We start from the raw sequence: 67,188 nt of genomic DNA on the forward strand, positions 1-67,188 counted from the left end.
TACCTTTGATGCCACTTTATTCTAACTGGCGAGTGACTGCTTTTAGAGAGGCTCACTTTTTAAAATTTCCTTCAGATGTTCAGTGCCCCATGCCTTCCTTTGTAACCTCTGTACCTTACTTGTTTGGACCAAATGTGGCATTGGTGCCTCTTAGGGCAGTAGTGATGCTGATAGGGCGAAGGCTGGGAGGGCTGGCTGACATGCTTCTGGTGCTTCTCCAGTCAGCCTGGTGCGCTGCCTTTTGACTTGATCTCTAACGAAGGCCATTTCTAGCTAATGTTGAATTTTACCAACTAGCTTTTCAGCCTTTAAAGATAATAGTATGAGATTCCTTAGACATGGAGTTCTGACTGGAATATTCTTTACTGTATTCTATATTCTGTTTGTCTTCTGGGTTTTGCTTTGTTTTTTCTTTTGTTTGTTTGTTTTTGTTTTTTCTTAGGGTTTTTATCAAATACTCAAAAGTAGGATTGGCTTGTCATTTTTTTGTGTTGTGTCTTTGGTCCCAAGTAAGGATTTTCAAAGTGCGAACATGAACTAAAGGAAAGCTAGTTCCTTCAAATACCTGCAGATATTCTCCATTGGTCATCAGAGTCTCTGAGACCACTGACTGCTACTACAGCCACTACCAATCAGCTCAGGGTCTTTTGCTTCTGTCTTTCACTCCAGGTTCTGTGTAAGCTGTGCCCGTCTGGCTGAAATGAGGCAAAAAGAAATTCCAAGGGTCCTGGAACAGCTTGAAGACCTGGACAACCGGGTTCTATACAGCTCAGCCACCAAGAACGGCATCCAGTATCGAGTGGGTGATGGCGTGTACCTCCTCCCCGAGGCCTTCACGTTCAAGTGAGTGCCCCCTTTGCCCAGGTCATGGACATGAGCTCTGGGCCAGTACAGGGTTGGCTTTGCAGTGTCCTCCACTCTGGATCCCAGGACTAGTTGCTGCCTAAACGGTCACTGTCGTATCTATGGTGTCAGCGATAGCCAGCCCTCCAGTGTATAGGGAGTCTAGCTCATTGCAGAGTGAAGCTGTAAGCCTCAAGGACGTCCGAGCATGCGCTGGCTAAGGGGGCGCTGGTGCCAGAAGTGGGGCCCTGCCCAGCCGTGAGGCTCCAGGGCAGAGACCATCTCCTCTTAGTCCCTGTCTGTGGGAGGAGTGCCTGGCCTGCTGGGCTCTTAGGATGAAGTTGGTTGCACGCACTTAGCCCAGCACCTGGCCTAGAGTAGAGCTTGAACGAATGTGAGTTGTAATCCTATTTACCAGGAGGTATTGAGACCTCTTTGCTCATCAGAGGGTTGGGGCTGTTCGGGGACAAATCCAAGGAATTTCCAACTGGATCCAGTCTTTGTCCTAGGAACTAGTGCATGATTGCCTTTACAGCCAACCTTTCTGAACTTCATCTGCCGATTTGCAGTTGCATTTTCCTCCAGTGCCCGCCCTCAGTTAAATTACTGTGAATTGCAGAACAGAGGGCAGGGTCCCCTCAGCCTTACATAGTTGGTGCTTGTAGCCCCCTGAGCTCCCCTGTCCTTTGTGGAGCGGGGGATGCCCAAGGTGCTGTCTGCCCCAGTGCTCACTGTGCAGCAGGGCGTCCACACAGGTGCTCAGAAGCACCTTTGGAACCTGTCAGACTAAGGCAGCCTGGTAGGAAAGTCTGGCAGCTACTTTCCTGAATGGCAGCCTCAAAAGTGTGTAGCCTAATTAATGACCAGCTTTGCCTTCATAGGCCAAATTTCGGCTTGCCCAGTCTATGAGTCTCTGCCCCATTCTTTAAGCAGCATCACCTCTAGTAGCACCTCAGTTGGGAGAGCATAGGTCATGCCTTGGTAACAAGCCCACAAATGGGGAGGTTTCCTTCTTGCCTCTAGTATGTGTCCATCATGGTTCGGCAGGACATTTGACTGGTTGGGTCACTCAGGGAACCAAGCTTGTGGAACCACTGCCTTCTCAAAGTTGCCAGTCTGAGCCAAGGGAAAGTGTGTTGGAGGTTTTCCTGGCAGTTTAGTGTTCACATGACACACTAGAAATGTTTGTGTGTCACGTCTCACACTTCTTGAACGGAATGAGTCACAGGCCAGGAAGTGCAGTCCTTTCATGTGGCCAGGAGCTGGGCATATTCAGGCAGTGTCAGCAGCTACTGTAGCCAGCAGTGCACACATGGAAGGTGATTATTTTTATCTTATTTTTTAAAGATTTTACTTACTTGAGAAAGTGAGCATGCACACGAGTTGGGGCGGCGTAGGGAGGGGCAGACAGAGGGAGAAGCAGGCTCCCCACTGAGCAGGGAGCCTGATACAGGGCTTGAACCCAGGACTCTGAGATGATGACCCGAGCTGAAGGCAGACATTTAGCTAACTGAGCCACCCAGGCATCTCAAGAATGCTCATTTTAAACTAGGAATGAGATTTAATATTTCTCTGTAAATCTCTGGGCGCTTAGCTACATTGGATTTAAGTAGTTTGGATTTAAGTAGTAGTTGTTATTGGCTGGTCAGGCTGAGGTAATTGCTTTTTATGGTTTTGTGTTCAGTTATGCCTGATTCTTGCTTCTCTGCAGCATCAAGCTGTCCAGTCCCGTGAAACGCCCACGGAAGGAGCCTGTGGATGAAGATCTATATCCAGAACACTACCGGAAATACTCTGATTACATCAAAGGCAGTAACCTGGATGCCCCTGAGCCATATCGAATTGGCCGAATAAAAGAAATCTTCTGTACCAAGAAGAGCAATGGGAGGCCTAATGAAACCGACATCAAGATCAGGATCAACAAATTCTACAGGTCTGTGAAGGCTTCTGCTCTTTCAGAAGGCATGACTCTTCTAGAAGTCTGAAATGAGGTGAAAACTGGTTTTTTAAGACTTCGGTAGAGGTGGCTGTTTTTCTAAGTGTTTCCAGTTATCTGGTGGATGCTGACAGTAACTTAATTATATTTCATAGTCGTTCTGTAGACCTTTGTTTTAAAGCAGTAGCTTTCTCTCCCCCAAAGAAATCCTTAAGCAGAAGTCAAGCATGTGACAAAGTCAGGGGTAGAATGTCGTGGGCTCTGCCATCTATTTAGGATTGTCTGAGTTCTGCCCCCAGTTCCTCCCAGGTGCCCCTCCCTGTTTCTGGGGTTCCTCTCTGTCCTTTTCCCAAGTTCTTGGCTTCACTCAGTCTGCTTCTGGGATCCTAGTAACTCCTAGTTGGTTAGGAGCTAACTTGAAACTAATCAAGGACAGTTGTAAGGTTGCTTCACTTACCTAGTGTATGTTAAAGATTTTTTTTAAAGTCTTTGTAATCACTTTTTTTAAAGATTTTATTTATTTATTCATGAGAGACCCAGAGAAAGAGAAGCAGAGACACAGGGAGAAGTAGGCTCCTACATGGAGCTGGATGTGGGACTCGATCCCGGGATGCCAGGATCACACCTGGGCTGAAGGCAAACACTCAACTGCTGAGCCACCCGGGCGTCCCTGTAATAATCATTTGTATCGGAAAAGAAATGAGAAGTCTGGCTAGTAGAGGCAAGAGAAGGAAACTCCAGATGTTTAGTAGGCAGCTGTTTGTGATGCAGGGCTGGCTTGTTCGGGCTAGTCATGGGCATGAAGGAGCCGGCACATCATTTGCTGAGTTCATGGCAAGGAATCACATTTAGCTGGTGGTGCCAGCTAAAGGGGATAAAAATCAAGCTGACCTAACTGGGGTTTGCAGTCTTCACCCATTGTTTTCTGAACACCCCAGAAATGTGGTGCCATTTAATTCTTTGTCAGTTAACAGCAAAAGAAAACTGCTAACAAAAGACTCTTACATTTTCAGGCCAGAAAACACACACAAGTCTACCCCAGCAAGTTACCATGCGGACATCAACCTGCTTTACTGGAGTGACGAGGAGGTGGTGGTGGACTTCAAGGCCGTGCAGGGCCGCTGTACTGTGGAGTATGGGGAGGACCTGCCTGGGTGCCTCCAGGACTTCTCAGCAGGGGGCCCAGACCGCTTCTACTTCCTTGAGGTGGTACTCTGGACTTACTGGAGGGAGGGGCTTCAGGTCAAAGTCCTAGGCCCCAGGAAAGTAGCTGAATTACCCAGAGTCTGAATCCATGGTATTCAAGTTCTTCTGGAACTTAACACATTTTTTTAAAGCCAAAAGTAACATCTGAGTGTCCTTGTGCACCTCTAGTTTATTTGGAGACTGTTAGGTGGCCTCTGCTAGCCCTATCAGCATCTTAACGTGAGTTAGGGAAAGGCACTGCTTTCCCTGGCAGACTTGGCCCTGCCCCTCTGTCCCTGCACCTATAGCCAGGTGATATCTGTACAGCTGAGCAGTGGCTCTGGTAATTAAGAAAGGATCTGGGCGTCTTGTCAATGAAGCTAGTCACTTTTGAACGTGGTTCTTCGGTGTCGGGTCATCTAAAGTTGATACATACCTGTGTTTCCCCCAGGTTGCACTATGGGTGGTTTTTTTGTTTTTTTGTTTTTTTTTTTTAATTTTTATTTATTTATGATAGTCACACAGAGAGAGAGAGAGGCAGAGACACAGGCAGAGGGGGAAGCAGGCTCCATGCACCCGGAGCCCGACGTGGGATTCGATCCCGGGTCTCCAGGATCGCGCCCTGGGCCAAAGGCAGGCGCTAAACCACTGCGCCACCCAGGGATCCTGGGTGGTTTAATATATCACTTTTGCCTATGTTTAGAATGCGTAGTCCAAGTACTTACAATAGCAGGAAGTCCAATGTTGGCCATGTACAATGTTTGTATCATAGAACTCTCTCCCTTCCCTGCCCTGTTTCCAGTGTAACAAAATCAAAGTATTCTTATTGATGGCTAATCTCTTATGGCCATGATTTAGGGGGAAATTAAATGGATCTTTATCAGATTAACCTAAATTGTCTTTGTTAGAAAAGGGACCAGTGTGTTTCTCTGCCAGACTGTTGTGATTTGTTTTTTTTTTTTTTTTTTTTTTTTCCTTCTTAGGCCTATAATGCCAAGAACAAAAGCTTCGAAGATCCTCCAAACCACGCCCGTAGCCCTGGAAATAAAGGGAAAGGCAAGGGTAAAGGTACGTTGTTTTTCCCACATTCTCTTCAAGTCTCTTACATAATTCAGGGACTGATGAGTCATCGTGTATGAAAACACAGCTTCTGATGTCACCTCGTTCTTTGCTGTGAATTCAAAATGAGGGTTTAAGGAGAGCAGGTCAGGGGGCTCTGACTGACTTGTGGCCTGTCTTCCAGGGAAGGGCAAGGCAAAGTCTCAAACATGCGAGCCAAGTGAACCAGAGACAGAAATTAAACTTCCGAAGCTTCGGACCTTGGATGTGTTTTCTGGCTGTGGGGGGTTGTCGGAAGGGTTCCACCAAGCAGGTAAACACTGTGAGGTTTTTCCCGCGTAACTACCCAGAAGTTCTTTCTGGCTCTGGTCACAGTTCTGCCTCAAGTGTGATTCTAGGGACTTCTTAGCACACATCTGTCCTCGTATGTCCCAGGCATCTCAGAAACACTGTGGGCCATCGAGATGTGGGACCCTGCGGCCCAGGCGTTTCGGCTAAACAACCCTGGATCCACGGTGTTCACGGAGGACTGCAACGTGCTGCTGAAGCTTGTCATGGCTGGGGAGGCAACCAACTCCCGTGGTCAGAAGCTGCCTCAGAAGGGAGATGTGGAGATGCTGTGCGGTGGGCCGCCCTGCCAAGGGTTTAGTGGCATGAACCGCTTCAACTCTCGTACCTACTCCAAGTTCAAGAACTCCCTGGTGGTTTCCTTTCTCAGGTAAACGGAGTTGAGGCTCCTGTTTTCAGGGCTGCCTGAGGGCAATGAGACCACCAACCCTGGGGCTGCAACACCAAGTGTGCCAGCGGCCAGCAGTAGTGGGGTTAGCCAGAGTGGCTGCTGGAGGCCCGGTGCGGTGGCCAAGCGCCCAGCCTTTGCTTCCAGGGAGTTCGTGGCTGGCTTCTCGGCCAAGAGACTTGGGGATTTGACGGGTATGGCATTCCAACAAGCAGACATCAAACATTCGGGTGTAGCTTCTGGTAGATAGGCCTTCCCATTCATTTGGTGCGAGCAGATGACCCTCGTAGTCTCTCCTACCTCCCACAGCTACTGTGACTACTACCGGCCCCGCTACTTCCTCTTGGAGAACGTCCGGAATTTTGTTTCCTTCAAGCGCTCCATGGTCCTGAAGCTCACTCTCCGCTGCCTCGTCCGCATGGGCTATCAGTGTACCTTTGGCGTGTTGCAGGTGGGCTTTCCTTGGGGAAGGGGGCAAAGGGGGGCAGAGGGGTGTGGACAGGAAAGGGGCTCAGTGGCCCCTGGACTGCAGCAGGTTGTCTCTAACTGAAGAGAGAGTTGAATGGGATAGGCCTGTGGTGCTGGGGAGGGAAGGGGAGGTGGCGGCTGGGGCCCGTACTCACTTCTTAGCACACATCTGTCCTCACATCTGTCCTAGAAGCTCGCAGCTTCTAGGTCTGGGGAGCACAGAACTGGTGTGCCAGTAAGTCCATCTGTGTCTTAGGGTCTCAAGAGTCACATCTGCTTGTGCATGAGGGGGGACCATGTGTTTCTCTCCCCTTTCTTTTGAGATGGAAGGGTGGTGGCCAGCTGTGGAGCTCTAGGTAGCAGTTAGATCCCCATGGGTGGTGGTGAAGCCAGAATTGCAAGAAGATGCAGACTAAACCATTACGGTTTAACAGAAGTATCTCTTGGGTCAATGTACACACGTAGAAACCTTAGGAGAAGGTGGGAGATTATACTCCAGGTAGCTACTGGTAGCTTTGCGTGAATAGATATTGGGTGATCAGAGGGAACTAGGCTTTATCTGAAAAGCAGCTAGTCTATATATCCGTTCAGCAGCTAATGATATAACTAAAGCTGAAGCTACACTCAAAAATGAGAAGGGAGGGGATCCCTGGGTGGCGCAGCGGTTTAGCGCCTGCCTTTGGCCCAGGGCACGATCCTGGAGACCTGGGATCGAATCCCACATCGGGCTCCCAGTGCATGGAGCCTGCTTCTCCCTCTGCCTGTGTCTCTGCCTCTCTCTCTCTCTCTCTCTCTCTCTCTGTGACTATCATAAATAAATAAAAATTAAAAAAAAAAAAAAATGAGAAGGGAGTCTGGCTGGAAGGCAGTGTCTGCATGAGCAAAGTGCTGGCTCCCTTGCCCCCTGGCTCCCCCGTGTCTAGCCCGGTGCCCCACACCGGGAACACTGGGTCTTGGGCTCACCAGTCAAACCTTGTTGGCAGCTCTTATGCCCACTTGCTGCTAGGTCAGTAGCAGGGCTCCGTGGCTCTCTGCCTGCTTTTCTCCCAAGTGCTGAGATCATGAGCTCTCTCGTAGAGCTCTCAAAAGAGCTGGCTGGAAATGCCAGCAGGGTTTACTCCCATCTTCTCCAGAGACTAGTGGCCATCGCACAGGATCTTTTGTCCTTCATTTTGTCCCACTTACTCTTATTGGGGGTAAACCTGCTGAGTTTATTAGGGGCTGGTTGGAAGTGCCCGCTTGACTGTGCGTGTCTGGCCCTCTCCTCAGGCTGGTCAGTATGGCGTGGCCCAGACTCGGAGGCGGGCCATCATCCTGGCTGCGGCACCTGGGGAGAAGCTTCCCCTGTTCCCAGAGCCGCTGCATGTGTTCGCGCCCCGGGCCTGCCAGCTGAGTGTCGTGGTGGATGACAAGAAGTTTGTCAGTAACATAACCAGGTGGGAGCCCCGCTTGCCCCACTGTGTATGGTGCTTGTGTTACCTGGGAGGTTTGCTTACCGACAGGTCTCTCAAGAGGCCTGAGTGAGGAGAATGTGTTAGAGCAGTCAGTGTGGTGTTTGGCCTGGCGCACAAGCACTATACCAAACCTTTGGTCTTGCCCTGACTCTGGGTGAGCGCTGCACGCAGGGCAGCAATTGGACCTGGCTGTAGTAGTGAGCGGAGCCCATACCCTAGCTCATCCTCATCGTAGACAGGGTCTAAGAAAAATGCTGCCCTTGTGACCTTGGGCGGCCCTTTGACTTCTGAGCTAGGTCATCCTACCCGGAGGGGTCAGTGGCAGCAGTCAGGATATGGTAGCTGTGATGGGAGGGGCAGCAGGGCCCTGGATCCCCAGAGTCCTCAGCTATCTGCCGTGCTGTTGCAGGTTAAGCTCGGGCCCGTTCCGAACCATCACCGTGCGGGACACAATGTCTGACCTCCCTGAGGTCCGGAATGGAGCTTCGGCACTCGAGATCCTGTACAACGGGGAGCCTCAGTCCTGGTTCCAGAGGCAGCTCCGGGGCTCCCAGTACCAGCCCATCCTCAGGGATCACATCTGTAAGGTAATGGCACCTTGGCAGAGCAGCGCTGGCCTGCTTGGGCCAGTGGCCCCATGAGAATGGGATGTGTGGTTGGAGCCCAGCCAGGGCTTGGGGTCGGAAGCAGGGTCTGAGCCTGGTCCCTTCCTGCTCACCCTCAGTCGGTGTCCTCTCAGCTGGCTCTTCCCCCCACCCCCACCTCGCCTCCTGTTCTTCTTTTTGCCACTACCATCTGTGCCCTCTGCAGCACACAGTCACTTAGAGCGTCAGAGCTCCTGCTCTTCCTAAATAGGTGTCAGGCCACTACCCCCCTGACTGACCTCATCTCTTCTGCCCATGTTCTCTGTGTTCTCCCAGATGCACCAAACCCAGTTCTTCCTGTAGCTGGTTCTCTGATCCTGCAGGGCTCAGCTCATATGTCACCACCTCCGAGAAACCCTCTCAGCTTGCCCTAAGCTGTCCCTTCACCCGTTCTCCTCCAGGCTATTCCAGGTCCCTGCTCTGTTACCTTCATGGCACACGCAGTCCCCAGGTTGTGGACTTGGGCTACTGTTTATCTCCCAAGATGTGGTACAAACCCCTTTGAGGTTCCTCATCACTGATGTCTCCAGTGCCTAGAATGGAAGTGCCCAGACTACCTCAGGGGCTTAAATGCTCCCTGGATGAAGTGACAGCTGAGTCCTGCTGTGCCTTTTCAGGACATGAGTGCATTGGTGGCCGCCCGCATGCGGCACATCCCTCTGGCCCCAGGCTCAGACTGGCGTGACCTGCCGAACATTGAGGTGCGGCTCTCTGATGGCACCATGGCCAGGAAGCTGCGGTACACATACCATGACAAGAAAAATGGCTGCAGCAGCACTGGGGCCCTCCGTGGGGTCTGCTCCTGTGTGGAAGGTGGGGACCCTACTCATGCCCTGGGTGGGGTTTCCCTTGGGTTTTACTTTCAACACCCTTGCCCCTTGCCCCCTTAGATTCTGATCACCTGCAGCAGTCCAGGGGGCTCCTGGCAGGAGATACCAGGGACTGCCACTCCCTGACCTGAAGCCCCAAGTGAGGCACAGACAAGCCAAATGCACACATCTCTGCTATAAATAGATGCTGAGAGCATCAAATGATAAAGCTTTGTGGATGGGGACTGCTGGCTGCTCTGTCCCTCCCATTCTAGAACCACAGTCTCATTGCAACTCTCTCTTCTAGCGGGCAAAGCTTGTGACTCCGCGGCTAGACAGTTCAACACCCTCATCCCCTGGTGCTTGCCCCACACCGGGAACAGGCACAACCACTGGGCCGGCCTCTATGGACGTCTGGAGTGGGATGGCTTCTTCAGCACGACCGTCACCAACCCTGAGCCCATGGGCAAGCAGGTGGGTCTGAGGGCTGGGTCATGCCTGGGAGGGGGCAGCAGCACGGGGTCAGCCAGTGGGAATGGCCCATTGGAAGCTAGTGCTCCTCACTTCCCTCCTCCTGCCCCGAATGGCTGGTGGGCCCAGTCTTGTTCCCCTTCCCCACCTTAACCTTTCACCCCCAGGGCCGTGTTCTCCACCCTGAGCAGCACCGCGTCGTGAGCGTGCGGGAGTGTGCCCGTTCCCAGGGCTTCCCGGATACCTACCGGCTGTTTGGCAACATCCTAGATAAGCACCGACAGGTCAGTGGGGAGTAGAGCGGGGCCTGCTTTTCCTCCGTCCTTGATGAGGGACTCAGTGGTGTCCCACAGAGGCCATAAGGGGAGAGAGGCCCCTCTGCCTGACCCAGGGGAAGGGTGTGTCGGCAGGACTCACATGGTCCCTTCTAAGGGGACACTGAGCGCCCAGATTTCAGTGGCTGGTTGGCCTCAGTACTCCCAGGAAAGGGGACCCTGTCCCTAGGGCCCAGGGACTCATGGTCAGGCATTTTTAAGCACATCAGCTGCCATTTACAGCTTCGAGGCAGGTTTAGCCCAAGGTGGGAAGTTCTAGGGCCCTGAACTCCAGTGAGGGAGCAGAGTAAATGTGCAGTGGTAGGAATGAACCAAGAGTCTCTCACTGATCTTAGGGGGGGTTGAGTTCGGTGTTTCTTAAGCATATTTCTGCCCAAGTAATGCCTGCACGAGGCTCACAAAGCCAGCAGCGCCTAGGGATTAGAGCAGAAACCCCCCTGCCTTGCCACTGCCCGAGTCCTGTTCTCTAGAAACAACCTCTCTTAGCTAGAAGTGAAGCATGGTGACTTCTATATCTGGATCTGAGTTTTTTTTTGTTTTAAAGAAGCAATTTTCTGGGGATCCCTGGGTGGCTCAGCGGTTTAGCGCCTGCCTTTAGCCCAGGGCACGATCCTGGATTCCTGGGATCAAGTCCCGCATTGGGCTCCCGGCATGGAGCCTGCTTCTCCCTCCTCCTGTGTCTCTGCCTCTCTGTCTGTCATTCATAAATAAATAAATAAATAAATAAATAAATAAATAAACAAACTTTTTTTTTTTTAAGTTTATTTAAAGAAGCAATTTTCTTTTTTTAAGATTTTATTTATTTGTGAGAGAGAGAGAGGCAGAGAGAGAAAGGCAGAGGCACAGGCAGAGGGAGAAGCAGGCTCCATGCAGGGAGCCTGACGTGGGACTTGATCCGGGGTCTCCAGGATCACACCCTGGGCTGAAGGCAGCGCTAAACCGCTGAGCCACCCTGGCTGCCCTGGATCTGAGTTTACCTAAAGCCCTTTAAAGGCCCCTTGACATCAGGTTTGGGGTGTGAAGGTGGGCAGATGGGAGGGTCCCAGAGCCATCATGGCAGAAGGGCTCTGGTGGCCCATAGGAGCAGAAGACCTGGAGCTGGTGCTGACCCCGGCCACACCAAGCCAGGCATCTCCCCCTTGCCTCCTGCAGGTGGGAAATGCTGTGCCACCGCCCCTGGCCAAAGCCATCGGCTTGGAGATCAAGCGCTGTATGTTGGCCAAAGCTCGAGAGAGTGCCTCAGGTACAGTGGGGGCAACGGGCGTGCAGCTGGGGGGGGCCCTCTCGTCAGGCCTGGCTCAGACCCTAGCCCAGGCGGCCTGAGAATCCCTAGGGAACCCCTGTGAGCAGTTGCAGTCTCATTGGATATGCATTCCGAGCTCCTGCTGGTGCTTATTTGGTGGGCCATTAGCGTCAACACCTGGCTGTTAACGTAGCCCCCAATTTGAACCTGTTCCGCTTGCCCGCTGCTTAGGGTAATCTATGTGTGCTCTGTAATGACTCTGCCTTTTATTTTTCTTTAGTTAAAACCAAGGAGGAAGAAACTGCTTAAGGACTAGTTTTGCCCTCCCGTCGCCCTTGTTTCTGGCACCAGGGATCCCCAACATGCACTGATGTTGTATTTCTAACATGTCAAAATCTGTCAGTTCAAATGTGTCGTTCACAGTGTTTGTGGCCTTGGCTGACATGGAGCTGTTCTGTGAGGTTTGCTTATCAACTAATGACTTAGTGATCAAACTGTGCAGTACTTTGTGCATTCTGGATTTTAAAAGTTTTTTATTATGCGTTATATCAAATCTACCACTGTATGAGTGGAAATTAAGACTTTATGTAGTTTTTATATGTTGTAATATTTCTTCAAATAAATCTCTCCTATAAATCACCCTGGCTGGTGACTTGTGATTTGAGGGGCTTCTGGTTGACTCTCAGCTGAGTCTGGATGAGCACGGGTTCCTCAGAGCTGAAGGGGACTCCACAGAGCTTTGAGGTTTGGAGCATTTCGGGTGTGCCATGTACATGCTGGGGGATGGGGGTTAACTTGTGACCATTCTGGCCAATGAGATGCAAGTGGAACTTGATAGTGTGGCTTCCAGGAAAATCTTCTAAAGCAAGTCTTAGTTGGCCTTCCGCATTGTAGCCCTTCTTTGCTCTAGACTGGAGTGGGATGCCTGGTGGTGCAGCACTCAAGTCTCTTGTGACCATGAGAGTAGAAGCCCTGTGTAGTGGATGGTGGAGGAATAAGAGTGGCGTCACTCAAGAGCCCTGGCTGATGGCCACTGATACACCCTCCATGTAAGAATCTGTTAGGTAGGCTCTCTGGGAAGTCAGCCTAATTGAATCCTGAATTCTAAGACCAACAAACCATTTCTTTGGTTTGTCTTTGGGAAAGGACTTGGCTATAAAATGCCAACAAAGCAGAAGCAGACAAAGAAGTGTTAGTCACCAGCACACACGACACAGAGGACCACTGGTAAGATGGTAAGTAATACCTGTCCCACCGCCTCTACCCGTAAATGGTGTGCTCGGTGGCCCTCTAGCTGTAGCTCTCCCCTCGGTGAGTCACAGGCATCTTAGTCATAGGAGTGAAGGGACTACACATAGTCCAAACATAAAAACTTAAAACCACCTCCATCCCAAGAGGTTAGAGGTGTCCCTCCTGTTAGACTGTTCGAAAGAGGGCTGTGTTGAACATCGTAGTACATGCTTTTCGGTCTCTTTCTGGGAAATATTGGGGGTTCCTGGATCATTGAGTGTAAACATTTTTGTTTTGTTTTGTTTTCCTTCTTCCTTTGAAAGATTTTATTTATTCTTGAGAGACAGACGCAGGCAGAGGAAAGAGAAGCAAGCTCCATGCTGGGAGCCCTATGCAGAACTTGGTCCCACGACCCTGGGATCACGCCCTGAGCTGAAGGCAGAAGCTCAAACCACTGAGGCACCCAGGTGCCCCTCCCTCTAAAGCTTTTAATGCTGCTCCCACCAGCAGTGCCAACTTCCCTTTTGCCTATCCTGGGTTTTGCTTCTTTAATCCTTGTTGAGTTGTCCCATCTTTGCCATATAGGAATCTTATTTTTAGGGGTTAGATTTCTATTTGTCTGCTTTTCCATTATTCAGAGCCTTCCATTATCCCTGTCCCCCAGAGCACAGACTAGTGCTTTCTTTATTTCTGTGACCTCTCCTTTTTAACATTGCTTTTGTAAGGATGAAAATAAACCCCTCGGCTTGCTACCCCAGGTAGCAAATGTATGTGGTAAACACAGCAGCTTGACATAGTACCTGGTAAAGTTCCCCTATCGGGTTTTATTTTCCTGTTATACATTGTTTGCCCCCCTACTTTTTTAAAAGCTAAACATTTTATTTAGAAAGTATATTGTGAGGGGGTGCTTGGGTGAGTCAGTCCGTTAAACATCCGACTCTTGATTTTTGACTCCCATCACAATCAGGGTCATGGGATTGAGCCCTGCGTCAGGTTGTGCTGGGGGTGGGGGGGCGGTGGGGGAGACTGTTTCAGGATTCTCTCTCCCTCTGCCCCTTCCCCCCTTCCTCTTTTTTTTTTTTTTTTTAAGTATATTGTGAGTAGAATGACAATTATGTTAAACCTTTTCCCCATTCCTAGACCCCTTGACCCAGACAACAGAATCCTTACCTCCTTCTGAGGTCCTCCTCTGCCCGAGTCCAGCGTGTCTGTCTTTTCCCTGCTCTAAACGGTGCCACTGATTAAAACTACACCTCAAAGGCTGTTCTCCTTGCAGATGTCTTGCTGAGCCCTTGGTTTGGTTCTGTTTTGTTTCTGTCAGGGTCTATTAGAAACCAGTCCTGAACGTACCACTTGTATGTTGATAAATGAACCCACATCCTCAAGCTGTAGAACGTTTCCATGGCTGCAGAAACCACTTATGCCCCCTCCCCCCATCACTGCTCCCCTTCCCCTGCTGCCAGGCAACCCCTGGTCCAACTGGGTCTCCATAGAGGACTTAGAGCTATTCAGTTCAATGTAGGCTCATGCATCTGGTTTTTCACTCAGCATAATGTTTTTGGGACTCCTCTGTGTTGATGTCTATCACCAGCTTGTCCCTACTTACTAAGTAGAAGGAATGCCTTTATTTTAAACTGTTTATCGGGGCGCCTGGCTAGCTCAGTCAGTGCAGTGTGCAAATCTCCATCACAGCGTCGTGAGTTTGGGCCCATGTTGGGTGTGGAGATTACTTAAAAATGGCTTATGGAACAGTTTACACGGGCAGCCTGGGTGGCTCAGTGGTTTAGTGCTGCCTTCAGCCCAGGGCATGATCCTGGAGACCTGGGATCGAGTCCCACATCAGGCTCCCTGCATGGAGCCTGCCTCTCCCTCTGCCTGTCTCAGCCTTTCTCTCTCTCGGTCTCTCATGAATAAACAAAATCTTTACAAATAAAAAAAAATAGTTTACTTTTGGGGGCGCCTGGGTGGATCAGTTGGTTAAGTGTCTGCCTTCAGCTCAGGTCATGATCCCAGGTCCTAGGATTGAGCCCCGCAGCGGGCTCCTTGCTCAGTGGAGAGCCTGCTTCTCTCTCTGCCCCTTCCCCAACTCGTACTCCTGCCCTCTTTTAAAAAAAAAAGTTTACTTAAAAACTTTGTTTTTGGGACGCCTGAGTGGCTCAGTGGTTGAGTCTCCCTTTGGCTCAGGTTGTGACCCCGGAGTTCCAGGATCGAGTCTCACATCAAGCTCCCTGCATGAAGCCTGCTTCTCCCTCTGCCTTCATCTCTGCCCCACGATCTGTGTCTCTCATGAATAAATAAATAAAATCTTTTTAAAAATTTATTTTTTTATCCTTTTGTATTTAGAAACTACTGTGCCTCAGTGGGCAGGCAGTTGGTCAAATGATGGTGTGTACATTTGTTCCTGTGTCTGAATCCACATCTACGGACATTTCTAGTGGTTGAGTGACAGTGTCAAACTTTAGATGTGGCATATCTTCTAAAATCCTAGTGGCTATTTTTATAGTGGTTATATTAAATTTATAGACTTATGGGGAAAACTAATCTTAATGACAAGCTTGCCTTTCTAAGAATAGGGTCAACCCTGGTTAACAGATATTTTTATGTCCCTCAACATTTCAAAGTCTTCATTTAGATACTACAGATTCTTTTTTTAAAAAAAAAGATTTTGGGATCCCTGGGTGGCGCAGCGGTTTGGCGCCTGCCTTTGGCTCGGGGCACGATCCTGGAGGCCTGGGATCGAATCCCACGTCGGGCTCCCTGCATGGAGCCTGCTTCTCCCTCTGCCTGTGTATCTGCCTCTCTGTCTCTCTCTGTGTAACTATCACGAATAAATAAATAAAATCTTTAAAAAAAAAAAATAAAAAAATAAAAAAAAAGATTTTATTTATTTTAGAGAGTGTGCATGTGTGTGCTGCTGGAGGGGCAGAAGGACAGGAAGAGGGAAAGAATCCCAAGCCGACTGCACTGAGTACAGAGCCTGAGGGGCTCGATCCCAAGACCCTGAGATCATGACCTGAGCTAAAATCAAGGGCTGGACATTTAAGCAACTGAGCCACCCAGGTGTCCTGACACTGCAATTTTTTTCACTAAGATTTTATTTATTTGGGCAGCCTGGGTGGCTCAGCAGTTTAGCGCCGCCTTCAGCCCAGGGCATGACCCTGGAGACCTGGGATCGAGTCCCACATCGGGCTCCCTTCATGGAGCCTGCTTCTCCCTCTGCCTGTGTCTCTGCCTCTCTTTCTCTCTGTGTCTCTCATGAATAAATAAATAAAATCTTTTTTAAAAAATGTATTCATGAGAGAGAGAGTTAGAGACATGGGCAGAGGGAGAAGCAGGCTCCCCTGTGGGGAGGCTGATGCAGGATTTGACCCAGGACCTTGGGATCATGTCCTGAGCTGAAGGCAGATGCTCAACTGCTGAGCCACCCAGGGGCGCCTCGATACTGCAGATTTCTTAGCTTGATTCCTAGGTATTTAACCTTTCCATCACCGACATAAAAGGGATTTCTATTTTGTTCTTTGGGGGGAGATGGAGAGGGGAAGGATGTTACTTTCTAAGCAGTGGTCCTTTGCCTCTAAAGACTGACTTGTATTGATTATTGACTTTGTGTACTATGTGTGGTGGGTTGTTGTTTTTTTTAACCTAGCCAACCTGCTGGCGCGCCTGAGTGTTTTCAGTGGATAAGTGTCTGCCTTTGGCTCAGGTCGTGATCCTGGGGTCCTGGGGTTGTGTCCTGCATCAGGCTCCCCGAGGGGAGAGGAGGAGGGTGGTAAGGGCCTGCTTCTCCCTCTGCCTATGTCTCTAATTCTCTCTCTGTCTCTCATGAATAAATAAATAAAATCACCCCCCCCCAAAAAAAATCAAGAAAACCTAGCCAATATGCTGAATTTGCTTATTTTTGTGATACTTGTGTCACTTGCTTAACCGACTGAACCATCCACCCTGGCACCCCTCATTTAGCATGTTTTAGATGTTCATCCATGTTGTGGCAGACGTCAGAACTTCATTATTTTTTGGGTTGAATAACACTCCATTGTCTGACACACCGCATTTTGTTCATCTGTCAGTGAACACTTGGATTGTCTCCACTGGCTATTGTGAGTCATGCTACAATGAGCCTGGTGTAGAAGTATCTGAATCCCTTCTCTCAGCTACTCGGAGCACATACCTAGGAGTGAAATTGCTGGATCATAAGGCAATTCCTATGTTTAACTTTTTGAGAAACTCTCAAACTTTTCCACAACATCTGCACCATTTTATATTCTCATCAGCAACGCCCAAGTGTTCAAGCCCCTCTGCATCCTTACCAACACTTATTTTTGTTTATTAGTGAAATAATAGCCACTCTCGTGGGTGTGAAGTGATATCTCATTGTTTGCTTCAGGTGTGTGCATGTCCGTGTGTGTGTGTTTAATTTTAAACTTTAATATTGTAATTTTAATTTTTAAATTTAATTTTTAAAAAGATTTTATTTATTTATTCATGAGAGACACACAGAGAGAGAGAGAGGCAGAGATGCAGGCAGAGGGAGAATCAGGCCCCATGCAGGGAGCCCGACGTGGGACTGATCCCGGGTCTCCAGGATCATGCCCTGGGCTGAAGGTGGCGCCAAACCACTGAGCCACCCGGGCGCCCCCTAAATTTAATTTTTAATTTTAATTTAAGCCCTTTATGGTAAATACATATAAAATACCATTTTAACCATTCTTCAGTGTCCAGTTCGGTAGCATTAAACACATTTGCATTGTCGTGCAGTCCTCACCCCTGCCCCTCTCCAGAACTTTTTCATCTTTCCAAACTGAACCTCTGTCCCCAGGAAGCACTACCTCCCCACCCCTAAATCCCATCATTACTTTCTGTCTCTGTAAATTTGACTGCAGGGACCTCCTGGCAGTGGAATCATGCAGTATTTGTCCTTTTGTGTCTGGCTTCTTTCACTGAGCATGATGTCCTTACGGTTCGTCCATGTCTTAGCAGGCATCAGAATAGTCCCTCCTTTTTAAGGCTGAATAATAGCCCGTTGGATGGATGAACCCCATTGTGTATATCCACTCATTTTTCAACAGACACTGGGCTTGCTTCCACTTTTCACCGATGTGATGCATGCTACTTTGAACACAGTTACCAATATCTATTTGTGTCCGTACTTTCAGTTCCTTCGAGGATATACCCAGAAGTGGGATTGCTGGATCATATGGTAATTCTGTGTTGAGTTTTTTTTTTTTTTTTTAGAACTCCCATCCTGTTTCGACAACAGCAGGTTAGTCAACGAAATAAACATTCAAGGCACAGCTAGAACCCTTTTTTGTGGCTCCCAGATCCCATCTGCTGCTTCCCCAGACGTAACCACTATCAGCATATTGCTTGCTGTGTCTCCTTCCTGTCTGAGTTTTTCTACCGTTCCCACATCTGTGAGTCCATAAACCTAGCATTCTCTAGGTCTTTAAAAATACTTAGATATGTGCAATAGAATAACATTTACCATCTGCAACCTGCTTTTCTCTCTCATGCACGTTTTGAATTTTTGAAGAAAGACAAGCTATAGAGAAAGTACATTGCATCCCAGAACAGCCAAAATGAGTGGTCAAGCATCTTTTCCCCTTTTTATGTTGTGAGGAAGCCCAATGCCCTACCATCATCTGTCACCTTTGCCCACATTCACATGCAGTCATCATCTGTGACTAGGAATAGAAAACTTAGGGATCCCTGGGTGGCGCAGCGGTTTGGCGCCTGCCTTTGGCCCAGGGCGCGATCCTGGAGACCCGGGATCGAGTCCCACGTCGGGCTCCCGGTGCATGGAGCCCGCTTCTCCCTCTGCCTGTGTCTCTGCCTCTCTCTCTCTCTCTCTCTCTCTGTGTGACTATCATAAATAAGTAAAAATTAAAAAAAAAAAAAAAGGAATAGAAAACTTAGGTGGATAGTGTCCTACAACCACTGATCACTTAGGTAAATCATGTTCTACAACCACTGACCAAGCACCAACTCTATTCCAGACCTGGTGCTTGGTCTGGGCATGTAGCAGAACAACAAACCAGCACTGTCTCTTCCTGCCTCAAGACCAAAGCAGGTGGACAAAATCCACAACGAACAAGGTGGTTTTATTTTATTTTTTTAAGATTTTGAGAGTGCACACAGAAGCTGGCGGCAGGGCATGGCAGAGGCAGAGGGAGAAGCAGACACCACGCTGAGCAGGAAGCCTGATTCGGGGCTCAATCCCAGGACCCCAGGTCATGACCTGAGGCGAAGGCAGCCAGACACTGAACCAACTGAGCCACCTCGGAGCCCTATGAACAAGGTGATTTAATTAATTAATTAATTAATTAATTATTTATTTGATTTTAAAGATTATATTTATTTATTCATGAGAGACACAGAGAGAGCAACAGAGACACAGGCAGAGGGAGAAGTAGGACCCCATGTAGGGAGCCCGACATGGGACTCGATCCTGTATCTCTAGGATCACATCCTGTACCAAAGGCAGCGCTAAACCGCTGAGCCCCCTGGGCTGCCCTGATTTTATTTAAAGGATGGGAAATGCTACGAATAGAACTGAGATAGAGTGACTGAACTTTGCTTTGTTCCTCTCCAGATTTTAAGTGCAGCTGGATTACTGTTTACACGTGTACCTACCTGCCTGTGTCATCAATTACCCAGATGGACACATAGGAAATTCTCCAGAAAGGATGCCTGGTACCCATCCATGCTGAGCAATCATCTCAGTTCTGATTTCTGTTAGTATAGGTTGGTTTTGCCTGCTTGAGAATTTCACACAAATGATATCAAAGTCAGGGGGCACCTGGGTGGGTCAGTGGTTGAGCGTCTGCCCTTGGCTCAGGTCATGATCCCAGGGTCCTGGGATCAAGTCCCGCATTGGGCTCTCTGTAGGGAACCTGCGTCTCCCTCTGCTTATGTCTCCACCTCTCTCTTGTCTCTCATGCATAAATAAATAAAATCTTTTTTAAAAAATGGTATCTAGGGGATCAATTGTTTGGTGTCTGTGATACGCATCCATGTCATCGTGGGTGTTAGTTTGCTCCTTTTTGCTCCATTGTAGAGATGAACCACAGTTTGTCTTTGGTTATCCATTCATCTGCTGATGGAGTTTTGTGTTGTGTTATGGGCTGAAATTTATGTTTCAAAATTCATGTTTCAGCCCTAACCCCTAAGACTTCAGAATGTGAAGTATTTGGAAATCGAGCCTTTACAGAAATAATTGAGTTAAAATGACATCATTAAGGTGGGCCCTAATCCAATATGACTGGTGTCCTTATAAGGACCACGTGATGACACACATAGAAGAAGGCCATCTACAAAGCCAAGGAGAGAGGCTTCCAAGGGAACCAGTCTGCTCAGCACCTTGATCTCAGACTTCCAGCCTGCAGGACTGTGAGAAAATATATTTCTGTTGTTTAACGCCCCCCCCCCCCCCCCGGTCTGTTATGGCAGCCCTCACACACTAAGCCAAGTTGTTCCCTGTTTTGGCCATTGTGAATAAAGCTGCCAGGGACATTTGTAAATATTCTAACACATGGCTTTTTGTGGACATGCATTTGCTTTGGGTGTTTATTTTTTTTTTTTATTTTTATTTATTTATGATAGTCACACAGAGAGAGAGAGAGAGGCAGAGACATAGGCAGAGGGAGAAGCAGGCTCCATGCACCGGAAGCCCGACGTGGGATTCGATCCCGGGTCTCCAGGATCGCGCCCTGGGCCAAAGGTAGGCGCTAAAACGCTGCGCCACCCAGGGATCCCTTAAATTAAGATTTTATTTATTTAAGAAAGAGCATGAAAGAGAGAGAGAACACAAAGGGGTGGGGGAGGGGCAGAGGGAGAAGCAGACTCCCCGCTGAGCAGGGAGCCCAACACGGGGCTCCTGCGATCATGACCTGAGCCGAAGGCAGAGGCTTAACCCACTGAGCCACCCAGGCGCCCCCATGCATTTGTTTCTTTTTTCTTTTTTTTTTTTTAATATTTTATTTATTTATTCATGAGAGTCATACAGAGAGAGGCAGAGACACTGGCAGAGGGAGAAGCAGGCTCCATGAAAGGGAGCCCGATGCGGGACTCAATCCTGGGTCTCCAGGGTCACACCCTGGGCCGAAGGCAGGCCCAAAACCTCTGAGCCACCCAGGCGCCCCCATGCATTTCTTTCTTTCTTTCTTTCTTTTTTTAATCTTTTTTTTTTTTTTTATGATAGTCACAGAGAGAGAGAGAGACAGGCAGAGACATAGGCAGAGGGAGAAGCAGGCTCCATGCACCGGGAGCCCAACGTGGGATTCGATTCCGGGTCTCCAGGATCGCACCCTGGGCCAAAGGCAGGCGCTAAACCGCTGCGCCACCCAGGGATCCCCATGCATTTATTTCTTATGGAAAATTCCAAGAGGTAGAATTGTACATCCTGAGATCTAGCAAATCGCCCTGAAGCTGCCACTTGCTGGAGGATGGCATACCCTGCAGGTCCTCATGTCCCTCATGTGCTTTGCACAGCTGGTCTGGCTGCTGTCCTGGTTGCTGTCCTGCAGAGATTCTGGATGTAGAAGAATGTTGGTGCTACACACAAGAGCTGCGGGAGCTTTTTTTCCCCATCCACTCTTGGACTCCAGCTTCTCACTTCCTTAGGCTCCCCTGGGGCCTCTTATTTTTGCTTAGGAAATACCTGACTTTTTGTAACAGTGATATATACCTGATGTTTAAGAAAAAGTGTTCCATAAGGAAAAACACCAAAAAGGAAGTAAAGATGAAGCCAGATCAAGACACCCAGAAGCATCTGTCTTTAGTGGTTAACATCCTTCTCTGCATCCACGAATGTGCAGTTTCTCTCCAGGGGTGGCGCTTGCACAGATGGGGCAACATTGAGCCAATCCTTGAGCCAATCCCTTATTTAGGATGAATGCACTGTTTTCAGATTTCTTTCTTTTTTTTTAAGATTTTATTTATTTATTCATGAGAGACACAGAGAGAAAGAGGCAGAGACACAGGCAGAGGGAGAAGCAGGCTCCACGCAGGAAGCCCGACTTGGGACTCGATCCATGGACCCCAAGATCACGCCCTAGGCTGAAGGCGGCGTTAAACCCCTGAGCCACCCGGGCTGCCCTATATATGTGTATACTTATATTTAAAGCAAAATAACATACACATGGTAAAAAATTTTTAAATATAGTAGAAAAGTCGCAAAACAAGCTTTCTTCCCCTAATGTCTTCCTCCTGAAGCATCCCTCAGAGAGTTTGGTATTTCTTTTCTTTTTATTTTATTTTATTTTATTTTATTTTATTTTTTTAAAAGATTTTATTTATTTGAGGGAGAGCATGAGTGGGAGGAAGGGGTAGAGGGAGAGGGAGAAGCTGACTCTCTGCTGAGCAGGATCCCTGGGCTCGATCCCAGGACCGTGAGTTCATGATCAGAGTCAAAGGCAGACACTTAACCGACTGAGCCACCCAGGAGCACCGAGTTTGATATTTCTTTTCAGAAAATAGTTTGCATATATCTACATATATGTGTTATTAAATATTTACACGAATTGGTCCCTATAACCTATGCCTTTTTACATCTTGCTTCCTCCTAGTATCTTGAAGATATATGTATATATTTTAAACATAACCACAAATGGATCTACTTCTTTAATTACATAGATTGTGGCTTAGTGTACCATAATCTATTTAACCTATTGCTTTCATGAACAATACGGTACATTTATTCTTGCATCTTCACATTTATAAGTTTTTCTCACAGGTGGAATTACTAGCTTGCTCAAAGGAAAACAGGTATGAGTGAATCAGATGAAGAGGTACAAACTTCCAGTTATAACCACATCTTGGTGGTGAAAACTACAACATAGGGAATAATCAATGATATTGTAATAACTTTGTATGGTGGCAGGTGGTGACTGCACTTTTTTTTTTTTAATTATTTATCTATTCATGAGAGACAGAGAGAGAGAGAGGCAGAGACAGAGGCAGAGACAGAGGCAGAGGGAGAAGCAGACTCCCCTCAGGGATCCTGATGCGGGACTCGATCCCAGGGCCCCTGGATCACGACCTGAGCCAAAGGTAGACGCTCAACCACTGAGCCCCCCAGGTGCCCCATGACAATATTTCTTGTGGTGAACACTGCATTGTTGGATCACTATGTTGTACACCTGAAACTGATAAATGTCTATGCCACCATAAAACAAAATTCATATGTTCATTTTAACTTTTAGAGTATGTCAAATTTCCATCCGAAAAGTTCACAAAATTTCATGCATTAATATATGTGCAAGTGTTTCTTTCTCTACATCTTCACCAGCACTGGATAATATCAAAAATTTTTTTGTTTTTTGTTTTTAATTTATGATATGATAGTCATATCAATTTATTTTGTGATAGTCACACAGAGAGAGAGAGAGAGAGAGAGAGAGGCAGAGACACAGGCAGAGGGAGAAGCAGGCTCCCTGCGGAGAGGCTGATGTGGGACTCTGATCCCGGGGCCTCCAGGATCACGCCCTGATGCCGGGTCTCCAGGATCACACCCTGGGCCTGCCCTGGGCCAAAGGCAGGCGCCAAACCGCTGAGCCACCCAGGGATCCTCAGATTCTCAACCTTTTTACATTATTGCCCCTCTAAAGGAGAAAAGTGGAATTATTTTTAATTTTAAAAAGCTTTTAAAGATTTTATTTATCTAAGAGAGAGAGAGAGAGAGAGAGATTGAGAGAGAGAGAGAAGGAGCAGGGGAGGGGCAGAGGGAGAGGCGACTCTGCTGAGCAGGGAGCCCGACGCGGGGTTCAGTCCCAGAACCCTGAAATCATGACCTGACCTGAAGGCAGAAGCTCAATCGACTGAGCCACCCAGGTGCCCCTCTTTAAATTTAATTTCAGGGCAGCCCCAGTGGTTTAGCGGTTTAGCGCTGCCTGCAGCCTGGGGTGTGATCCTGGAGATCTGGGATCGAGTCCGCGTCGGGCTCCCTGCAAGGAGCCTGCTTCTCCCTCTGCCTGTATCTGTATCTCTGTCTCTCTCTCTCTCATTCTCTGTGTCTCAAATAAATAAATAAATAAATAAATAAATAAATAAATCTTTAAAAAATAAATTTAATTTCAATCCAGTTACATTTAATTTCTCCCTAATGATAGAAAGTAAATACTTAGGCATAAGATTTTGTCTAGGAGAGTTGCTTTTGGAGAGCCACCAGCCATTGTAATAATATTCAAGGTGTTTTGCTACCCAAGAATTCATTTTAGCCCCCTTGGGAGCCACGAGGCTCCCACTGAGAATAATACCCTACAGGGACGGCTGGACAATAAACAAGTGAGTGGGAAGGATTATATCAGAGAGCCAAGAATGTTGCAAAAGAAAGGAGGAAGAGGGGCAGAGGGGCCCTCTGACATCTTGATCATTTGAATCAGGAAAACTCTTCCCAGACCGGGAAGTCCAGCCTGGATTCTTCACCACCTGCCACCATACAATTTCTTCAGAAAATTATAATTTCAAAAAAAAAAAAAAAAAAAAAAGAAAATTATAATTTCCCCCTCACAGTGCCTGGCCTACAATAAGCTCTCGAGAAGTGAGCTTTAGTGTTATTAGTACCTTTAAATTTTTTTTTCTAAAAACTGGATCATTTATGTGTCTGTTCCTTTTCTTTCTTTTTCTTTTTTCTTTTTAACTGGGGTTCCATTCATTTAGTCCTATTGTTCATGGACTGCTACTTTGTATATAAAACATGTAGAGATCATTTAAGGTTTTGGGATCCAGAGAGGAATTACTTCTGCTCTCTGGCATAAAATTAGAATAGGAGAAGGTCATCTTTTTTTTTTTTAAGATTTTATTTATTCATGAGAGACACAGAGACACAGGCAGAGGGAGAAGCAGGCTCCATGCAGGGAGCCTGATGCGGGACTCGATCCCGGGGCCCCAGGATCACGCCCTGGGCCGAAGGCAGGCGCCAAACCGCTGAGCCACCCAGGGATCCCGAGAAGGTCCTCTTAATTCTTGAATCTGGACTAGCTAGTCCCCTTCCCAAATCTTATTTTTGATATTTGTATTATTTTTCACTTTGCCCATTTTCATAACATTTACATTCTGTTCTGTGCTCATGACCTCCTAATTGTTTAGCGTTCATTCTAGTTATAAATGGATTCATTGTTCAGCACTATTCACTATACTCACATTTTTCTATTTCTGGTTTATGTATTATTATTCATCTATGAGTTAATTAGACTTCATCATTAAGCACTGTCCTTATTCTTTTAATAGGGTCCTTCCATACATTCTCTCATATTTGAAAATGTGCACAAGTCACCTTTATATTCAACTGATATCTTGGTCTTGATACTTCTGAGTCATAGTCCGCTCGCAGTTTTGTGCACGTTGCTCCATTGCCAACTGGCATGGAATGCTGGTGTGGCAAAATCTTAGCTCAAACTGATTTTTCTCCTTTGTTGGTGATTTTTTTAAAATTTTTTATTTATTTATGATAGTCACACACACACACACACACACACACACACACACACACACACACACACACAGGCAGAGGGAGAAGCAGGCTCCATGCACCAGGAGCCCGACGTGGGACTCGATCCCGGGTCTCCGGGATCACGCCCCGGGCCAAAGGCAGGCGCCAAACCGCTGCGCCACCCAGGGATCCCTGTTGGTGATTTTTTTTTTTTTTTTTTTTTTTATGATAGTCACAGAGAGAGAGAGAGAGAGGCAGAGACACAGGCAGAGGGAGAAGCAGGCTCCATGCACCGACCGGGAACCCGATGTGGGATTCGATCCCGGGTCTCCGGGATCACGCCCCGGGTCAAAGGCAGGCGCCAAACCGCTGCTCCACCCAGGGATCCCTGTTGGTGATTTTTTAAAAATAAATTTATTTTTTATCGGTGTTCAACTTGCCAACATATAAAAGGTGAAATGAATGGAATGAACGAAGGGAGGTGCCACGGCCGGCGCCTCTGCCTCCGGCCGCAGGGGGCGCTGTGGGCGCTGCTGCCGGGCTGCTCTGGGCCGCGGCGCAGGAAGTCTCGTCCTCCCCCCACTTCCGGTCTCTGGCCCGGGACTTGTGCTGCGTGGAGGAGGTTTTGAAATGCCGACCGGAGATTTTGAGTGAGTCGAGGGTCGCGGAGCGAAGCCTGGGAGGCGGCTTGGGGGCCATGGGGGCGCTCCTCGGGGCCTGGCCTCGCTGACCCAGCCTTCCCCTCCGCCACCTTGCCCTTGCAGTTCGAAGCCCAGCTGGGCCGACCAGGTGGAGGAGGAGGGCGAGGACGGTGAGTACGCCGGGTCGCCCCGGGTCACGGGCGCCTGCGCCGAGCCGGGCACCGCCGTCCGGTGCCGCATCCCCCCCCGCGCCTCCCGCCTCCCGCCAGCCTGTCGCCACTTCCAAGTGTCCGGCTGGCCGGTCCCCCCGCTCCCTTGCCACCGCCCAAGCCGCACAGCTGCTCCGGGGAGGAAGCTGTAACAGCCAGCCTCCTGCTTGGGTGCGAGCGCCGGATGTCTTTATGGGCTGCCCCTCGCTTTCATCCTTGCCATTGCGCGAGATTACTCAGCCAGCGCCACGGCCTGGCACGGCTAGCCCAGGGCACTTGGTCCCCAGGCCTAAGCCCTTGGCCCTGCCGTCTAGGCCCCTGGTGTGGGCGTCATCCCAGAAGTCCCTTCATTTTAGCTTGGGAGCCCTCGCCCCTCCAGCTCACCCCTCCTACCCACACTCCCCTTCCTAGACAAATGTGTCACCAGCGAGCTCCTCAAGGGGATCCCTCTGGCCACTGGCGACACCAGCCCAGAACCTGAGTTAGTGCCGGGAGGTGAGTGACGCCCTCTGCTCCACTCGGGGCTCCCTCTCCCCAGCAGCATTCCCCTCCCCCTCCATCACCCAAGGCTGTTACTTCCCCTCTTCTCTCTCCCAGCTCCACTGCCGCCTCCCAAGGAGGTCATCAATGGGAACATCAAGACAGTGACAGAGTACAAGATAGATGAGGATGGCAAGAAGTTCAAGGTGAGGCTGGGGGAGGAGTTGGGGGCCCCTTGGCCCGGAGGGGATGGTGTGTGTGTTGGGTAGGTTGGGTTGATTAGCTCCAGAGCCTTGAAACACAGGAATTCGGAGCCTCTCCCCTCCCCTCCACAGATCGTCCGCACCTTCAGAATTGAGACGCGGAAGGCCTCCAAGGCTGTTGCAAGGAGGAAGGTGAGACGCTTCTCCTCTTGTCTTAGAGGCTCTCCCAGGGCTGGCTTGGAGGAATTAGGAATCCTTTTTGTTGACAGCGTTTTGATCTGATACCTTTATTTTTAGAAGTGGGGTTCAACTCTGTCTCTATTCTGTTGGATCAAGGGGGTTTAAGGTTGAGGGGTGTTTGTGCTCTGTTGGGACCCTGAAAAGTCCAGGGTGCAGAAGTTGGGTGGTTTAGATTAACTCCGCTCAGCTTGTTTACTTGTTTACCAGAAGGAACAGAGCCAAGCCCTCCCCTCAGGCGGTCATAGCAGCTCCTGTTTAACTGGGCTACATGCTTAGGAAGAAGTGATAGCTGTAAATAGCATTGGCACAATTTTCGGTGGACTTCCTCTGTGCCAGACCTCAATGGCAAGTGTTTTGCAGGAAGTGTTTTCTCATTTGCTACCCCTAGCCGTCCTGGGAGGTGGGGAACATTTGAGGTCTCCATTTTAAAGGGGAGGAAGCTGGGATCCCTGGGTGGCTCAGCGATTTATCGCCTGCCTTCCACCCAGGGTGTGATCCTGGAGTCCTGGGATCGAGTTCCACGTCGGGCTCCCTGCACGGAGCCTGCTTCTCCCTCTGCCTGTGTCTCTGCGTCTCTCTCTCTCTGTGTCTCTCTCTCATGAATAAATAGATAAAAATCTTAAAAAGGTGGGGAAGAAAGCTGAAGCCTAGGGTTTTTTTTTTTTTAAAGATTTTATTTATTCATGAAAGACACAGAGAGAGACTGAGGCAGAGATATAGGCAGAGGGAGAAGCAGGCTCTGTGCAGGAAGCCCAATGTGGGACTCCATCCCAGGTCTCCAGGATCACGCCCTGGGCTGAAGGCGGTGCTAAACCGCTGAGCCACCCGGGCTGCCCAAGCCTAGGTTTTTTTTTTTTTTTTTTTTTAAGCCTAGGTTTTTTAACTATCTCAAGGCCCCTCACAGTCTGGGTGACCCCTGGGCGTCACTTCCTTATGGGAGCTGGCCCACCTCCTGTCATGGGTGCCTCAGGAATGGTTAACTGTGTGACTGTTTCCCCCTGGGCCTTGGTTCTCTCCTCTGGAACTTGGGCTGAGAGCCGTCCCCACCTCCTGGAGCTGGCCTGAAGCTAGCGGCTAGCACATGCCAGGAGTGGTACACGCTAGGAAATGGGAACTGTCGTTGTCACCACTTTTGGGAGACTTGGGGGAGGGAGAAGAATGTGGTTCAAGGCTGAAACACCCTGAAGGGAGGGCTTTTGTAGGTCGAGTGGTGGTGGGGGTCCCACTTGCCCTTACAAGTCCCCCATCCCGCCCCGAGCCCAGAACTGGAAGAAGTTTGGGAACTCGGAGTTTGACCCACCAGGGCCCAACGTGGCCACCACCACAGTCAGTGACGACGTGTCCATGACATTCATCACTAGCAAAGAGGTGAGTTGGGCAAGGGTCTGGGCCGGTGGCTGTGATGGTGGTGGCCAGGGTGTGGCAACCCTGCTCTGACTGCCACCCCCCCCCAGGATCTGAACTGCCAGGAAGAGGAGGACCCGATGAACAAGCTCAAGGGCCAGAAAATCGTGTCCTGCCGCATCTGCAAGGGCGACCACTGGACTACCCGCTGCCCCTACAAGGACACGCTGGGGCCCATGCAGAAGGAGCTGGCTGAGCAGCTGGGCCTGTCCACCGGCGAGAAGGAGAAGCTGCCCGGAGGTGCCTGGGCCTGGGATTTGGCTTGGCGGACCACGGGGTGGGGCGGGTTGCGTGCACCTCTGGGAGTGTCCTCGGTCTCCACCCGCTGCTGTGAACGGGGCTGTCCGCATCAGAAGTTGTCCTCTCTCACTGGCACCAGCGCTGCCAGGCTGTGGTCTGTGTGAGTGTGCGAGACCAGCGGGGTGGTGCCAGGACTGCTGGTAACACCACCGTTGTTCCGTGTTGGGCTGGCGAACCATTCCTTTATGGGTCTGGCTGCGTGTGCTTGAGACTTGGAGCTGTGATTCTGCTGCAGACTCTGTGATCAGACTGGAGTGTGCCTTGTTTGCCACAGAGGGGACCATGGCCTGTGTGCGTGGGTGTGTGCACGCACACGCGCAGACTCGCACATGTGACTGCAGCCTGTGTCCATGTCCTTCAGTGTGATTTGCTGATAGTGGGTTGACTCTGCAAGTTTTACAGCTGTGATTCGGTGTGCAGCACATTTGTTAGCTGCCATGAGTGTGGGGCCCAGGGGCTGCCCCTGCATGTTCCTGTGTTCTTCTAGCTCTCAGCCCTGGGGCTGCCAGTGGGATCTTGCTCTGACTTGCCAGATGTGACCTTCATGTCCTGGCGGCCAGTGGAACAAACCAGATACCTGTGGCTTGATAGACGGTGCCTGGGCTGGGTCAGGGCCAGAGCTGCCAGCGCCCTGGGGTGGATCTGTCCCTCACCTGTGCCAGGGTGAGGCCTGACCCAGCTGCTTTGGTCTGCAGAGCTGGAGCCCGTGCAGGCTGCCCAGAACAAGACGGGGAAGTATGTGCCACCGAGCCTGCGGGATGGGGCCAGCCGCCGTGGCGAGTCCATGCAGCCCAACCGCAGAGGTGAGTGGCGGGTGGGCACCTCTTAGTCCCATGGTCATCCTTCATTCAGGGCCTGGTTAGGGCTGTCCTCTACAAGCTGTCGCTCCTTGCCTGTGTAGCCGACGACAATGCCACTATCCGTGTGACCAACCTGTCAGAGGACACTCGTGAGACTGACTTACAGGAACTCTTCCGACCCTTTGGCTCCATCTCTCGCATCTACTTGGCAAAGGACAAGACCACTGGCCAGTCCAAGGTGGGCGGTGGCTGTGGGGATGGGTGATGGGGTCACCTGTCCTAGTTGTGCCCTAAGGGCCTCTGACTCTACCCCCACTCCTCCAGGGTTTTGCCTTCATCAGCTTCCACCGCCGTGAGGATGCCGCACGAGCCATTGCTGGGGTGTCTGGCTTTGGATACGACCACCTCATCCTCAACGTTGAGTGGGCCAAGTAAGACCTGTCACACCCCTGCCTCGCCCCACCTCTTCGCATCCCACACTTAGGTTGACTGTGGGCCCCACGTTAGTTTAATAGTCCCCAAGCCTCTTCTGAGGTACAGGTTATTTAAGGTCTTTTTTTTGAGGGGGGGCCTTCTACCCATCTGGCCATGTGTGGGCTCTGCCCTCCTGCATTGTCAGAGACCCCAGTTGTATGTGGCAAAGGGTCTTGGAATGCCCTTTGGGTTCTGGAGCCCTCACACTTGGTATCCTCATCACCTGTCTCTCTCTCTTAGGCCATCAACCAACTAAGCCAGTTGCCATGTTTGCTGCTGCTGTCTGGCCCCGGCCCCAGGACCCCATGGCCTTAGGAGGTAGCTCCCGAAAGCAGGGGGCTCTTGGCAATAAAAAGGCTCCTGTTGTCATATGTTGTCTCGTTTATTCACAGATGTCACCCACTCTTTGGCTAGAGGGGCCAGCCCTCTTTAGGATCAGTGCTGTAGGCAGAAGTTCCTGCCACTGTGGCCTGGCACTTGCTGGTCCCCGAACAGGTCTTTGTGTAGGGGAAGAAGTGGTGGTTTGGGGCCTTTGGCAGTTCAGGGCTTGTTAGTGGCTCAGGGCCAGGAGCCTCTTGTGCTCTTGGCCCCCATTCTGCTGCTGGTCTCAATGCCTTGTGGTGAGGAAGTGGCTCAAAATAAGCCAGGTCATGGGCTTAGCTCAGGGGACTAGGGCTCCACGTTTTGGGGGGGTTGCTGTAACATTGAGGGGCAGGACTTGGCCAGAGTTCCCCGTGTCCTCTGGCATTTGGCTATTGCTGCAGCTGCAGCAGCTCTGGTGGCAGCACCCCAGGCTGGGTGCCACAGCCATATAAAGCAGTGGGTGGATGCAGATGGCCAGAGGCATGAGGCCCCGCATTATCTGGTGGGTCCTATAGGTCATTTGATCCACTGCTGCCTTGGCCTCATTCAAGCTGGCAAAGCCTGGGCAGCGGGCCCTCCAGCGCTGCCGAGCTTGCACGTTGAGCACCTGTGTGATGTAGTAGGGCACATAGGAACTGGCATAGAGGGCCAGGCTGCTGGCCACCAGCGCTGCCACACGCAGCTTCTCGGCAGCAGTCATGCCGTGGCTGCGCAGCACGGCCCATCCGAGGGCACTGTAGGCTGTCAGGGTGAGCAGCAGCGGCACGCCGCAGCCCAGGACCGCCAGCACCAAGGTGTAGGCTCTGTAGGCCTCGAGGCGGAGGTCATCTGCCATCCCCAGGCACTTGGTGCAGGCCTCAGGCCTCTCTGTGACACAGCTGCCTTCCCTCTGTGGCCTTTTCAGGTGCGAGAAGCTGAGCGTGGGTGCAGCCAACAGGGCTGCCAGTGCCCAGCCAGCGGCACTGACGGCCCAGGCGTGCTTGGGCCGCCAGCTGCTGCGGGTGAAGAAGGGGTGGACGATGCCCAGGTAGCGGTTTAGGCTGATGCAGGTGACGAAGATGACGCTGCCCAGCAGGTTGCAGGTGAAGAGGAAGCGCTCCAGGCGGCACGTGAACTCCCCGTACTGCCAGTTCTTGGGCGGGTAGAAGTAGGCAGCCAGCGGGAGCAGCGTCAGGGCATAGAGCAGGTCGCTGATGGCCAGCTGGGCTGAGAAGACCACGGCGGGGTGCCACGGGCGCTGCTCCCGCGTCACAAAGCGGTAGAAGGCCAGGCCGTTGCTGGCCACAGCCACCAGGAACTCAACTACCAGCATGGGGCACAGAAAGGCTGCCTGGAAACGGCTGAACTCACGGTCAATTTCTACTGAGAAGTTGGCTGAGCAGGTCAGAGCACCTGTGGGCAGACGGTCCCCAAGTGAGCGCAGTTCCTCCTCACATGGCTCGAGACCTTCAGAGCATCTACTCTGTGCCTGGTCACAGGCGCCCTCTGGGGGCACATGCTCCTGTCCTTTCTGAGCCCGGGAGGGGGCACCAGCCACAGCAACTCTAGGGTGCGAAATCCGGCCCAGAAAGGTCAGAAGCGCAGAGTGCTTTCCTGTGGTAATTACTAGGCTTGTCTGCGTCCTTGAACCCTCAGGAAGATGGGGGAAGGGGATCACTGCCTTCACAGGATGCATATAACCCAGCAGTGACAACCCGGAATGGGTGGGGTGGGGGTTCATGAAGGGGAGTCCCCTGCTGCAACTTTCAGAAACCATCACTTCCTCAGCACCATCAGAGGCAAGGCCTCCCAGCTCCCGACTTCACCCCCCATATCTCTTCTCCTCCCAGACGGTGCCCAGAGTCAGGTCGGTGCCCAGAGTCAGGTCGCATTCCTTGGCCTCGCACCTCCCTCCTCGCTGGCAGAAAAGGGCAATGTTCATGACTCCCAGAGGGGCCCCAGGAGGGAACCCTGCCTCTCACCCGCTCACTCTCCTTTCAGGCTGTGACTCACTCCCTACAGTCCTTCCCACACCGGCTTTCTGGCTGTTCCTTAAGGCACATTCCGCCTCAGGGCCTTTGCACATTCTCTTTCCCTGAGTCACCAGCCCCCACTCGACCTCCTCCTGGTCTCCGGCCCTGAGAGGCCCATTCTGACCCCTCTAACAGCACGAGGCCACCCAGTCCCCTTATTCTGCAAAGCCTGTGTGTCCATCTCCAAGAGAACATCTCCTGAGGGCAGGGAGTGCCCTGCCGCTGGTGTCCTGGTGCCCAGAGTAAGGCCTGGGACGCAGCAGTGTGCAAGAGCAGATCTGCACGGACCCCCTTCTCTGTACCAACTCCGCCTCGGCTTCAGGTGGACTGCCTGCGCCCGGTCTGCCAGCAGGCTCCAGATGCCCGTGCCCTTCCCCCGCCCCAGACTGCTTCCCTGACCACACTTCTGCCTCCCCATCCCATCTCTGCTCTGGGAGGAAGTCCCCGTCCAGACACGATTAACTCACTCCCCTCCACCTCCTCGGAGCCAGCCCCCTCGGTCCTGAGCTGAACCGCAGGGCCCAGGACACCTGCCTGGCCCAACCGACCCAGCAGCGTTCGCTCCTCACCTGAAGTGGTGGCGGCCATGGCCCGCACGCCCTGCCTCTAGGTTCACGGCCCACGCTGTGCTAGTGCCAGAGCCCAGTGTTACCAGCACTGGCTCGCCCCTCCCTTCCCTGCAGCTCCACCCTCCTTCCCTCCCACCAGCAGCCCCACCCACAGCCTGTACAGGCGTCGGCTGCCTCACTCCCCCGCCCTCGCCGCCACCCTGGGGTTTCCTTCCTCTTCACATCTCGCTCTCCAGGGCCAACCAGTTACAGGCTTGCAAGTAACCCTGGGCAGGGGTGCTGGGGAGGCCCAGGACCAGTTCTGCCCAGCACCTTCACCTGTGAAAGCGGCCCTGCACTTCCACTACTCAGCATGGGGGAAGGGACGCTAGGTTAGGGGCAGAACCCAGTCCAATTCCCGAGCCTCTCTGGGCTTTGCACCACAGGACTCGCGATCTCCCCGTTCCAAATACAGACTCAGACTTAGGTCGGGGAAACTGCTCCTTTATGAAAGGAAACCAAGGGCTGCTCCTGGAGACCCAGGTGGAAGTCCAAAGCAGGTCTTTGGGCCCCAATTTGGGGCATTCCATCCACTGCTCCAGCTTGGCCTCAGACTACTTTCTTAGGTGGTCGAGCTTGGCCTCGCCTGCGGTCCCGGACAGCTCCTCTCCGTCCCAGCTTGGCCTGGTCCCGCTGGGGCTTGCCCTTGGCCTTTGAAGGCCTGTGGTAAGTGCCTCCATCTGGCCTCCGCTCTTTTCCTCGTGGCTTCTTGCCTGGGGGCCCGGTGAACTGTCCGCGTTTGGCTGCTTTCGGGAACATGTCTGTGGGGAAGAGACTGTGTCGAGGCCACCAGGGCAAAGACAAGCCCAAGGTGCCTGGCTGCAGTAATCCCCTGCCACATACCCTCATCGGGCTCCTCTCCCACTGCCTGGCGGAAATACTCAGCTTCGTCCTCCTCTTCCTCCTGCTGGCCAGCCCCCTCTGTCTCCGGGGGGGCACCAGGGTCCTCAGCATCGCTATCCCCGCTGGCCTCTGCCCGCGTCCGCTTCATGCCTGCCAGGCTCTTCTTCCTGGAAAGGGGTGCCAGTGAGGGGGGCAGCCTGCACCTGCAACCCTGCCTCACCCACACAGCCCACGGCCACACACTTGTGTGCCTCTCGCTGCTCCCGCTTGCGCTGGACGTTCTGAGCCTGCTGGTCCTGCCTCTGGGCCTTCAGCCGCAGCTTCTCCTCCTTGGCTGCCAGGATGGCCTGCAGCTCCTCCTCGGTCTTGTGCACTGAGGAAGATGACACAGGTCACCGAGACCCAAGTGTATTTTGAGACCCACCTGCAAGGGCCTTAGACCTCCAGCCCATGGTTCCCCAGCCCCATCCTCACCGAAACTGTGGAACAGCACGTTCCCCTCTCCCACACCCTCCTGGATCTTGATGAGCTGCAGCGTCATCCGAGGCCCAATCTGGAGAAACAAGGGCAAAAAGTCAGTTCTTCCTCAGAGCTGGGGGCTGCCAGAGGAGTCACTTCTGCCACTGGGCCTGCCCCAGGGCTGGGCCTCACCTCTGTGAGCCGCACAGCGCTTTGCTGTGCCCGCATGTTGCCACGCCCTGCGACAGCCTGGGGCAGCTCAGTGATGTTGTGCTCACCATCAGGCTCTGCCTCACTCTCGGACAGCCCAGCGCCCCTGTGCAGAGGACACACCAAGGTCAGCGGGGGATCTCAGGCTCCTAAAACAGCTCCAGGGTACCCAGGACTTCAGTGATCTCCCACCCAGTGCACTCCTTACGTAGCCAACAGCTCGCTGATGTCCTGCAGACGGCTCATGTTGGGAAACTTCTCCTGCAGAAGCTTCTTCATCCCTCGACTTGCACCCACTGGAACAACTTTGATGCTACTGCAGGAGCCAGGGCGTGAGAAGGGTGTTAGAAGTTGTGAGACTGGAGGTCAGCTCTGCCTACCCATTCCCACAGTGCGTCAGAGCGTTTACTTTGAGACTGAGCAATCACAGACCCTCAGCTGGAACACTGTCATCAGCCGCACATGAAAGTCACCCCTCCTCCACCCCCACCACCTCCCAATACTCACTAATGACGGAAATCTAGCTCCTGGGAGTCGGGATTGTAGTTGATGAGAAGGCAGCGCTTGATGGTGTTTAGGTTCACCTGGAAGGAAGAGGTGGGGCAAAGCACCACATGAACCACCCACAGACTTCCCTGTGTGGAGCCACACCAAGCCCACGGCTATACTCCAGAAATCTCCCAGCAAGGGGGTGTGGGGTGCTGCTAGCACTGTGGGGACTCATGGGCTGGTTCAGGCACTGGCTAGAAATCCTGGTTCTTAGGCCCACTGAAGCGGTCTACACCAGACTCCCCGATGATTGGCACCTAACAGCCTAATTTGAGACCTGCTAGTGCTGGGGGTTAGGAGCTGGGGCTCTGGAGCCAGACAAGTTAAAATATCCAGTCCTGCTCCCTGTAACTGACATCAAACTACAATTCACTTCTGTCTGCCTGTCTCTCTGTCTACAAAATGGAGTCACAACACCTGCCACACTTCAGAAATAAAGGACCATCAGCATCATTTTCTGTCCTCCAAAGAGTAATGCAACTCCTTTTTTTTTTTTTTTTTTTTTTTTGAGTAATGCAACTCCTAAAAGAGTCTCTTACCCTAGAATCACAGAACACATGAGTGAAACTGGACCTCAGAACCCGGAGCTCTCAGCCTCAGTGCCAAGAGGTGAGGACTGAACAAACAACCCAAGGGCCTATGTGTGGTACCTATTGTCCCAGATGCCCCGTCCACCCTCATCTCCCACCACACCAGGCCCATCCCACCTTATGCACATTGATGGAGGGAAACAGGTTCTGGAACATGGTGGCCATGAGCTTCACGTGCATGCCATGGGGGCCGAAACTGTTGAGCACCAGGAGAGGTGGGTGGGCAAACTGCTGTTCATGCATGCGGTGTCGGCGCAACGAGGAGACTACATCTCGCACTAACGTATACTGCAGGACAGGGTGGGAAGTGGGTGCCTGGCAGCCACATGTGGTCGGCACCACCCCAAACCCATCCCCTACCCAACACCCCCCCTACCATCTCCAATCCATACCTTGTTGATCCGGAAGGTCAAGGTGGGGCCTCCTGGGAGGCGCATCAGCTTCTACAGAAAAAAAGAGTTGGTGAAGAGTGGAGGCATCCAGCTAGGGGGGGCAGGGAGTGGGAACCTCTGCTCCATCTCTTCAGAGCGTTTACTTTGAAGCCAGAATCATGGCAGCTCAGAGGCATATGGGTTCATCATGAGAGCTGGGAGAGCAGGAGGTCAGGGAGAAAATCAGGGCTTCCCAGGTATTAACTCACAAAGTAGATGTTCGTTTCTGTTTTACTCAAGATCAGGAAATGGGTGACCCCAAGAGGCCCGGCCACTGCCACACAATCCTTCAGGGTGTTTTTCTTTCGTATCTGGGAATTGCAAAAAACAAATAGGATGGATCATGAACAGAAAGACTACAAGCTGAGGCTGTTATGACCTTTCTTGCATTTAATTTCTCCAAGAAAGAGAAGAGAGTGAAACGCTCCCGACCTCTAAAGCTAATCAGGCTTGAATTTATCCGTTGAACACTGCATCGCCCAATCTGCAGATGAGGCGACTGATCCCTGAGACGTTAACTAGCTTCCTCCAGGCCTTTGAGAGAGGCCAAGTTTCCACCCTAGCTTTGCTAGCTCGAGGCCCCTAACCACCAGCCCTAGGCGTGCAGCCAAGCCCCCAGCGGAGTGCGTTCATCTGCGCGCGCTCTCGCTGCTGCCCCACAAATCCCTGAGCCGCAGGGACGCTGCTCCCCGTAAGGGTCCCTTTCTCGAGCCAAGGAGACTGGAGCCACTCCGCGGCCGCCAAGACAGGGCCCATGGCTGACGGAGGCGCGCCGGGTGACGCAGACCTGCAGGCGGGTGGCGGTCAGCGGCTCCATGACCCGGCGCAGATCCAGGCTGAGCTGCCGGACGCCGCGACCCGCGCGGCCCCGAGCGAACACGAACGAGTGCGGCTGCGCGGCGTAGGCCTCGAGGTTGCGGAGCTGCGCCTGGGCGCGCGCACGCTTCTGGTGCCGGGACTGCGGGGGCGAAAGGAGAGCGGTCAACGCCACGGCCCCCCCCCCCGTCCCCTCGGCCCCCTCGCGCCTCGCCCCCCAGTCCCGGCCGCCGCGCCTCACCCGCCCGGACTGCCCCATGCCGCCGGCCCCTCCAGCTGCACCCTTCCGCCTGCTGCTTCCGGCGCCGCGCCGCTCACTTCCGGCGCCGGCGAGGAGGTCACGTGAGGCGGCACGCGCGGCGGCGTCACCGGGCGGGCATGCGCACCAGGTGGCGGCGGGCAGCACTCCTTGGAGGAGTTGCTATGGAGACACCTGGTGCTTGTTTCTACGGCAACCGGGAGGGGCTGGGGTGTCAGGGGAGCAGCGCGGGCTTCTGAGAAAGGAACCGTGGGTTCGAATCCTGCCTCGACGCATGACTGCGGCTGGGCGAATATGAGAGCCGCTTGATCCGCGCCAGGGCCCCCGCAAGCATCCCAAAGCGAGGATGGTGATCGTTTCCCCTCTGACCCGCGAATTTAAAAAGATGATGTATGCACAACGCTTGGCGCACCAGCACCAGGCACTTGGGGGAGCACCCGAGAAAAGGGCAGAGCATGGCAGTTAGGCACGTGGGCCCCAGCTCCTGAGGGCCAGCTGTCTTCCCCGGAGGCCCTGCCTGCGGCTGAGAGATGGAAACTCCGCATCACCTTCTGGAAACTTAGGGCAAGGCGGGCGCTTTGTGAATAACTCACCCCCTCCCGGTTTCCGCTCGAAGCCCCAGTCTTGGCCTCAGGCCCCTGGCTTCTTCCCCAGAACCTTGGGGTGGGGGAAAGGGATGCCCCCAATGTGTCTCTCCCCCATCCGCTTCCCCTCCCCCGCTCGCTTCCCCCCTCCTGTCTCTCCCTCCAGTTCCTTCCCCTCTTCTCCCTCCGGCCTTCCCTCCCGTCCTCCCCGGTCTTCTTCCTTTCTCTCTCTCCCCCCTGCCCCAACTTTGTCTCTGCCATCAATGGCCTCTCATCGCTTTCAAGTTTCGCTCTCTCCTGTCTCTACCCCCATTTCTCTCTTCTCATCCGTCTTCCTGATTCGCCCTGTCTCTGTCCATCCCCCCAGGTCTCTCTCCCCTTCTCTGTCTCTTGGACTCTCTCCCTTCTGTCAGTCCCTCTCCATGACTTATGAGGTTTCTTCTTTGCTGCCAATGGAGGAGGCTGGAGGGGGCTGCGGGTGGGGGGCCGAGGGGCCCAGTGGGGGGGGGCCCAGCCCAGGCCTGGAGCCCAGCCTGGCAGCCTCTCTGAGATCTGGGACGACCATTTCCTCTTTCAGCCCGGGAGTCCACTCGGGTTACGAGTTCAGGACGCTAGGAACTGGGCGGAGGACACTGCTCCCTGAGAGTGAGTCTGCAGGTCGGTGAGGCTTTTGTGCAGGTGGGAGACCCTAGCCCGGGGGGGGGGGGCTCTCCGTGAGTCTCTTTGCACCCCTGAGAAATGACTGCATGGTTATTTGTGTCTTGTACCTGCATGATTTGGCCTGAGAATGTGACAGTGTGTGTGGGAGACAAATGGAAACATGTTCCTTGTGGTGGGCACGTGGGCGGGGGTGCCAAGGTTCACTGCATACTTGGTTAGCACCTCCATGCTTGCAAGCGTGAGACCTTGTGTGCCTGGGTGTGTACGTATCTGACACACGGAAAAGACGTTCTTCACCCACAGGATATTTTCCTGTAAGTTGTGGTGTGTATGTGTGTGTGGCCATATTTTGAACACACAGTTGCTGTCGGAATCTGTGCTGTGTTTCCAGTTGTGTCTTTATATGTGCTCTTGCCAGGCAAATCTGCAGACACACACACACACACACACACACACACACACCCCAGAGATTCCATCTGTCTATCTTCGCGGCTCTATGCAGTGGTTTGCATGTCTCATTGGATATCCATATGTGTCTTTGTGTCTACACGGTTTTGGGTGCATGCGTGTGTGTGAGGGTTGTGGTTATACATGTGTGGATGCTGGAAACCAGTTACCTGGGCTGAGTCCCATCGTTCTCCAGCTGCACGACTGTGGACACATCACTCACCCTCTCTCAGGCTCAGTTTTCCCGCCTGTAAAATGGCTCCATACTGAAGAAAGCAGCTCAGGGGTCAAAGATTAAATGAGATTGAAGGTGTAGAGTTGAGAGTCAGCTTGATGCAGCAGGTGCTGCTGAGGTTTGCCACCGTCTTTCTCAGCGGTGTGTGTCTGAGGCTGGAATTCCGCTAGCTTCCTGGGGCCTGCAGCCTCCCACGATCTGTGCTCTGTGGCGGGGGGAATGTCCGGAGCACTGACCTGTGTTATCAGGCTCTGGTGGCCTGGGCAGGGGGATCTGGCAATCCTGCCTCAGTTCTCATGCGGAAAATGCTAAATATTTACAGTTGGAGCTCCTGGACTCAGCACCACAACTCTAGTCCCAGGCTCTGGGGGCGTGGGGTGGGCAGGGGTGGTTGCCAAGCCTCTTCCCTCCCCTGATCTCCCACCGGCCTCTCCCCATCCTCACTTAGAGGCTCCTGCTGGACCCTCGGCTCCTCCTAGGATTTCTTGTGCCTGCTTCAAGCTTTGCCAGACTCAGGGTCTTGGTCCTGAGAGGTGAGAGGGCAGGAGGGTAGGAGGGCAGGAGGGCAGGTGGAGGCTGATTTTGTCTGTTTGGAGACCTGGGCTTCCTCACATCCCCCTTCTTACCCCAGGGAGTGCAAGGCGGTGGCTGTTACACACACACAATCTGGCTCCAAGGGGTGCGGTCCGTCCCTGTTGGGGGGGGGTGGCTGGTGTCTTCGAGGAGGGGGCAAGGAAAGCTCCTGCTTGGTGTGCAAGTATGATAGTGAAATGCCTTTCTTCGGCTCAGAACCCTCTGAGGTTCCCACCTTACTCAGAGTAAAAGGCCAAGTCCTCTTGAGGCCCATGAAGCCTTGCACATTTTGCTTCCCTTTCCTCCCTGACCTCACCTCCTCCCGCTCTCCCCCTTGCTCACTCTGTTCCAGTCCTACAGGCCTCCCTGTTATTCCACGGCACATCCAGCAAGGTCCTATCTCAGGGCCTTTGCACTTGCTGTTCCCTCTGCCTGGAACATTCTTACCCTTCTCTCTCTCTTCAGGTCTTTCTTTACTCAAGGGTCATCTTCTTAGGAGTCCTGACCCCTCTGTTTAAAATGGCCCCTTATCCTGGGACTCCCACCCCTTTCCTTACTTGCATGTTCTCCTAAACATTTATCACCCTCTGACCTACCCACCATCTGTTTTTCCATCCAGGATGTCAGCTCCGTGAAGGCAGGGATTTTTTTTTTTTTGTCTGTGTTGGTCATGGCAGTGTCCTCATTGCTTGAAATAGCTCTTGGCACACAGTAGACACCGGAGGAGGGTTTGCTGAATGTGTGAACCAAGGCAACGCGTGACAATGAAGACCTTGGGGCATGAGGCTGCGTGGCCACCAGGATGTCTGGGTTTGGACATAGTGGAACTTGGGACATATGGAGGTCTTGGTCCTGAGAGTGTGTGGACATGTGAGACATGTTCTGAGTACTGGCAAGTGCATGCAAGAGGGCATGTATGTCCTTGTCTGAGAGGCTGCAAGTGGGTGTACCCCAAGAATGAGGCCGTGGGGGCCAGGGGTAGGTGGCCTCAGTACATGCCCTCAAGTGAAGATACTTGTAGGAGCTCACCTACGTGAGCTGGGGAACACTTGGGAGGGTGCAGCCGACCTGGGGTGTGTGGGTGTGTGGAGGGGTGTGTGTATGTGGCACCAGGCACTGAACAAAACGCAGACTCAGTCTCTGAGAACTGATGTTCCAGTGGAGGAATTCAGATAATAAACAACGGCAAACAAACGAGGCAGTTTCAAAGAGTGACAAATGCTAAAATGAAAAAGTTGGACTGTGATAGGGAGTGCCCAGGAGGAGCAACGCTAGATGGTGTTGTTGGGGAGGGCTTCAGAGGAGGGGACATCCGAGCTAAGACCTGAATAAGCAGAGAGGGAGCCATGTTAAAATTATGGGAAGAAAAAAAAATTCTGGGAAGAATGGTCTAGAGTGAAGAAACAGCAAGTGCAAAGGCCCTGAGACAGGACTGTCCCTGGTGTGTCTGAGGAACAGCAAGGAGGTCAGTGTGCCTGGAACAGAGTGAGTGAGGGGTGAGTGGGAGGGAGAAGAGGGCAGGGAGGGGACAGGAAGAGGGTGCAGGGCCTTGTAGGACACAGGGAGATTTGGGTTTTTGCTCTGAGTGAGCTGGGGGCCTAGAAAAGGCAGAGATACGCCTGACTCTGGCAGCTGTGGGAGAAACAGATCAAAGATTGATGATGGACAACTGGAGGCCTGGGGTGGGGGTGGGGGGGCAGCTGCTGTAAAGAAATCCAGATGCTCTCTTGAGCTGAGATCATGTTGGGGGGTGGTGACTGGGGGCCGGGGTGTGTGGAGGAATTCAGGGTCTAAACAGAAAAACTGACAGGCCTGGCTGATAGGTTGGATCTGCTGTGAAAAATGGGAGACGAGTGATTTTGGGGTTGGTCAGAGGACGTGGGAGCTGGGGTACCGGCTACTAGACTGAGTCAGTGAGACTTACCTCTCACCCCACCTCACCTCCTCCTGCCCGTTCTCTGACTGCTTCCGCTTCAGCTTCCCAGACTTTTTTTTTTTTTTTTTAATAAATCAGGCACGGTTGTAGCCTCAGGGACTTTGCATTTGCCCGTGCCCCTGGCAAGGATGCTCTTCCTCCCGACATCATTACTTCCTCCCTCACCTCCTCCAGGAGCTCTTCCCTCCTTTCGCATTGCTGGGGGGCCCAGATCCCCACATCTCTTCGCTGTTCTACTTCTATCTTGGCAGCGTCTAATACACTCTGTTGATTCTCACAGTTTATTTACTTTGTTTCTTGCCCACTAGGCCGGGAATTTTTGTCTTTTGTTTCCTACTGTATTCCCTAGAACTGAGGCTGGCACACAGCAAGCACTCAGGTGAATGCTTGCTTTTTTTGTTTTGTTGTTGTTTAAGATTTTATTTATTTTTTATTCATGAGAGACACACACAGAGAGGCAGAGACACAGGCAGAGGGAGTAGCAGGCTCCGTGCAGGGAGCCCGAGGCGGGACTCGATCCCGGGCCTACACGATCACGCCCCGGGCCGAAGGCAGGCGCTCAAGCTCAACGGCTGAGCGGCCCAGGCGTCCCAAGTGAATGTTTGCTGAATGAATGCACGCCCAGCGGTCCCGCAGGGCTCCTGGAACTCAGTGGAGACGCCAGGGTGGGATCCCCTTGGGGCCTCTGCAGCCTGGGGAGCGGCGGGGCTCGGGGCCTGGCCCAGCCCGGGCTCCCCTCCTTCCCCGCGTCCTCCGCCTGCAGGTGGGCCATGTCGGCGCCTCCGCTGCGCACGCTGCAGCTGCTGCTCCTGCTGGGCGCGACGTGGGCGCGGGCGGGGGCCCCGCGCTGCACCTACACCTTCGTGCTGCCGCAGCAGAAGTTCACGGGCGCCGTGTGCTGGAGCGGGCCGTCCGCCGCGCGCCCCGCCGCCGAGGCCGTGAACGCCAGCGAGGTGGCAGCGCTGCGCATGCGCGTGGGCCGCCACGAGGAGCTGCTGCGCGAACTCCAGCGGCTGGCGGCGGCCGACGGCGCGGTGGCGGGAGAGGTGCGCGCGCTGCGCAAGGAGAGCCGCGGCCTGAGCGCGCGCCTGGGCCAGCTGCGCGCGCAGCTGCAGCACGAGGCGGGCCCGGGGGCGGGGCCGGGGGCGGGGCCGGGCCCGGGGGCGGAGCCCGCCGCGCTGCTGGCGCTGCTCGGGGAGCGCGTGCTCAACGTGTCCGCGGAGGCGCAGCGCGCCGCCGCCCGCTTCCACCAGCTGGATGTCAAGTTCCGGGAGCTGGCGCAGCTGGTCACCCGGCAGAGTGGCCTCATCGCCCGCCTGGAGCGCCTGTGCCCGGGGGGCACGGGCGGGCAGCAGCAGGTAACGTCTAAGCTCGGCAGAGTCGCTGTCACTTCCTGCGTGCGGCCTTAGTGAGAACGGGCTCCTGCACCCCCGCGCACGGTCTCTGATCCGCAGATCTGAAACCCGAAAGGGCCCCAAGCCTGATTCCTGCCGCTCCTCCCACAGCTCATTTGGGTCAGGACGAGACTGGTGGCTAAATCTTTACTTATACACTTAACATTTAATATAAATGTTATGTTATATTAAATATAATAAATATAACACAAACATTTAATATGAATGTTTGTAGAGCCTGTATTCAAGCATATTATTTTAGGTACAGAGCGGAGACCCATGGTACGGAGGTGCTATGTGATATACATATGGGCCGTGATACTGTTTCTAACTGCTGCCATATTATCCTTAATTCCGGGTCATGGCTGGCCCTGATTTTGAATAAGGTTGTTGCTTTGTGACAATCCACACCTTACGGGGCTGTTGGGAGGATTCTAAGTTAATACGCATTGTCGGAGGTACTCGCATCATCCCTACTTTGCAGAGAAAGGGCGTCAGAGCTACAAATCAGTGGCTGTGAACACCAGAGGGGGGATTTAGGCCCAGCTCTGCCCTTGACAGCTAGTTAGGCTTTGGGGAGTATCAGTTCTAGGGCTGGGACATGCCCCTGCCTCATCTCCCACCCATCTGGGTGTTGGTAGATTTAGGGGCCCAGTGTCTTTTCAACTGAAGGCTAGTGCAATCACATCTTAGTCTCTTGGTCACCTCAGGTGCTGCCACCACCTCTGGTCCCTGTGGTTCCAGTCAGTCTGGTGGGTGGCACTAATGACACCAGCAGGAGGCTAGACCCAGCTCCAGAGCCCCAGAGAGACCAGACCCTGAGACAGCAGGGGCCCTTGGCCTCTCCCATGCCTGCAGGGCACCCTGCTGTCCCCACCAAGCCAACAGGTAAGATGAGGGCAGGGCTGTTGGGGTGAGGAGCGAGGGGACCCCCAGTGCAGTGGGAGTAGAGGGAAATAGGAGCCAGCATTTTAATGGCAGATTTTTCTCATGGTAAGGGGACCGGAGGAAATGCTTCTATTCCGGTGTTGGAACAAGGAGCTATGGCTCTCATTCTGATAAAGACCCAAATTCTTACTGTTATATGAAAATGGGAAAGGAGGTACTTTTCTTTTGATGAGGGGACAGGGAATTTCGGATTGCTTATTGGTAAGCATTTAAGCTCGATCAGAGTGTCATGTTCAGAATTCCTATTCTGGTGAGATTGTAGAACCAAGATTTAAGTACCCCAGGCTCCACATTTACTGTAGTGAGAAAAGAATGAACTAGTCTTAACTCAGGTACTGGAGACTGGATATTGGCACTCTTATTTTGGTCAGGGAATGGGAGAGGCAGGACTGCTATTTTGGTAAGGGGATGATATGAGAATCAGGACTCTTATCCCAGTAAGGGATTGGTAGGTCCAGGCTATGTGGTCCCCATGTCTGCACCCACAGGGCCATGGCAGGATTGTGCAGAGGCCCACCAGGCAGGCCACAGGCAGAGCGGCGTCTATGAGCTGCAGCTGGGCCGGCATGTAGTGTCAGTGTGGTGTGAGCAACAGCTGGAGGGGGGAGGCTGGACTGTGATCCAAAGGCGACAAGATGGGTCCGTCAACTTCTTCACCACCTGGCAGCACTACAAGGTAGGCGCGTGTGAGCAGGGGCAAGGCTGGGCCGGGGAGGGGAGGCGACCTGCTTCTGACCTGACCTCCCTATCCTGCCAGGTGGGCTTCGGGCAGCCTGATGGGGAATACTGGCTGGGCCTGGAACCTGTGCATCAACTGACCAGCCGTGGAGACCATGAGTTACTGGTGCTCCTCGAGGACTGGGGAGGGCGTGGGGCGCGTGCCCATTATGATGGTTTCTCCTTGGAGCCTGAGAGCGACTACTATCGCCTACGGCTTGGCCAATACCATGGAGATGCTGGAGACTCTCTTTCCTGGCACAATGACAAGCCTTTCAGCACCGTGGATAGGGACCGAGACTCCTATTCTGGTAAGGATAGCTCTTATTTTGGTGGGGGGTGGGGATAGGGGAGTTGGGACTCCTTAGGAGTGAAAAGAATGAAAGTGAGTGTGGTGAGACTTTCCTGGTAAGAATCAGGGTAAGCAAGAGAACAGAGGAGAGGACTTTTATTCTGGTGAGGGGATAGAGAGCCTAGATTCCTTCTTTAATGAGGCAATTCCTTCCTAATAGAGTCAAGATTCCTGTTCTGGTGAAAGGCAGGGAGTGAGAGCTTGGAGTCTTATTCTAGAAAGGAAGTGGAGAAGATTTCTTTCCCCAATAAAAGTAGAGCTCCTGGTTTTCAGAAAGGGTGGAAAAGGTGTCCTTGTCCTTTGACAGGGGTATAGGAAGGAATTAAAGCTACTAGTCCAAAAACGAAAGTGGGGGTCAGGACTCTCAATCTGGCGAGGAGAAAGAAAATCAAGGTTGTATTCAGTAAGAGTGAGAAGGGCCAAGAGGATGCCTGACAAAAGCCTTGCACTAGTGAGGTACTGGTAGAGGCTTTTATTTTGGTGACAGGATATGGGTTTTTCTCTCTCTTCAGGTAACTGTGCCCTGTACCAGCGGGGAGGCTGGTGGTACCACGCCTGTGCCCACTCCAACCTCAACGGCGTGTGGCATCGTGGTGGCCATTACCGCAGCCGCTATCAGGACGGCGTCTACTGGGCCGAGTTTCGTGGTGGGGCTTACTCTCTCAAGAAGGTTGCCATGCTGATCCGGCCCCTGAGGCTGTGACATCTGTCCATCTGTCCCCCAGGCCCAGGGGATGTTTGTCAGCAGGAGCCCAAGTTATCCTGGCCACACTTGCTTTGTGACTTAGTGTGGGCCATGGCCCACAGACCTTCTTCTTGTATCTGCTCCCCAGGGCCCTGGAATGCCCCTGCCAGTATCTCAGACCCCAATGGCTCCCCGAGAGCATTTAGATCTCAGTTTGAGCTCATATTTTATAACAACACAGAATCTCCACAGAGTGTGTCTAGTTTGCATGTCAGGGGTCACTCCCCGTGCCCGCCCTCTTCCTCCTCTTCCTCCTCCTCCTTTAGGTCCTCCAGGATGAGGTTGTCCAGGTCTTCCAGGAGGCTCCCCTGGCTCAGGCAGGTGGCCACAGTGGAGCCACTGCTGATGTGGGGGTTGCTGGGGTGCAGGACCGTAGGCAGGTGGTTCTGCTTCCGGCTCTTGGGGTGTGCGCAGGACGTCCCAGGCACATGGGGCTCTGAGGAGGAAGAGGCTCTGAGGTCATGGAGCTTGAGGCCATGTAAGACTCTGGGGGCGAAGGGGCTGCAGCCATGGGGTGCCCTGGAGAGGGAAGGGGCTGAGGCTACAGGCTATGGGGCCGGAACTACAGGAAACTCAGAGATGAAAGTCACAGGTGTTGAAGCCACAAGAGACCCGGGGCCATGGGCATCACCTGACACTACAGGAGACAAAACGGGAACCAAGAACACAGAGGCCACAGGGGCAGAGGTTTCACACTGGAGTGGAACCACGGAGCCTTTAGGGGCAAGGCCACGACCTGTGGCTGATGCCACAGGAGGTGGATATTAAGGAGGAGCAAGGTCTTGGGTGGCCTGGTGTTGGAGGCCACAGAAGATGTGAAAGGAGGGGATGAGCCAAGTGGCTCTGGGGACCACGTGGAAGAAGCAGGCAGAGACCTCAGTACATAAGGCCCCAGAGGTGGATGTCCCAGGAGTCAAGGCCAAGTAGACTGCCCAGAGTGGGGGGGAGGTCACGGGGAACATGTCAGGCCCTCACCTCGCCGGTTGTAGCAATCGGCAGCCGAGCAGGAGTGGGTGTGGGTGCTGCGGCGGTCGGTGTCTCGGTCCCAGCGCGGAGGGAGGATCCGTGTTGGATACACAGGGAAGCCGCACCCATAGCAGGGGGATGAGGATCCCATCTGTGCCCAGCCCCTGGGGGCGGGCAGGGCGGCAAGGGTCCAAAGGTAAGGCCTGGGCCAGGGTGAGGGCAGGGCAGGGGGTGGGGAAGCAGGGTGGAGGGTGGGGCGGGGGGGCAGGGCGGAGGGTGGGGTGGGGGTCAGCACCCTCACCGGAAGTTGTGCCGACACTTTGGGCAGTGGAATTCAGCCACACCCCACATCTTGTCGCATGGCACCGGCTCATAGCGCTTTCGGCATTTCCTGCACCGGGACACCTGGGTGTGTAGAGTGGGAGCAGGCTCCCCATTAGCAGTGAGCCCCAGTAGCTCGATAGTGGCCGCAGTGGGGATGCTTACACCATGGAAACTGGCAAACACTACAGAGCTGGGGCGCTCCCCCCACCTCCCCGCGCTAGCTGGGTGGTAAGCCTTTACCAGAAGCACACCACTACTTGGGGGGGGGGTCAGAATCCAGACTTGGGATTGGGATTTCCATGGCAGCGTGGAGTCAGAGGTCGGGCTCTGGGCGCGACCAGGGTCGGAGGGCTGGGGCCTGAGGTGGAGGCTGAACGCTCTGAGACTGTAGGTCAGGGGTTGGGCTCTCAGGGGTTGACATTCTTAGGTCAGCGGTTCAGATACTGAGGATTGGGATCGGGTGATCACCTCCTTGCGCTGGGGCACGCGCCGCCACCAGACGTGGTCACAGGAGGAGCAGGCAAACTGCCGATCGACGGCGGGAATGAGGTCTTCTTGCGCACGTTGGAACATGCGGAGGTTGGCTTCTGTCAGTGGCAGGAGGGACGTCGCCACGGCCTTCGGGATAGGGACAAGAGGGTGGTCACGCCTCCTCCGCTAATATGAACACGCGTAAGTCTCCTCTCCTGCTGCTATAATGTCTCTCCTTGTCCATGGACACCATCCACTCTCCCCAAGGATGTCCTCCTCACTCCACCTCCCCCCATCCCATACCCTGGACTCACCTGGATGTCCTGGTCCTGCTTCATGTCCTCCGGTGGGTCCTGGGTGGAAACATCAGGGGCAGGAACTGCGGGTGCAGCTCAGACCTCTTTTTACCATTATTTGTTGGGGGTGAGGCTCTTGGACGAGGAGGGAGGCAGGGTCCTGGCCCCATATGAGTAGGGAGTCCCTAACTCAGGAAGGGCTGTCTGAGCAGGGCCTGCCTGTAGATGGCCAGGTACACGACCTCAGTTGTCCTCACAGTGGAGGGCACACCTATTATCCCCACCGCTCAGACAAAGAAACTGAGGCAGAGCTGGGAGAGGGGTGGCCGGAGATCACCCTGAATGAGAATGGCAGAAGAGGCCTGGATCCCCGCGCTCCCTCCCTGCTGGTAAATGCCACACACTTGGTGGCACTGTGAGGGGTCACCTCTTTGAGTCCATGCCGCTTTAGGCTAAGGGCTTGGGCTCTGGATTCAGACAGACACAGGTTCCCATCCGACTCCAGCACTTCCCGCTGCGAGGGCGGAGCCAAATCACTCCCCCTGCATCCCTAATGAGGGGCATCTCAGAGCGCAGCTGTGGTTCTAGGTGGAAACGGCTTAAATGCCACCTGCTTGGCCTGCTTGGCGAGTGCCTTCAGGTTGGAATTGGAGGCAACACGCAGAAAGCCTGCTGCTGGGGAGTGCTCACTTTCCTATAATTTTTTACTTTTATTTTTAATTTGTTTATTATTATTTTTTAAAGGATTTTATTTATTTATTCATGAAAGACACAGAGAGAGAAAGGCAGAGACGTAGGCAGAGGGAGAAGCAGGCTCCAGGCAGGGAGCCCGATGTAGGATTCGATCCTGAGACCAAGGATCACGCCCTGAGCCAGGGGCAGGTGCTCAACCGCTGAGCCACCCAGGCGTCCCTCCTATAATTTTTTAAAGAATTATTTTCAGTAGGCTCCACACCCGATGTGGGGCTTGAACTCACGACCCTGAGATCAAGAGTAGCATGCTCCCCAGACTGAGCCAGCTAGGCGCCCCTCCTATTACCTTTATCATACCCTTTACACATGTAAATATAAATAACTCAATATGTACCTTATTATACTCTTCAGCAACTATGGGGGGGGCCTTATAGGAAGATGAAATGCACAGTGCACTGGCCACCAAAGTCATTTAAGGTGTAAAGTAGCCATGTTGCATTTGTGCCTCAAAGCCATTCATTCATTCATTCATCATATGGGCTCCCCTGCCCTCTCTCCTCCCCCATCTCATGTTTATCTTAGCCTGTCTTGCGTGTTCTTTTGCTCACTCTGTTCCCTCTTCCAGGAAGACTGTTTCCAACTCCCCCACCACCCAGGATCCCTTCTCCCCAGCATCAAAGCTGGCACCACCTCTTCCAGGAAGCCTTTCTCGACTGACCTCCAGGGGTCCTCTGTAATGACATCAGTCCTGATTCATTTCACCGCCCAATTTCACGATTCTCTCCCCCACTTAATACCACCAACATGTAATGAGTGCCGACAGTTTGCAGGCTCCCGGGTCAGACGCATGACTAAAAGGTGACTAAGTCAATGTGGATCATGAACTAGGAACTGGTGGTGCACAGATGGGGCTCATCATGGATACACCAGGTTCCTTCCGTTCCCGGTCCCCAGCTACCCCATCCTTGGAGGGCAAGAGGGGCAGTTTACCTGGGCATCCAGGTCATTACTCAGTTCCTGTCCATCTTTCTGCTTTACCCCTGGTGGCAAGAGTTAAGTGTAAGTAAAAGGTCCTTGAAGGATCTTCTGGGAGTTTCAGGGTCCCCAGAACCCCAATATAGACCCTCCCCAGAAGATGAGCGCGGCGCTTCTTCACACAGACCACACCTCCCTCGCGCTCTCCCCCCTCCTCTCCCCTACCAGGGCCGGGACCCCAGCCGGCTCACCGTACACGATGGAGCGCCCCACTCCGGTGTGGTCGCTGCCAAATTTCCTCATCAGAGTCCCCGCCTTCTTGGAGGATACCTTCCCATGAAACTTCTCCCGGAGGCGCCGGACGCTTTTCTCCAGCTGGGGTGGGCACAGGGGGGTTCCGATCGGGGAAGGAGAGGGGCGACTTGCCCTCCTCCATCTCTAGGCATCCTTCTCCCCGCCCGAACTTGACCCTTGCTTTTGGCCTCCCCCACCATCCCTCTACGGCATTTCCTGGGAGAAGCCAAAGTCCCCACCGGGCATTGGGGGAGGGAGCGGAGTGGGGCGAGCGCCCCCGGCTAAGGGAGGAGGCCGGCCAGGTAACCTGGCCTCTGACCCTTGACCCTGCAGCCCCCCTTTTCCTCGAGGAGGCCACATCTCACTCTGGGGGGCCGGGGCGGTCATTATCCTTTCCGAGGGGGGGCGAGTGCCCGCCAGGGGTAAGGTCTGGGCTTCGGATGGAGTCCCCAGAACTGCGAAGCCCCCTCGGCGCCCCCGGCGCCTCTCGGGGGCCCCCGGCCCAGGCGCAGGCATCTCCTACCTCCACACCTTCTTGAGACATGGTGGCGGCGGCGGCGGCGCGGGTTCCGCGAGGGGCCGCACTGCGCGCTCGGAGCCCCCCTACCTGGGCGCGCCCGGGTCCAGCAGCCGCGCAGGGCAGGGGGCGGGGCCTCCGGGCGGCTCCGCCCTTCCTTCTCGGCCCCCTCTTTCGCTTTCGATTGCTGGGGGTGACGGCGTGGACGGGGCGCTCTGGCTCCGCCCCGGCTCCGCCTCTGCCCTCGCGCCCCAGGCCCCGCGGGCGCCGGGGGTCTGCACCCTGCGGCGGAGCGCGCGGGCCTCGGGCGGTGGAGGCGGCGCGGCCTCTGCAGTCGGTCACATGTCCCCACGCTGCGCGGGGTCCGCGTCTTCACGTCCCTCGTGGGGGCGGGGCCGCATCGCAAGGCCGCCGCGAATCTCCGGGCCCCCCCCAGCTCGCGCTCCCCCACTTCTTCGCTCTCGCAGCTCCCCTCCCTCGGGACCTGGGGCCCCTCCTCGCTCTGAGGCTCTTCCGCGGCTACGTCCGGACCTGTCTGCACCTCAGTTTACTCCTCTGTAAAATGGGGATGATAACAGCGGCTACATCGTGGCTGGGTGTGATTGCCAGGATTCGAGACCCGGGGTGGAGCGCTTAGTAGCACCTGGCATGGGGTAGCCTAACGAGTCACTAAGCCGCCTACTGTGTGCCACAGCTGGAGGTAGTTGGGCGAAGGAGGAGATGCTTGTTGGATAAATAGAGGTCACTGGTGCCTAGCAGTCCAGCAACAGCCTGTAGTCCAGGGGTGCCTGGGAATCTGCACTGTAAATCGGAAGGTTGAGAATCCTCTGGGCCAGCACAATTTTTTTTTTCCCCTGAAATAGGCTCCACACCCAAGGTGGGGCTTGAACTGGTGACCCTGAGATCAAGAGTCACATGCTCCACCCACTGAACCAGCCAGAGGCCCCTATTACATAAAGCTATTCTTTAACACACACGCACACACACACACCAAAAGAAACGGAGATGAAAAAGTATAGAAGTTCTAATGTTTTCTACTTGACCTCCTAAGCTTTGTTTGTGGGTCTGTGTGCCCCGTCTGGAGCCTATTAATGAGTGTAAACAGTTCATGGTTCTTTGTGACTGAATGTGGAATTTCAGGCTGAGAGCCAGGCCTGTAGCTGCATAGAGGACCTGGGATTTTATACTGAGGGAGGTGAGGAGGTGTGGAGGGGCTCTCTTGTTATACACGTATCTGTGATATATAGTACATAATCTCCACTTACCAGTGAGGAGAAGGAGGTCGCAGCCAGGGTGGGTGACAAGCAGGGAGGAAACAGGTGGGAAACTGATCCAGCTCCGACATGAACCAGATCTGCTAGATTCTTTCTTTCTTTCTTTCTTTCTTTCTTTCTTTCTTTCTTTTTTCTTTTTTTTCTTTTTTAGAGAGAGACAGTGAGCCTTTGAACAGGGGGAGAGGGGAAAGGGTGAGGGAGAGAGAGAATCTTAAGCAGGTTCCACACCCAGTGTGAGCCCGAAGTGGGCTAGATCTCACAACCTGGAGATCACATCCTAAGATGCAACCAAGAGTTGGGATGTTTAACTGACAGAGCCACCCAGGCATCCCCAGATCTGCTAGATGCTCACGATGATGGCCATCATATCGAGCTCTGACTCTGCGCCAGGCACCATTCCAGGCACTGAGCATCGAACTGTCTCATATAGTTTTTTGTGGATTAGGAATTTAGGGATGCTTTTGCTGGGCTTTCTGGCCCAGGGTCTCTCATAAATATTGTGGTCAAGATGTTGGCCAGGGCTGCAGTCACCTGAATGTTTGAGGCTGGAGGGTCTGCTTCCAAGATGGCTCATTCAACCTGGCTGGCTGGTGGGTGCTGGTTGTTGGGTGCTGGTTGTTGGTGGGAATGCCTCAGTTCCTCCCTACTCGGGCTGCTCGGCTGCTCGCATGTACTCCCTACTTGGCAGCTGGCCTCCCTAGGGCGGGCCATCCAACCAGAGAAGAAAAGCCAGGTGGGACTTGGAGTTGCATCTTTTATGACCTAGTGTCGGAAGTCACACAGCATCACTTCCACTGCCACCTTTTTTTTTTTTTTAAATTTTTTTTCACTGCCACCTTTTGGATGTTAAAATCCAGTCACCGGATCTGGCTTCCGTTCAGGGAGAGGGAGATCAAGACCTCACCTGCCGCTCCCATACCCCCATCTCCTGCTGGAGCCTCTCGTTGGCTGCACCACAAGGCAAGGGGAGCAAGGGAGCCAGCCTTGCTATCAGCCCCTGAGGGCAGTTGATTAGGAAGGACAAACAGAAGATACAACCGGAGTATATAGAATGTTGGCCCAATTGTAGATGGAGAGAGAAACCAACGTTTCCAGCGGTCACATGGGGGCGCTGCTTACCCACCAACAGTTCTCTGAGCTTTGTGGGGTTCTCTGAGCTTTGTGGCCATCTTGGCCTGGCCAAGGGCAGCCTGTTTGTGCAACGGTCTGAGCATTACTGCATTTTATCTTTTGTCTTTATAGAAAGGTGTGGATGGGGAGAAAATAGATGTGCTGATGACAGTGATAAGAAGTAGCCTCGGGGGGGTACCCCGATGTGGGGGCTCAGTTGGTTAAGTGTCCCACTCTTTTTTTTTTTTTTTTTTTTAAGATTTTATTCCTTTATTCATGAGAGACACACACAGAGAGAGAGAGGCAGAGACACAGGCAGAGGGAGAAGCAGGCTCCATGCAGGGAGCCTGATGCGGGACTCCATCCCGGGACTCCAGGATCACACCTCAGGCTGCAGGCATCACTAAACCACTGAGCCACCAGGGCTGCCCTAAGTGTCCCACTCTTGATTTCAACTCACATCCTGATCCCCAAGGCGGGCTCTGGGGCTTGCTCAAGCCGCAAGTTGACTTGAGATTGTCTCCCTTCTTCTCCTTCTGCCCCGTCCCCCCAACTCACTCTCTCTAAAACATAAATTAAAAAAAAAAAAAAAAGTAGTCTTTAATATGTTGGTATAATTGAGTCAAAGACCGAGCCATTACTGACCTAACCATTTGATGTAGTTTTTGAATGTAAGGTGAGATTTGGTGGAGTGAGGTCCAGAGCCATCGGCCAAGAACAAATTCTTGAGACTTCTTTGGTGTAAAATGGTCGTTTTAGTAAAGCACCAGGACAGGACCTATGGGCAGCAAGAGCCGGCCTGAGGCTGTGAGGAGCAATTAATTATATACTCTGGGGTTGGGAAAAAGAGAGGTGTCCAAAAGGACTTTCATATGCTAAAGAGGACCCTCAGGATACCAGAGGCCTTGCTATTATCAAGCTAAGTATGCTAGCAAAGCATTAACATTAGGATAGTTGGAAGTTTTCCGGAGGAATGTCACAGGTACTCTCCCCAGGAGGGGGAGGCGGGAAGGTTGTGGGGTGTCAGCTTCCGCTTGGTCCTCAGCTAGCCTTCTGCTCCCTCATCACTTTTGTTAATTTGATAGAGCTGCATCAAGTGCCTCCCGTGTTGGCAGGCATGGTGCTGGGCACCATTTCTGCCCTCCCAGAGCTTAATGGTCTTAATGGTCAAAAGAAACACGAAGCAGATGATATCACAAGTAATTATTCTATTTATGATATATGCTAAAAAAGAGTCACGGAGGGGTCCATGAGATAGAATAACGGGGAATCTGATCTGGGCAGTGCGGTTAGGGAGGGCTTCCTGGAGGAGATACCCCTTGAGCTGAAATCCTAATGCTGTGAAACACTGTGTCAAGTGTTTGAAACTAGGTATATCATGTGATCCTCTCAGCAACCCCATCAAGAGGGTGATATTATTACAAATGGGAAAACAGGTTCGGGAACTTACTCTAGGTCTCTCTGAAGGGTGAATAAGAGTTTCCTAGTTGAAGAGGTGCAGCCTGGGTGCACAAAGATGGGTAGGGGTTTGGTCCATTACGTTGCGCCAGTAGAGGGAAGGGAAGCTCATGCCAAAAGAAACAGATCTTTCATCCGGATCCTTTGAGGGTTAAGCTGAGTGACCAGTTTAATTGTGGAGGAAATGAATGCAAATGGAGCACGTGTGTGCTTTTCATAATCTAGCCCATTTCCCCTCAGTTTAGCCAAATGAAGAAATTTGGGGATGCCCAGAGTTGGAGGTGTGCGGACACAGGAAATCTCTATTTTTTAAATTTTTTATTTCTTTTTTAAGATTTTATTTATTTATTTATTTATTTATTTATTTATTTATTCATGAGAGACAGAGAGAGAGAGAGAGAGGCAGAGACACAGGCAGAGGAAGAAGCAGGCTCCATGCAGGGAGCCTGATGTGGGACTTGATGTGGGACTCGATGTGGGACTCAATGTGGGACTCGATGTGGGACTCGATCCTGGGTGTCCAGGATCAGGCCCTGGTCTGAAGGCAGTGGTAAACCGCTGAGCCACCCGGGCTGCCCAACAGGAAATCTCTAAACTGTACGTGAGGGCATCCCTTGTTTGTGAGGGATGCCTGGGTGGCTCAGCGGTTGAGCATCTGCCTTTCTCTCAGGGCGTGATCCTGGATCGAGTCCCACATCGGGCTCCCGGGATGGAGCCTGCTTCTCCCTCTGCCTGTGTCTCTCTGTGTCTCTCATGTATAAATAAATAAAATCTTTAGAGAGAGAAAGAGAGAGAGAGAGAGAGAGAAATGATAAGTAGTTTGGAATTTCATACTTTGCCTAGTCCTTAGTAAATGGGATGTTCTTTACAGCACAGAAATCTATTGTTTGAGTTTTGCGAAATCAGCTTCAAACACATTTCCAGGAATGCATTATGTACAAAGGTTGGGTAACATGTTTGGGTCTCTGCTTGGATGAATTCAGTAAGTGGAAAAATTGCAATGGCTAAAATACCCGGAATGTATCCAGGGCTCACCAGGTGCCTGGCTCTCTGTGGGGTGTCCTCAGGGCTTTGGGCCATCCATTCATTTCTCTGCCTTGTGACTTCAGTGTCACTGTCCCTTTTTCAGATGACAAATCTGAGTTTCAGAATGATTAAGCAAAGTATGCAAGGCATCCAGCTTATAGGCGACATAGCCAGGGCGTGAATGCAGGCCCGCTGAGCACGACACACCTTCAAGCTAGAATTGAGAACGGGAAGTATACAGGTCAAGGGGTACACTTTGGAACCAGTAAGGGTTTGAGTCAATTGTTAACTCTTGCTTAACCTTTCTGGGGCTCAGTTTCCCCTTCTCTGAAATGGGAATAGAGTTGTGAAGTTTCCATGAGTGCATATGGATAAGCCACGTTAACCTACGCTGTCTGACGGGGTAGCCAGCCATCGGCCACATGTGGCATTAGCGCTCTTGAAATGTGGCAGATCCTAATCCAGATGTGCTGTCAGTGTCAAATGCACACCGATTTCGAAGATTTAGGTAAGATAACCCATCATTGGCTTTTTAATATTTTTACATGTTGAAGTGATAATATTTTGGATATGGTGGGCTAAATAAAATCATAATTTTGCTGGTTTCTTTCTTATTCTTTTTTCTTTTTTTTTTTTTTTTTAAGACAGAGAGAGAGAGCTTTCACATGCATGGGAGGGGAGGCAGAGGGAGAAGGACAAGCAGACTTCCTGCTGAGTGCAGAGCCGATGCTGGGCTGCATCCCAGGATCCTGAGATCCCAACCTGAATGGAAATGAGACACTTAACCCACTGAGCCACCCAGGTGCCCCTCAGTGGTTTCTTTTTACCTTATGACCAGAAAATGTAAAATTTCATATGCAGTTTGTTTTATGATTTTATGGGATTGTGCTGATTTAGAGGATTCAAAGCAAATAGTAACCTTCCAAGGAGCATGTAGCTATTTTTATTACCATACCACCTTGGTTTATGTTGCTTTTCCTAACGTGTGGCCTGTGGGAAGACAGTCCCCTGCTCCAGTCCTGGGCGGGTGGCCCCTGTGTGTGTTGCTGGCAGCAGAACCATGCAGTTAATCATTGACTCTATGTTCCAGAAAGCTCACAGGGAAAATATTGGGAAAGTGCATGAGGTGCCTGCACCAGATCCTGAGCTCTGGGCCATCCCAGACGACTTCATCTCTTTGTATTTTACATTTTGAAATTTCAAAAATTGTGGAGAGCTCTCCACACCAAAATAGGACACTCTGCCCTTTCTTTCTCTGATTACAAAAGTATAGTGTGCTTGTACTAAAAGAAAAAAAAAATTCTTCCTCTGCCTATGTCTCTGCCTTTCTCTCTGTATCTCTCATGATAAATAGATAAAATCTAAAAAAAGAAGAAAAAGTAAAGAAGTTAAGCATTAAGAAATGTTTGATTTGGAAAGAGGAAGTCTATGTACACAGGAAAACAAAACCTTAAGTTATGGTTTTGTCTGTGACCATTGGTGTGGAGGAAAGGGGACGGGGACATGCAAAGTGTGGTTAGTTCTGGTTCCTGGGGAGGGGAATCCGGTGGGGGCTTGAGCTGGGGGGCATCACGTTTTCCTTTCTATATATCTGTTTTCTTGGGAATCCTTTTGCTAGAGTGTCTTCATGTATCATTCAAAAAAATAGTACATGAAGAGATGATAACTTTTCATTGTCCTTGTGCCTGGGATAACTCTCATTAAATCTGATGGCTATTTTTTCCAGATCGTTGTCCTTTGTTTAATTAATCAATTAATCAATTAATTAATTAATTTTTAAGTGGGCTCCGAGCCCAGCATGGAGCCCAAGGCAAAGCTTCTGGCTCACACAACCCAGAGATCAAGAGTAAGATGTTTTTTTTTTTAATTTTTTTACTGGAGTTCAACTTGCCAACATATAGCATAACACCCAGTGCTCATCCCGCCAAGTGCCCCCCTCAGTGCCCATCACCCAGTCCCCCCCCCCGCCCACTTCCCCTTGTTCATTTCCCAGAGTTAGGTGTCTCTCATGTTTTGTCACCCTCACTGATATTTTCAAGAGTAAGATGCTTTTTTTTTTTTAATTTTTATTTATTTATGATAGTCACACACACACAGAGAGAGAGAGAGAGAGAGAGAGGCAGAGACATAGGTAGAGGGAGAAGCAGGCTCCATGCACTGGGAGCCTGACGTGGGATTCGATCCCGGATCTCCAGGATCATGCCCTGGGCCAAAGGCAGGCGCTAAACCGCTGCGCCACCCAGGGATCCCTCAAGAGTAAGATGCTTAACTGGCTGGGCCACCCAGGTGCCCCTTGAGATCTTTGTCCTTTGAACTTCTTTTTTTTTTTTTTTAAGTTTTTATTTAGACTCCAGTTAATTAACATACAGGGTCATATCAGTGTCAGGTGTATAATATAGGGATCCAACACGTCTATACAATATCCGGTGCTCGTTATGACAAAGAACTACTTATTTTCCTATCTGACTTCATGATAATGACATTCAGAAAAAAACAGGAGCTTAAAACACACTTTAGGATTTCTGAACAAACAGGGATTGGGATCAAAAGAGGAACATGGTTACGAGGGACTCCAGGAAGATATGCACACTTTCATGCCTCCGTCTTCTCACTTACAACATTGGAAGAAAACAGTCCCTGTCTCAAAGAGTTGCCTGGAGAGGGAAAGGCGTTAATGGGCGTGCAATGCTTAGACCAGAGTCTGCCTGTAACAGGTGTTCAATCAGTATTTGTTTTGACTCTTGTTACATGACACAGTATCAGACCAGAGTCCAAGGCCTCTCTCTGCCACTTACGCATGGAGTGTAATCCTGAATCCATGGCTGAACCTATTGAAGCCCTTTGTTTGCTCATCCATGAAATGGGAACATAGCACTTGTGCCTATTGTGGGGTTAAATGGGAGAATGAGACACACTGGAGACACTCATTCTGTCTTCAAAGGATCCCTAGGGGCCTCAAGAAACAACCATCATGTTCCATATGTACGTCCAGGCTGGCGGGGGAGGGAGCGTCTGGCTGGTATTCCAGAAGGAGATGGTATGTGGGATGCAAGAAGCTACAGGCATGGAATTGGGTGGGAGAGGAGGAAGAGCTGAATTAGGAGTTCTCAAACTTCCTGAGCAGCAGAACCTCACTGGAGGCTTGTTAAAAGGCAGCTTTCCAGGGGCGCCTGGATGGCTCAGTGGGTTAAGCGCCTGCCTTCAGCTCAGGTCATGATCTCAGGGTTCTGGGATCCAGCCCAGCTGGGGGCTGGGACTCTTTGCTTGGTGGGGAATCTGCTCTCCCTCTGCCCCCCACCCAGCTTGTACTGTCTATTTCTCTCAAATGAAAAAATTTAAAAAAATCTTAAGGAAAAAAAAGGCAACTTTCCAGTGCCCACTCCGGATCTATTGGAGATGCTCCCACAAGTCCCGGGGTCTTATCTATCCAACAGATGCTCAGTGCCAGGCGTTGCACTGGGAGTGAGGAAAACAGACAAAAATCTCTGCCTTCAAGAAGCTGTAGGCTTGCATCGTTTGCCACTTGAGGGGAGTTTTTAGCCATTCTTTCCTCAAACATTTTTTTTTCTGAGAGTGCCTGGGTGGCTCAGACAGTTAAGTGGCTCAAGTCATGATCCGGGGTTGGAGATTGAGCCTCACGTCCAGTTCCCTGCTCAGTGCAGAGTCTGCTTCTCCCCCTGTTTGTGCTCTCTCTGTCTCTTTCTCTCCCTCAAATGAATAAATAAAATCTTAAAAACTTTTTCTGTACTACAGTTCTTTTCCTCCTTTTTTTTTTAATAAAAAGATTTTATTTATTTATTCATGAGAGACACAGAGAGAAAGGTAGAAACATAGGCAGAGGGAGAAGCAGCATCCCGGTGGGGAGCCCGATGTGGGACTCGATCCCAGGACCCCAGGGTCACAACCTGAGCCAAAGGCAGACATTTAACCACTGAGCCACCCAAGTACGAGGTACTCCTTTTTCTCCTCTTTTCCTGTGACTCTGATGACAGGAGTATCATATCCTTTTCATATCCCACAGCTGCGTTGTTGAGATTGGATATTTTCTCTTTCTCTATCCTCAAGTTCATTACCTGTTTGCCTTTTGATCTCCATTCTGCAACTTAGCCCATCCAGTGAATTATTAATGTTGGTCATTGTATTTTTCAGTTCTGAAATTTCCATGTGGTTCTTTTTTTTTTTTTTTTAGATTTGATTTATTTATTTGAGAGAGAGAGTGTGTATGAGAATGAGCATGAGCCGGGGCAAGAGGCAGAGGGAGAGGGAGAAGTTGACTCCCCTCTGAGGAGGGAGCCAGATGTGGGGGCTTGATCCCAGGACCCTGGAATCCTGTCCTGAGCCAAGGCAGATGCTTAACCAACTGGATCAACCCAGGTGTCCCATGTATGGTTCTTTTTTCTAAACAGCTCTATTTCTCTATTGAGGTTTTCTCTGTTTCCATTACTTCAAGAGTGTTTGCTCTTACTTCTTGGGCATAGTTATAAGATCTGCTTTAAAGTATTTGAAAATCCTAAGGCCCACATTATGTTAGGGTTGGCATATGATGATTTTCTTTTCCTTTATGAATATTTGGGAATGTCCTACTTCTTCATACATTGAGTAGTCTTGGATTGTAGTATCGAGAATTTGAATATTCTATATAACATAATGTTAAATTATGACATGCTGGGTCTTATTTAAATCCTATGGAGAATGTTGATTTTTTTGCCTTGGCAGGAAGGCAGGCAGGCAGTCAACTCAGGTCCAGGTTTCAAGTTGCAACCCACTTTCTCCAGGATGTGGATCCAATATCAGTTCAGTTTTCCAAGATGTTGCAGGCCTGTTTGATTTTGATCTATCCTGTGTATGTGCCACCCACTCTCTCTGACCCATAGATCCTCCCTTCCTGCTCTTCAGACCAGTTTTTTGTTTTTGTTTTTAAAAGTTATTTTTGTCTTCACCTAGTGAGTAGCTCTGAGTTCTGGGCTGCTTTTAAGTGGGAAATACCAGAGGAAAAGCAATGACAAAGTCACTGCTGTTTTGGTGACAATTTGAGTTATGATTTCCTTACTCAACCAGACTGCTTGACTACTTAAAAAAAATTGGGGTGCCTGGGTGGCTCAGTTGGTTAAGCATCAGACTCTTGATTTTGGCTCAGGTCATGATCTCAGGGTTACAAGATTGAACCCTGTGTTGGGCTCCATGCTAAGTGGAAGTTGGCTTGAGATGCCCTCTCTTCCTTGCCGTCTGCCCCTTACCACCCCCTCAAATAAATAAATCTGAATTTAAAATTTTTTAAAAAGATTTTATTTATTTATTCATGAAAGACACAGAGAGAGAGAGAGAGACAGAGACAGAGACAGAGACATAGGCAGAGAGAGAAGCAGGCTTCATGCAGGGAACCTGGTGTGGGACTTGATCCAGGGACTCCAGGATCATGCCCTGGGCCGCCAAAGGCAGGTGCTCAACCACTGAGCCACCCAGGTGTCCCTGAATTTAAAAATATTAATTTAGGGGCACCTGGGTGGCTCAGTGGTTAAGCATCTGCCTTCAGCTCAGGTCATGATCTCGGGGTCCTGGGATTGAGTCCCACACTGCGCTCCCTGTGGGGAGGCTGTGTCTCCCTCTGCCTGCCTCTGCCTCTCTCTGTGTCTCTCATGAATTAATAAATAAAATCTTTTTTTTAAACTTAATTTAAAAAATTAATTTTTTTAGAGCATGTATAGGTTTACAGAAAAATTGGAAAACTCTGTAGAAACTTCCCATATACCCTGCCCCTACTCTATTTTCTCTTATTATCAACATCTTGCATTTTTATGGTACGTTGGTTATAATGGATGAACCAATATAGATGCATTATTATTATTATTATTATTATTATTATTATTAAAGATTTCCTTTATTTTTGACAGAGAGAGCACAAGCAGGGAATCAGCAGGGAGGGGAGAGGGAAGCAGACTCCCCGCTGAGCAGGGAGCTTGCTGTGGGGCTTGATCCCAAGACCCCAGGTTCATGACATGAGCCCAAGGCAGACACTTAACTGACTGAGGCACCCAGGTGCCCCATGGATACATTATTATTAAGTAAAGTCTATAGTTAACATTAGAGTTCATTATTTGTGTTGTACAGTTCTGTGGGTTTTGCCAAATGCATAATGTCATGTATCAACCCCTATAGAGTCTTGCAGAATATTTTCACTATCCTAAAAATCCTCTGTGCCCCATATAGGCATTCCTCTTCCTCTACCCTCACCAACTGCTGGCAACCACTGATATTTTAACTGTCTCTATAGTTTAGTCTTTTCCATAAGGTCACCTAGTTAGAGTTATACAGTACATAACCATTTTATATGGTTTCTTCCACTTGTCAACATATATTTGTTTCCTCCACATCCTTTCGGAACTTATTAGGTCATTTCTTTTTCCTGTTGTACAATAGTCCATTGTATGGATGTCTCACAGTTTGTTTTTCGATACACCTGTTGAAAGAAACCTTGATTGCTTCAAGTTTTTAGAAATTAGGAATAGGGGTGCCTGGGTGGCTAAATTGGTTAAGCAGCCAAGTTTTGATCTCAGTTCGGGTGTTGATCTCAGGGTGGAGATCCTTCCTTCCGCTTCAGCTCAGCATGGAGTTTGCTTCTCTCCCTCTGCTCATCCCCTCTCCCCCTTTGTCCTCCTGCTCACTAGATCGCATGCACTCTCTCTCTAAAATAAACCTTTTAGGGACTCCTGGATGCCTCAGTGGTCGAGCGTCTGCCTTCGGCTCAGGGTGTGATCCCGGGATTCTGGGATCGAGTCCCGCATTAGGCTCCCTGAGAGGAGGCTGCTTCTCCCTCTGCCTATGTCTCTGTGTCTCTCATGAATAAATAAATAAGATCTTAAAAAAAAAAAAACTTTTAAAAAAGGTATAAAACTGCTATCAACATTTGTGTGCAGGTGGAAATGAGTTTTCAACTTACTTGGGTAAATACGAGCACAATTGCTAGATTGTATGGTAAAACTATGTTTAGTTCTGGAGGAAACTGCTAAACTGTCTTCCAAAGTGATTATATCATCTCGAATTCCCAATGAATGAGTTTCTGTTTTGCCACATCCTTATCAGAACTTGATATTGTCTCTCTCTCTCTCTCTCTCTTTTTTTTTTTTTTAATTCATGATAGTCACACAGAGAGAGAGAGAGAGAGGCAGAGACACAGGCAGAGGGAGAAGCAGGCTCCATGCTCCGGGAGCCCAATGTGGGATTCGATCCCGGGTCTCCAGGATCCCGCCCTGGGCCAAAGGCAGGCGCCAAACCGCTGCGCCACCCAGGGATCCCTCTTTTTTTTTTTTTTTTTAAAGATTTTATCCATTTATTCATGAGAGACACAGGCAGAATGAGAATCAGGCTCCCTCCAGGGAGCCCAGGGTCACCACCTGAGCTAAAGGCAGACACTCAACCACTGAGCCACCCAGGTGCCCCAATCTGTGGGTTTTTTTTTTTAAAGATTTTATGTATGCATGTATGTATGTAAAGAATATCTCAGCACACTTTTTTTAAAAAAAATATTTTATTTATTTATTCATGAGAGACATGGAGACAGAGAGAGAGGCAGAGACACAGGCAGAGGGAGAAGCAGGCTCCATGCAGGGAGCCCGACGTGGGACTCGACCCCGGGTCTCCAGGATCACACCCCGGGCTGAAGGTGGCACTAAACACCTAAGCCAGAGGGGCTGCCCTCAGCACACTCTTTAAAAAACAAAAGATTTTTTTTTTAAAGTAATCTCTGCACCCACTGTTTGGCTTGAATTTATAATCCCAAGATCAAGAGTCGCATGCTCAACAATGAGCCAGCCAGGTACCCTGATATTGTCAGTGGTTAGGATTTTAACCATTCAAATAGGTGTGTGGTTGTATCTCGTTGTTTTAATTTGCAATTCCCTAATGACATAGGATGTTGGGCATATTTTCATATGATTGTTGGCCATTTGTATATCTTATGTGGTGACTTATCAAGTCTTTTGCCCATTTTATTTATTTATTTATTTTTTTATAAAGATTTCATTTACTTATTCATGAGAACACACAGAAAGGAGAGAGAGAAGCAGAGACACAGGCAGAGGGAGAAGCAGGCCCCATGCAGGGAGCCTGATGTGGGACTCGATCTGGGGTCCCCAGGATCACACCCTGGGCTGCAGGCGGCACTAAACCGCTGAGCCACCGGGGCTGCCCATCTTTTGCCCATTTTAAATCTGGTTGTATTCTTATCATTGGATTTTTTTTTTTTAAGATTTATTTATTTATTCATTCAGAGAGAGCGAGAGAGAGGCAGAGACACAGGCAGAGGGAGAAGCAGGCTCCATGCAGGAAGCCCGATGCGGGACTCGATCCTAGGTCTCCAGGATCACACCCCGGGCTGCAGGCGGCGCTAAACTGCTGCGCCACCGGGGCTGCCCTTATCATTGGATTTTAAGAATTCTTTGATTTTTTGTACATTTTGGAGATAAGACTTTTACTGGATTTGTGCTTTGCAAATATTTGTGGCTTGTCTTTATGTTGTCTTAATCCATTTACTTTTCAGAGTCATCAGATAGCTGCTCCATGCATTCCTGGGAGAGACAGGATGGAATGTGCTTATTCTATCTTGATGAGAACCGAAACCTCTGGGCTGGAATTTTTTTTTTTTTAAGATTTTATTTATTTATTTGAGAGAGAGAGAGAGAGAGAGAGAGCATGAGCAAAGGGGAGAGGGAGAAGCAAGCTCCTTGCTGAGCAGGGAGCCCAAAAGGAAGCTAGATCCCAGCACCGTGGGATCATGACATGAACCCAAGGCAGTTGCTTAACCGGTTGAGTCACCTGGGCACCTCTGGGGCTGGAATATTTTATTTTATTTTTTTAGAATTTATTTATTTATTCATGAGAGACACAGGAGAAAAGCAGAGACTTAGGCAGAGGGAGAAGCAGGCTCCATTCAGGATGCCCGACATGGAACTTGATCCCAGGTCTCCAGGATCAGGCCCTGGGCTGAAGGCAGCGCTAAACCGCTGAGCCACCCGGGCTGCCCTGGGCTGGAATATTTTAAAGAAAATCCAAAACATCATATAATTTCACCTATCAGTATTTCATGTTTCTCTAACAGATATGGACTTTAAAAAAAGCATATTCACAATATCATTATTACACACAAGAAAATAACAGTTCTTCCTTAATATCTCATTCCGAATTAATAGTCAGTTGTTTCAAAAAGAAAAAAAAATAGTCAGTTGTTTCTAAAAGTGTTTGTTTCAAACATGCCTTATTTTGGGATGCCTGGGTGGCTCAGAGGTTGAGCCTCTGCCTTTGGCTCAGGTCATGATCCCCAGGTCCTAGGATAGAGTCCTGCATTGGCCTCCCCGCTGGGAGCCTGCTTCTCTCTCTGCCTATGTCTCTGCATCTCTCTCTGTGTCTCTCATGAATAAATACAATCTTAAAAAAAAAATGCCTTATTTTTATTTAATTCATTCAAACTGGAATCCAAACCAGCTCTACACATGTCATTTGGTAGGTAGTTCTCTCAAGTGTCTTTTAATATATAATAGTCCTCCATCCTTTAAAAAAATGCCCTTTATTTATGGAACTCACTGGATTTTCTGACCATTGTGCCCGTGGAGAAGGCACACCCATCCTTAACTGCCTGAGCCAGGAGAGCCACATCTCTTCTGCTCACTCCATTAGACAGATCTCCCATCACGTGGCTCTACTCATCTGCACAGGAGTCTGGGAAATGTCATTTAGAAGAGTGGTCAGAAAGCAAGGATACAGATTTGGGGAATACACAGCACTATTTCCACCACACCTCCTCCTGCCTCCACCAACCAGCTCCTAACTAAGCATCAAAAGCTGTGATGGGGGATCCCTGGGTGGCGCAGCGGTTTAGCGCCTGCCTTTGGCCCAGGGCACGATCCTGGAGACCCGGGATTGAATCCCACGTCGGGCTCCCGGTGCATGGAGCCTGCTTCTCTCTCTGCCTGTGTCTCTGCCTCTCTCTCTCTGTGTGACTATCATAAATAAATAAAAAAATTTAAAAAAAAAGCAGTGATGGGAAGGAGAGGCCACAGGTAAGTCAACCAGTGATGAATAGCTATAGCAAGATTCAGTTTTCTTTGAATTTTTTAAAATCTTTTAAACATCTTATTTATTATTTATTTATTTATCTATTTATTTATTGATCACAGATAGAGAGAGAGAGAGAGCAAGTGAGCACAGGCAGGGAGAGTAGCAGAAGGAGAAGGAGAAGCAGACCCCCTTGCTGAGCAAGGAGCCAAATGCAGAGCTTGATCCCAGGACTCCGGGATGATGACCTGAGCTGAAGGCAGATGATTAACCAACTGAGCCACCCATGTGCCTCAAGATTCAGTTTTCTGAGGCTGCTGGGGTGGTGGGTCTGGTAAAAGATCAGTGTCCACTATTAGTCGTGGTTCAATCCAACAGCCATGGCAGTCGTATCTTCTCCAGAACTGGTTCTCTGTCTTTGGGATCTGGAGCCTTATTTTCAGTCACCTGGAAATTCAGTAAGTACCCTAATATATTTTTTAAACATTTTATTTGTTTATTTATTTATTTATTTATTTATTTATTTATTTATTATTTATTGATTTATTGATTTATTTATTTATTCATGAGAGACACACAGAGAGAGGCAGAGATGTAGGCAGAGGGAGAAGCAGGCTCTGTGCGGGGAGTCCGATGTGGGACTCGATCCCAGGATCCCAGAATCACGCCCTGAGCCAAAGGCAGATGCTCAACCGCTGAGTCACCCAGGCGTCCCAGTACCCTAATATATATATATATTTAATCAGCTTTATTGAAGTAGGTTTTACGTATCATAAGATCATCCTCTTCAAGTGTACATTTCAATGATTTTTTAAAAAATATGTTTATTTATTTATTTGACACACAGAGAAGAGTACAAGCAGGGGGAGCAGCAGGCAGAGAGAGAATCAGGCTGCCCGCTGAGCAGGGAACCCAATGTGGGGCTCAATCCCAGGACCCTGAGATCATGACCTGAGCCGAAGGCAGAAGCTTAAGTGACTGAGCCACCCAGGCAGCCCCTCAATGATTTTTAATCATTTTCCTGAGTTGTGAAACCCATTCTTTTCTTAAAGATTTTATTTATTTATTCACGAGAGACACAGAGAGAGGGGCAGAGATACTGACAGAGGGAGAAGCAGGCTCCCCATGGGGAGCCCGTTGTGGGACTTGATCCCTGGACTCGGGATCACGACGGGCACATGCCCTACCGCCTAGCCACCCAGGCATCCCAGTTTTAGAATATTTTTATTGCTCCAGGAAGAGTCCTTGGGCCTATCCGGTCAGTTTCCATTCTCACCCCAGCCTCACACCACCAGTGGCCTCTATAGATTTGCCTTTCTGGACATTTCATATAAATGGCATCATCCAGCGTATGATGGCTTGTGTCTTATCTCACTCCTCACATTTTTGAGGTTCATCCATTCTGTGGCCTGTATATATGGCTGCAGGTTGTTTTATGTTTGTTGGTTCGTTTTTTACTGCTCAGTAGTATTCCATTGTATGGATATTTTATCTATTGCTCCCAAGTATTTTTTGTTTGTTCTGTTCTGTTTTGTTCTCATTTTTGGTTCAGGTTTGATTACTCTATTTCAGTAATGGTAACAGTCATGTGAGGGGGCTGGAGGAGCTGCCTTGGGCATCCGTGGCCTTATTCGCAGGTTTTCCCTGTGCCAGGAGGTGGGGCTCCTATTCTGCCAGGGGGTTCCTGGAGAAAAGCGGGGGGCCCAAGGTGGTGATCATGGTCCTGGGGGGCCTTAGCCACTGGGTGAACTGCTCCAGCTCCTTGGACGGCTCTGCCTGTAGCTCCTGCTTTTCCTCTGCTGACAGGCTTCCTGCCTTTCATGGATAATGTTGATGATTTCTCCATCAACTTGATGGTTTCTTCTCCAGTACATCTCTGCTTCATAGGTGCCCAAGACGGCTCTTGGTTGGCACTTAGCGACGGCCAGCATCTGGCAGATTCCTGGGGTGGGAGCAGTAGTACCTGTTCTTTGCCCGCTGTTGCTCTATAAACTCCCGAGGGTCAGGAGCCAGTCCATGAGGACGTCAAAGTCCTTCCTCAAGTAGGTGATGGGGTTGGGCAGTGAAGTCTGCAACGAGAGGGCTCTGGATACCCATCCTTGGTCCCTGTCCCAGTGGATCGCAGGCAGGGCCCGCAGCAGGCTCCCCTCTCCTTGGCGCTGCCTCGGACTTCACCTGGGTCCTCAGCCTAATTTGCTTGCTATTGATCCTAACTGTTCCCCTATCCCTTTTTTAAAAGAGTTTATTTTATTTTATTATTGTTTTTAGAGAGAGAGTGAGAACGAGAGAGAGCAAGCATGGGTAGGGGGGAGGGAAGGGGAGAGAGAGAGAGAGAGAGAGAGAGAGAGAGAGAGAGAGAGAGAGAGAATCTTAAGTAGGCTTCAGACTCAGCACAGAGCCCCACGCTCGGCTGGA

At 51.2% G+C, this 67,188-nt stretch overlaps 5 protein-coding genes, 1 long non-coding RNA gene and 2 other non-coding genes across 14 annotated transcripts in view; 3 read left to right on the forward strand and 5 right to left on the reverse strand.

Moving 5' to 3' along the window:
• Positions 1-11,822, forward strand: part of DNMT1 (DNA methyltransferase 1) — a 56,441-nt gene extending 44,619 nt beyond the window's left edge. For all 4 annotated transcript variants that reach the window (XM_077860009.1, XM_077860006.1, XM_077860007.1 and 1 more), the window contains exons 27-40: positions 670-843; positions 2,555-2,776; positions 3,793-3,985; positions 4,948-5,032; positions 5,208-5,336; positions 5,459-5,741; positions 6,069-6,210; positions 7,497-7,663; positions 8,091-8,268; positions 8,943-9,138; positions 9,442-9,608; positions 9,773-9,889; positions 11,093-11,183; positions 11,464-11,822. In XM_077860009.1, the coding sequence (XP_077716135.1) occupies positions 670-843; positions 2,555-2,776; positions 3,793-3,985; positions 4,948-5,032; positions 5,208-5,336; positions 5,459-5,741; positions 6,069-6,210; positions 7,497-7,663; positions 8,091-8,268; positions 8,943-9,138; positions 9,442-9,608; positions 9,773-9,889; positions 11,093-11,183; positions 11,464-11,492 (2,173 nt within the window). In that variant the 3' untranslated portion in view covers positions 11,493-11,822. The remainder of the gene's footprint in view (positions 1-669; positions 844-2,554; positions 2,777-3,792; positions 3,986-4,947; positions 5,033-5,207; positions 5,337-5,458; positions 5,742-6,068; positions 6,211-7,496; positions 7,664-8,090; positions 8,269-8,942; positions 9,139-9,441; positions 9,609-9,772; positions 9,890-11,092; positions 11,184-11,463) is intronic.
• LOC144290603 (uncharacterized) lies at positions 11,513-13,809 on the reverse strand. Its single transcript, XR_013358174.1, has 2 exons — positions 13,584-13,809; positions 11,513-12,155 (listed from the first exon to the last, which is right to left on the reverse strand). It is a non-coding gene; the product is annotated as an uncharacterized LOC144290603 (long non-coding RNA).
• An 11,555-nt stretch (positions 13,810-25,364) lies between these two features.
• On the forward strand, positions 25,365-29,960 carry EIF3G (eukaryotic translation initiation factor 3 subunit G). Of its 2 annotated transcripts, XM_077860014.1 has the most exons (11): positions 25,371-25,490; positions 25,605-25,651; positions 26,102-26,185; positions 26,288-26,376; positions 26,506-26,565; positions 27,877-27,981; positions 28,068-28,257; positions 29,013-29,120; positions 29,219-29,355; positions 29,442-29,548; positions 29,832-29,960. In XM_077860014.1, exons 1-11 carry the CDS (start codon positions 25,471-25,473, stop codon positions 29,845-29,847), a joined length of 963 nt encoding a protein of 320 aa, XP_077716140.1. In that variant the 5' UTR covers positions 25,371-25,470; the 3' UTR covers positions 29,848-29,960. The 2 variants fall into 2 exon arrangements, with proteins under 2 accessions (XP_077716141.1, XP_077716140.1); XM_077860015.1 differs by lacking the exon at positions 27,877-27,981 and having other exon boundaries at positions 25,365-25,490.
• Positions 26,645-36,836, reverse strand: P2RY11 (purinergic receptor P2Y11). 2 transcript variants are annotated; one of them, XM_077860013.1, is made up of 13 exons: positions 36,714-36,836; positions 36,444-36,614; positions 35,866-35,967; positions 35,618-35,668; positions 35,343-35,513; positions 34,594-34,670; positions 34,295-34,402; positions 34,069-34,192; positions 33,892-33,970; positions 33,661-33,790; positions 33,418-33,584; positions 33,249-33,335; positions 29,955-31,346 (listed from the first exon to the last, which is right to left on the reverse strand). In XM_077860013.1, exons 1-13 carry the CDS (start codon positions 36,729-36,731, stop codon positions 30,253-30,255), a joined length of 2,379 nt encoding a protein of 792 aa, XP_077716139.1. In that variant the 5' UTR covers positions 36,732-36,836; the 3' UTR covers positions 29,955-30,252. The 2 variants fall into 2 exon arrangements, with proteins under 2 accessions (XP_077716138.1, XP_077716139.1); XM_077860012.1 differs by lacking the exons at positions 33,249-33,335; positions 33,418-33,584; positions 33,661-33,790; ... (7 more) ...; positions 36,444-36,614; positions 36,714-36,836 and adding an exon at positions 32,536-32,656 and having other exon boundaries at positions 26,645-31,346.
• Positions 34,473-34,552, reverse strand: LOC144291268 (small nucleolar RNA U105B). The gene has a single exon (XR_013358580.1). It is a non-coding gene; the product is annotated as a small nucleolar RNA U105B (small nucleolar RNA).
• LOC144291263 (small nucleolar RNA SNORD105) lies at positions 35,732-35,818 on the reverse strand. The gene has a single exon (XR_013358576.1). It is a non-coding gene; the product is annotated as a small nucleolar RNA SNORD105 (small nucleolar RNA).
• A 93-nt stretch (positions 36,837-36,929) lies between the features above and the next one.
• Positions 36,930-45,513, forward strand: ANGPTL6 (angiopoietin like 6). 2 transcript variants are annotated; one of them, XM_077860010.1, is made up of 8 exons: positions 36,930-37,121; positions 37,893-37,972; positions 39,106-39,190; positions 41,930-42,524; positions 43,271-43,448; positions 43,997-44,184; positions 44,266-44,536; positions 45,090-45,513. In XM_077860010.1, exons 1-8 carry the CDS (start codon positions 37,078-37,080, stop codon positions 45,278-45,280), a joined length of 1,632 nt encoding a protein of 543 aa, XP_077716136.1. In that variant the 5' UTR covers positions 36,930-37,077; the 3' UTR covers positions 45,281-45,513. The 2 variants fall into 2 exon arrangements, with proteins under 2 accessions (XP_077716136.1, XP_077716137.1); XM_077860011.1 differs by having other exon boundaries at positions 37,893-37,960.
• SHFL (shiftless antiviral inhibitor of ribosomal frameshifting) lies at positions 45,035-50,125 on the reverse strand. Its single transcript, XM_077860016.1, has 8 exons — positions 49,865-50,125; positions 49,299-49,422; positions 49,063-49,112; positions 47,398-47,436; positions 47,081-47,230; positions 46,590-46,693; positions 46,298-46,452; positions 45,035-45,758 (listed from the first exon to the last, which is right to left on the reverse strand). Exons 1-8 carry the CDS (start codon positions 49,883-49,885, stop codon positions 45,541-45,543), a joined length of 861 nt encoding a protein of 286 aa, XP_077716142.1. The 5' UTR covers positions 49,886-50,125; the 3' UTR covers positions 45,035-45,540.
• Between the last annotated feature and the right edge of the window lie 17,063 nt (positions 50,126-67,188).

Source organism: Canis aureus, chromosome 19, assembly GCF_053574225.1.
Source record: "Canis aureus isolate CA01 chromosome 19, VMU_Caureus_v.1.0, whole genome shotgun sequence".
NCBI classification, from domain to species: domain Eukaryota; kingdom Metazoa; phylum Chordata; class Mammalia; order Carnivora; family Canidae; genus Canis; species Canis aureus.

Coding starts and splice junctions, on each gene's coding strand:
- EIF3G (XM_077860014.1), top strand. CDS start 25,471: ATGCCGACCGGAGATTTTGA. Junction 25,491..25,604: donor ATGCCGACCGGAGATTTTGA/GTGAGTCGAGGG, acceptor TTGCCCTTGCAG/TTCGAAGCCCAGCTGGGCCG. Junction 25,652..26,101: donor GGAGGAGGAGGGCGAGGACG/GTGAGTACGCCG, acceptor TCCCCTTCCTAG/ACAAATGTGTCACCAGCGAG.
- P2RY11 (XM_077860013.1), bottom strand. Junction 34,671..35,342: donor CCTCCATCAATGTGCATAAG/GTGGGATGGGCC, acceptor TCTTCCTTCCAG/GTGAACCTAAACACCATCAA. Junction 34,403..34,593: donor GAGCTAGATTTCCGTCATTA/GTGAGTATTGGG, acceptor TGGCTCCTGCAG/TAGCATCAAAGTTGTTCCAG.
- ANGPTL6 (XM_077860010.1), top strand. CDS start 37,078: ATGGTGATCGTTTCCCCTCTGACCCGCGAATTTAAAAAGATGAT. Junction 39,191..41,929: donor CAGGGTCTTGGTCCTGAGAG/GTGAGAGGGCAG, acceptor CTCCGCCTGCAG/GTGGGCCATGTCGGCGCCTC. Junction 42,525..43,270: donor GCACGGGCGGGCAGCAGCAG/GTAACGTCTAAG, acceptor TGGTCACCTCAG/GTGCTGCCACCACCTCTGGT.
- SHFL (XM_077860016.1), bottom strand. CDS start 49,885: ATGTCTCAAGAAGGTGTGGAG. Junction 47,437..49,062: donor GTAATGACCTGGATGCCCAG/GTAAACTGCCCC, acceptor GTTTCCACCCAG/GACCCACCGGAGGACATGAA. Junction 46,453..46,589: donor AAGTGTCGGCACAACTTCCG/GTGAGGGTGCTG, acceptor GCCCGCCCCCAG/GGGCTGGGCACAGATGGGAT.